The sequence below is a fragment of the Urtica dioica genome, chromosome 12, assembly GCF_054948205.1.
Source record: "Urtica dioica subsp. dioica isolate 48M chromosome 12, U.dioica_male_clone48M_v1_H2, whole genome shotgun sequence".
NCBI classification, from domain to species: Eukaryota; Viridiplantae; Streptophyta; class Magnoliopsida; order Rosales; family Urticaceae; genus Urtica; species Urtica dioica.
Window position 1 is genome coordinate 6,988,881 of NC_142767.1, and position 50,518 is coordinate 7,039,398.

Sequence of the window (50,518 nt, forward strand, 5' to 3'; positions counted from 1 at the left end):
CGTTATAAACGTGTTTGTTTTGTACTCTCGGAAGTGAAAAGAAGTTAGTTCGAGAGCATTTTCATGTGTTTTGGAGTGTTTTTCTTAATTTTCAGAGTTTGGAGTTTCAAAAATGACAAATAGTGCATTCGAGGACGACGGGGCAATCACAAGGAGTTCAAAACATTTTTCGGATCTCGATTCCGACACCCGGAGCTCAAGATAGGTGGTTCAAGGTGAATCGGACCTTCGATGCAACGCACAAACTTACAGAGTCTTGTGCGTTTGCCCTGTGCGTTCCCTGTGCGGCGCACATCCATTTGAAGACCCTGTGCGTTGGTGTGCGGCTGCCCAGAAAAGACCTGTGCGGCGCACAGGAAGGGGTGTGCGGCGCACAGGCCCCGATTCCAACTTATTTGTCGCGCGTTTTAATTGTAATCCAAACCGTTGGACACTATCCGACGGCCCATATGAGCTCCGAAAAACCTAGAAAACCTACAAAAACACTTTAGTTTATTTAGAAACATATCTTTGCTTTTGTTTTTAGTTTTGTTTCTCTTATTCGGCCGCAAAAAAAAATCCCGGGAGAGAAGAAGCATTCAGAGAGGATCACCGTCACCACAATCTCGTTTTCACCACTCACAGTTTTTATCTCTATTCTCTGAATCTTTGGAACTCCCGTTTTTATTAATATAATTCAGTTTTTAGTCATGATTGCTTTATATTCATCTCCGTTTATTCTCCGTTCAATCATGCACTAAATTCATTAAGGGCTATGGTGTAGCAAGTTAGGAATATGGTTATGGATTCAATCATGTCAAATTAATGTTCATATGCTCTATCATGTTTGTTTATTTTAAGGATCCTTATTTTAATTCCGTGTGTAATGCTTGAATTCGATTAGCTACCGTATTCATGATATTAGGATTGTTTGATGCTCGGAAGAGATTAGGTTAGTCGTGCACAATGATTAATTTACCGGGATACATTCCTAGGCTAGACATAGCTAGGCTGTTTCGGAGTCGTGTGAACGTTCTTGTTTTTAATGCTAGCCGTTGTTTTTAGGGGTTGAGATCGAAAGAAGATATCCCGGCATAGGTTTAGATATCCCGATATCGAGAGAAATCTTAGATTACCATTATCGTGAGCGTGATTAGCAAACATAAGAGTGCGTGTTTAGTGCTTAATTCCCGAATCCAAACCGTAGGAATAACTTGTGAAGCCATAGTTCTTGCTTTCTCATTATCGTAATCTATCGTTTTTTAATTGTTTTTAATTTTAGTTCGTTTTAACAATCATCAAATCATCGGTTCAATTCGTGCTAGTAATCTTGTTAATTTAATTAAACATTTTCCTCGTGGGATCGATTCGTACTTACGAACTCTACTACTTGAGCGACTACGTGCATTTGCGTACGGGAAAATCGCAACATTTATTAAGAAGTATATGTTGTCTATAAAACTATAAAATTAGATTACTTAATCATAAATGCATAATTGTTTGTGGTTTTATAACACTGTAAATTGTTTGGTTTCTAAACCTATCAAAATATGATAAGTTTTGCTTATACACACCATTGGAAAACAAAAGTTAATTTCGCTAAGATATTACGCTTTTAGTTCTACCATTGATTTCTCATTTATGCCAATAAATTGTCTATATTTTATGTTTTTTTGTTAAGACTTAAGAGATATATATATATATATATATATATATATATATATATATATATATATATATATATTGGTATCCATTTAACATATACAAAAGCAAATAGGCTAAGCACGGTTCATCGTCTCACAAAAACACCGTCTTAACCTAACACTCTAGCAAACTAGCCATATTGACACATTATAATTTCAATATGGCCAACGCTTCAAAAGTTTTAGTTTAATATCCATTTCTGTTTTATTAACTTACACAAATACCTTTTGACGCCCATTTTTGTTTGTTTTTAAATCAATTAATTCTATATAAAAAACGTAATTATGTAACCAATTCCCTAAAAACACGCAAAACAATTAATTCTTTATTAAAAACTGAGAAAAAATTAGAAAAGTTGCAAAAGAAAACCCGATTAAGAAGTATACACAATTACTGATCATAGATGGCCGAACCGTTTGTCTTATGGAGGATAGATGAAATTTCTCTTTCACTGTGCTTCTTAGTAAAGTTGCTGCTTGTTGGCTGGTCGGGATTGTGGAAGAATGTTTGGCATTCGTTTCGGAGGTCAGGTTTTGGAAGAGGTATGTCGGAAACGAATTCTCTATCATTGTGGATGTTATGGTCAAGAAGAGAGGTTCTTGTTTGAGGCTCTTGAAGGTGGCTCAAGGAGAAGGCAGGATGATTATTATTCCCGGAGGGCTCAGAGAGAAACGGATGGAGAGGTTTTGTGAGGATTCTTAGTTCGACTATTAAAAGATGGTCAGCAAATCAGACTTGCAACAACAAGGTTCAAAGATGTGAGGTCAACAAGGAAGTCAGTTTCGTAGAGGCAGTGCAAAGTCAGAAAAGAAATGGGAAGGAAGTTTAGTTCAAGAAGACTTTTGTTCCCTCTTTTTTGTAAGATCCATGGTTCAACAAAAAATTGAACTTGGGCTGCAGTTGTTTGGAGATTCAACGGTTTCATTTCATGGGAGGATATCATCGCTACTTTTCGGAGGTTCTCTAAACGGAAACTTTTTGTTCTCCGTTCTCGGGGAACAAAGCACTTTTTGGTGCAAAGACGAGAAATCAAAGGAAGATATTTTGAAGAATAAATTGGTATTCATCAACCAGAAGAACGCAACCATTGTATCTGATTGGAGCGTCGAGGAAGGTAATCTTCTAAGGATAAAAAATGATTGGATAGGTATTGAAGGTCTTCCTTTGAGTTGTGGAACACATATGCACTTGGATCTATTGGTGCTTTGTGTGATGGGATCATCCAAGTGGCAAAGGAGACACTGGAAGATCAAGGTTAGAGGCCACAAAAGTGAACTCATATCTCCTATATTTGAAATTCCCTTTGGCACAGGGCCGATATCTGTTGGATGGTTCAATTTGGAAGTCTTGCCGAGGGGTCAGCCAGGTGGTGCTAGTCTCTGCAGGGTCTCATAAGATTTTTTCGGAAAAGGAAATAAGCTTCTAGGAGAAGAAGGTGTTTACAAATCCCCAGTTGTTCCTAACACTTCGCTCGGATCGAGGATCTCTAAAGATTCCAGAGTTGGCATAGCTGGGAAGGTTTTGGGCCTTAATGAACTCGAGATGGGCTGCGATTTGGAATTGATGAGTGTGGCTTTTCTTTCCAGGAAAGGTGATCAAATCGCACTTATTCATTTCAGGGACTGGTCTAAGATCTTATTTCCTCCGGACCTTGGGCATGGGCTGCTTTCGAAATCAGCTTCAGCTCGTGTTGATACACTTGAGGCTTTGGATGGCGTGGCAGTTCTTTTCGACTATGATGTGTTCTCCACCAGCGAGGAAGACGGTAACTCTGGTATCCCAGATTCTAGTTTCCTCCTTCAACTTCTTCTCGAGACACCGAGTCTCCAAAGTGTGATCGGATAGAGCAAGGTGTCGTAGAATAGGTGATATCTACTCCCGATCGGCGAATAGGAAAGACTTAAAGGAACGAGTTTGACAAAATAGATCTACGGAAAATGGCATATAAACTCAACTTATGGAAACCAAAGTTCAAGAGGATTCGTTCCGACTTTTTATGAAGTCTCTCGCTTAATTGAGAGGAGGTTCGGAGGATGCTTTTGGTTTTCGTGGAATTTATTATGGTGTTTTGTTTCCTATCGGAGCAGCGGGCAGGTTTATCATTTTTTTTGCAGTTTCTATGAAGTTTTTTTGTCTTAGATAAGCTCGTAGGTGTTTCCATGTTTGTGTTGGGGAATGTCCCTTTATGACTTTGTTTTATTTTTGGGGTTTGCTTCGGGTTTTTCCTGAAGCACCACTCATGTAATTGGCTATTGCATGTTTCAATATAATAATGTTCTTGTTTCAAATCTTTTTTTAAAATAAATTACACAAGTCTTTCTTGAAATCTCACTTCTTAGCGAACTAGAGAAAGAACAACAACGAAAGCGACGGTTCATAAACATCGGATAAAAAAAAGTGACGGTTCATAATTATTGAACCACAAACATAAATAGAAAAATAAATCTAGATTGGATCAAAACAACAACATCGATTCATAACTATGATAAAAGTTTCTCATACACCGCATGCTCAAACTGCAAAAAAAGGGTTGACTTATCAAATAATCGATATTTTTGTCGGGGATGATTCCCCCATATAACCATATAAATGCGGAAAATTGATTAATTACGCTAATCATGAGCTAATTAATTCAATGATTATATGACAAGATCTAGATTTACATTAATTAATATTATGAGAGAGCAAGTCAAGCAACCGAATAAGAGTGAACGAGTACTTACATTGATTTTCGGTTCACGAACTGAAAGCTTTCACAATCCGTCTTCGTCTTGAACGTACAAGCTTCTACACGATCCAACAAAGAACTCCTTCTTCAAGGACTCGATGTGATGACACGTTAGTCTTCCGAAACGTAATCTCCGAGACGAATAAGAAAGATGAGTGGGCACAGTCTTTATCTCACTAGATCACGAAACTAGGTGTTTCGAGATCTCGCTCTTATTTTACTAAGAATGGAAACGAATTTCCGAGGGGATGAGAAGTAGAAGTGCACGGCCAAGGAGGCTAGGTTGCACGAAAATTTCACTCAAAATTGCTTCAAATAATTGCTTATTTTTGCCTTCTCATGACCCCCTATTTATAGTAGTAAAAATGAGATATTCATGGAATCTTCCAGAATATTTTATTTCCTTTTATTGTGTTCACACTAGAGGATTTAATCTAGGCCATTGGATCTCAATAAGTGAATCCTACTTTTTCTCTCATCCATCAGATCAATATCTATGGGATATTTAAATAGAGAATAATTTATTTAGTGAGATAATAAAGGAGAATATATTATTCTCCTAAATTTTCTCCTAAATATTCTCCTAAATACTCTCCTTTAAATAAGGAGAAAATATAGGAAAATATCTTATATTATTCTCTCTCCTTTATTTAAACAACTAAAGAGAAAATATTGGTAAATACCAATTATGAAAATTTCGAACTTGATGGCACACGGCCAAGGGGATTTGCTCAAATTCCTAGTGCCAAAACCCTAATTCGATTTTCTTATTTTGTTCAAGGCCCAATTGCTTAAAACCCTATTAATCATTTATTTACTTGGTCCAACAATAAACAAATAATTAATAATTGTTTATTTACTTGATCAAACAATAAATAAACAATTCTACCATAAATATTTATTTAATTTTGCGAATACCCGTTTTCCAGAATTAATGCTGTCAATCACAATTACAGCAAGTGAGATTAATAATGATAAACATTATTATACGAAAGTTCTTATCCGCCTTTATCAGAGCCGAATCGGGGACTATGGACCTAGTAATAGAAGCTTAACAAATCCGATGAAAAAGACGAAATAGTCCTTTCTCTTTTGTCCATCGATTCGTCTAATCTTGGTCAAATACTCCACCTTGTAAGCCAAGACTGAACTCTCCTTTATACTAGAATTATATTTACTCATCGTGACGAGTGTCCACTGATATAGTCAGTTCGTGATCAATATCCTCCAGGTTCAACCCGTATCGAGAGAAGTCAATTTTTCCGTTATACTTCTCTTGATACATATCAGCCCTAAGCATTGTTGCTTCCCCAGCGAAAGATTCTTTCGAACGTTACTTACTTCGAAAGTGCGCGCAATCTATCGGTTCTGGAATCAACCCTTAGGTGAGAGAACATTAACCTTCTTTCAGGAAGGCTGGATTCCGTATCTGTAAATCACTTCCCACTCGAATTATGCTATGAGAAAACTCCCAAGACAAAAGCTGTGATTAGCATGAATAGCCTTTTAGCGAATGAGTCAAAGAGCTCAGTAACATAACCCAGTGTCCATGATCACTTCAGGATTTAGATCAAGTCTCACTGTGACCATCATAGTGGCCTCGGTTAGTGTGTCGTAACGGTCCTTAAACGACACATCTACACCAAGACCTGTCCGGGTCGTACACTTACCACAAGTGTAGAATGCTCCCACATAGTGATCAGCCTTCACCCATGTGTTCCACATATATGACTTTAGATATAGTTTTCCAGGCGTATATCAGTCATCGACCATGTTTTAGCACACCGCCCGAACTCAGGTGCCCAACACGTGACTCAGTTAGATACAGAGGCTATGGAATAATGAATGTTTAATAAATCTTATTAAATAAGAAATAACGCTTTCAATTCAAATAGATAATAAATGTCAAACTTTATTTTATTAATAATTTCAACGAGAATTTACATAAGTATCTTCTCGTGGGCAAGAATTCCTAACAATTTTAGTTGGCAATTTTGCACAACTATCCCATTGTGAGCACTATGCATAATATTTTTATGTAAACCTACCAACATTTATATAAGTTCTTATGATTTTTCCTTGATCATGCAGGCTACGCGTTCAACTAAAATTAGTTGATGCTTCACAAACATTGGAAGCAACAACTTTTCGGACACAATACTGAAATTTTTTTCTCTTGCAAAGCTGCAAATATATCCAACCTTTTGGAACAGGTACAAACGCTCACCTTGTGAATTCTCGCTTCAGAATAGTTCGTTGTAAAAAAAGCTTTGTATAACTTTAACCTAGATATAAAGGTAGCTGATGATGTTCAACCGTTGACTAGCTATATATGTTATGTATTCCATCTTTTTTTTTTTTTTTTGCTTTTTCGTTTGCTCTATTTACCTTAACATTGATTCATTTCAATAAATTACGATATATTACGATAAAATACAATGAAACTTAATTTTTTTTTTTCAATAATAGAGTTTAAAATATTTTTTAACAAAATGTATAAATGTCTCGAGAGGGTATTTTTCTGTTTTTGGATCAAAAGTCTGCTTTTAGATATTTTGCAAGTAAGAGATTCATTCTTGACATTTTTTAAATTAGGGTCCATTAGGAAAATAGCCAACTTAAATGTTTGACATTGCTAAATAACCAACGTTTGTTAAATCTTAAGTAAATAGCCACTTTCAAATGTAAATCTTAGGTAAATAGCCACTTTAATATACCAAACGTTGGCTACTTACCTAAAATTTACGTCTGAAAGTGACTATTTACGTAAGATTTACCAAACGTTGGTTATTCAGCAATGTCAAACGTTTAATTTGGTTATTTTCCTAATTTTCTGCTCAAATTATTAGGTCTACAATATGAAATTTCTCTTTATTAAAACTAAATTTTAAGAGTACTGATAGACAATAGCCGCTGATCCTCTAATACAGGTGAGACCCACCTGACATAAGGGCCTCACCACCTCTCTCACATTCTCTCAAATCAGCGGGCAGTGATGACAATTTTACCCGTTACCCGGTGTAAACGGGTCGGTTAAGACCCGCTCTTATCGGGTAAATGGGTAAGATCCATTAGAATTTTAGCGGCTCCGGGTATTGAAATCGATGGACCCGTACCGGTCTACTCGGGACCATGCCCGTTAATACTTTAAAATGCTTTTATTAAGAATCGATCTTGAGTCCGTTTGGTTATTTCAAGTGTTAATCACTTGACTAACATTTTAATTTGATAATCACTACTACAAATTCAATTTTCTGATCCGGAAGGGTATTAGGTGCGACTTTTGGGGCATTCGGTGCGAAAATCGTCGCACCGGATGCCTCTATTTGTTCTGGTGAATGTTGTGTTATCATTTTTTATAGTTAGACCAAAAATAAAATTACTACTCATAAGTCCACCACAACACCCATAAGTCTGTCATCCCTGTTTTGTTAGTATATTGACTTTGTTAATCTTATAAGCGCATCGTTTATTTTTCTTTTTGAACTTTATATAAAAGTATTGTGAGTAGTATATAGTAGAATTATTACTAGTACTCAATTTTTTTTTTTTTTTGCTTCGAATTATTATTAGTACTCTTATAAGAATAGTATTATGTTATATTCATGGTTGTGATGATTATAGTTAATAATATTACAACAATATTAGTTTAGGATATCGTTTATATTTATAATATGAGTTATTAAGTTATATAGTCATACGGCTATAGTGAATTGAGATATAGTCCACCTTTCGTTAATTTCTTGTAAATAGCCAAGTTAACTTATTAACAGATTAATAAAATACTTATTTAATTCAGCCAAACATGTAAAAAAGGTAGTTAAAAGGCTGTCACGTATGCAAATTGGCTATTTACAAGAAATTAACGAAAGTATTTTATTAACAGATTAATAAAATACTTATTTAATCCAGCCAAACATGTAAAAAAGGTAGTTAATAGGCTTCCACGTATGCAAATTGGCTATTTACAAAGTATTTACCAAATGTTGCCTAATTTACAATTCCTATAGTACAATTTTTTGTTATAATATTGTACTTTTATGTGCTTTATATAATATACATATAATTTTATACAGAATTGATTTTTGGCATGATTAACGACTCAAAACGATCCACTCACGTGTTGACACGTGGCAACGAACTGCCACGTGTCAACACGTGAGTGGATCGTTTTGAGTCGTTAATCGTGCCGAATAGCTTTACTCAATTTTATATGAGCTTATTTTGGTTACGTATTTAACCATGTAAAAAAAAAAAACAAAAAAAATGAGTAAACTGGTTTACGCAATCCGGTATCCGTAAACTTTAAACGGATAAAGTTCGACATTTTTCTGCTTGTTTATCCGAAAACTATACTCGTTATTCGGTCCGTTTCAATCTGAATAAGGAATCTTGAAGGTGGACCGGACCATTGATTATAGTTAATAGTTTGGGTATTGAGTGGACCCGGTCGGATCCGGACTGTTGCCATTCGCGGGCCATTGATGAAAATCAATACAGATATTTAATGTATTTGTGACTTGTCCCCTCTGCCAAAAAGTACAGATAAAATGATTGAAAAAGGTTTTTATGTTCACATTCAATAATATACAAAGTACAAACGCGAAAAAGTTCTCTGTCTCGATTGTTGTTTGTGTTGGCGGTCCCGATCGGATATGCCTAAGAAAATGGAGGGCTTGAAGTTGGAGCAGAGACACGGAAAGGCGAGAGTGAGAGTGGCCAGAGTCTGGAGGACCGCCGACGGACGCCACTCCTTCGTCGAATGGAGCGTTGACGTCAGTCTCCTCTCCGATTGCCTCCGCGCCTACACCGGCGACGACAACTCCGATATCGTCGCTACCGATACCATGAAGAATACGGTCAGTGCTTTTATTTATTTATTTTATTGGATTTCGACGGTGTCTGGATGCCGAGAAAATGAAGTCGTTGAGCTTTCCCTTTGTCTTATAAAAAAATTTAATCTAATTTATGAAATCGCTTCGATCGCTGTGTTGGATTAGATGTAATTATTGTACTGCGATCCGACGTTGGTCAATTTTTTTGCATGTATTATTTTCTACTGTTTGTTCGCCAAAGATTCGCTTCGGTACTTAGCGATTCGAGCTGTTGAGTGTTGAGAGTTTGACGATGGTTTACTTTGAATCAAGATCAAGCTAGATCGATTTATTTACAGATAGAGGTGTTTTCAATATTCTTTCGCCGACTCTAGTCTTTTGATAAAATAAAATGTTCAACTATCACTGTCCTTTTTCAAAGACCAATTTTAGTAACACGCATCACATAGAAATATATGTTAGCCTGTTTGATCGGTGCACTGTATCCAACACTTATATGACAAAAAATTCAAGATTGAATGTGGATAAAATCCAATTTTAGATGTTCTGAGCGCATGAGAATGTGAGTAAAAGAAGAATAAGATCATAGTTCGAATTCTGATGGATAAATTGGGTTTTCTGGGCAGGTATATGCAAAAGCAAAGGAGTGTACTGGACAGCTTTCCGCGGAGGACTTTGCAATTCTCCTGGCTAAGCACTTCACATCATATTATCCACAGGTAAATAAGAAATGATGTTTTTGTTTCATAATTTAACTTATTTATTTTTATTCGTTACATTTAGGTTGGAATTTGTTTCATGCTAATTTGAAAATTTTATTGATGCTTCTTTGGTTTGAACTGTTTTATCAACTGGTGCTTGACTTTGAATTTGCAAAGACTGGTGCCATCTTTTATTCTTATCCGAACATTTTTTAATCAATTGCTTAGGTAGTCCATCTTGAGATGATAGAATGCCCCGTATGATCTTAAATTGCAGGTACATGCTGCAATCGTCAAGATAACTGAAAAGCCTTGGGAGCGAGTGCATGTAGATGGACAACCACACCAACATGGTTAGTTTTTCATTCTCACTTGCTGAGAAGAGTGCTCGGATAATAATTTATTCATGTAATGTGCATTCATATGATTATTTTTTAGTTACCTCACCGATGTCATTAATACATGAACCACTTTGGTCACTAAAGCTATGGTGTTAGCGACAACTTGAAAGAAAAGTAAAGAATAATTCTTGATAATTTAATTGTTTGTCCTCCTAAAGCAGGCCATATGATCTATATCCATTTTTTCGCCTAATTAAATAAGAGAGTTTTTTTTTTTTTTTTTTTTTTTTTTTTTTTTTTTTTTTTTTTTTTAATAATAACTTTCAACATTCAATTATTCCACAATGAAGGTTTCAAACTTGGATCCGAAAGGCATATAACAGAGGCAATAATAGAGAAGTCAGGCATGATAAAGTTGACTTCTGGTGTTGAAGGACTAGCTGTACTTAAGACAACTAAGGTGAGTTTTATCTCTCAAATTTTTTAAGCTCGTACATGAGTCAGTGATTGTCACATGAATGTAATAATAATACCTGAATGCATTCCGATCACTTTGTTACTATCAGGCTTTATCTGTCTCTTCTGATACATAAGTGTCTATTTTTGGCTCAATGATCAGTCGGGGTTTGAAGGATTTATCCGGGACAAGTACACTGTTCTTCCAGAGACACGTGAGAGGATTATGGCAACAGAGGTAACTGCATTGTGGAGGTACGAATATTTAATAAAACCGATATGATTTGTCATACGAATCGCAAATGAATTGTTCACTTTTAAGTTATATCAGTATATGGATATTTTGATTCCCCTACAAATATGTCATCTTCATCGAAGAGATATGAAACACATGATTATACAATTACGCATTATGTAGGTACTCATACGAAAATGTCTCTCGCATTCCTCAAAACCCACTTTACTTCACGGAGAGGTACTTTGATGCAAAGAAAGTATTGTCCGATACCTTTTTTGGACACTCGACAGAGGGAGTTTACAGCCCATCTGTACAGAGCACTCTATATCAAATGGCAAGGGCTGTTCTTAATAGGTATCTATATATATATATATATATATAAACAAATCTCTCTCTCTCTCTCTCTCTCTCTCTCTGGTGGTTGAACATATCCAGAACATACCCATATAGAGACATAATGAGGCTCTTATATTTGAAAGAACGTTTTGACAACGGCAGTTATGTTTTGTATTTTCAGGTTTCCCGACATTTCACATGTGCAACTCAAAATGCCGAATCTCCATTTCTTGCCTGTAAATCTGTCAACCAAGGATAGCGTTATCGTGAAGGTAAAGAGCACTTCTTACAGCGATAGTTGTCCAATCATACAATCCGATGCAGTTAATTTAGGTCCCACATACGATTAATATCCTATATTGAATGTTCTTAACATTACCTAGTTCCGAAACTGACTCGGGCAATTAACAAACTATTACATCACACATTTTTTGGTTAGAAATATTATTTACACAAGACATCAAGATCTACCCAATTCAAGCTTCTTGAAGAATTAAGATCGATTAACCAGTTCATGTTGACACACATCACACATGCATGTTCTAAAATTTACGTCATTAATTGATTCACAATGCAATGTCTACAGTTCGAAGACGATGTTTATTTACCGACAGACGAGCCACACGGATCGATTCAAGCTAGCCTGAGCCGGCTTTCCTCCAAAATGTGACTGCCCTGCAAGCAGAATCGCCACCAAATACACATGTGATGATAGAAATAAAATGACAGCCACAGATCCAATTTTCTAAAGTACCTCTTTGTATATCAAAGAACCAGGATAGCAACATGGAAACAACAACCAACATAACATCCAGAACAATAAACAATAATGGAAACCAGTGACTTAGGCTTCAAAGAGCCGAACTATCTTTTTCATCAGCTTATATTTGGCCAATGATACGTACTTGGTTATTTATGGTTTTAAATAAGCAAATTAGTACTTTTAAATTCTGAATTAAGGTTTTTAAAATCTTGCAATTAGTAGTTTAATTAGGTGTTTTTATTATTACGAATTTAAATGAATTAAGTAGGGTTTTATTATGTAACTAGGTTTATAGTTTTTGGGCCCGGTACATATTCTCTTGTAAACCTATGAGAAAATCAGCCGCCAATCAAATAACTTAATCTCTCTCAAGAACGAGAAGAGGTTAGGTTTCAGTGGAGCTTGCGTTCTTCACTCTTCTAGTTATTAAAGATGTAATCACAATTACTCCCATAACGAGATCCAAATCTCGGGCCGTATCAATTTTGGTATTAGAGCCGCTCGTCGTGGGGGCTATCTCAATGAAATTTCAAGCAAGATTGGAGGCGTTTATGGCGATGACAACATCGCAACTGAAGCAACATCATGATCTGATCGTCGCTCTTCAAAAGAAGCTAACGGCCGTGGAGGGATGCGTGGAGGTGTTTTCGTTGGGACAGAACAACAGCCAGACCAGCAAGGATGAGGCGCTCAGCGAAGGGGCGACGACTACGACAAAAGTGCAATTGAAAATTCTAGATCCTTATTCGAAAGACGGAGGCGAAAGACAAAAACTCCAAAATCTTGGAGAACACGTCCCCGACGCGCAGGTGGTTGGTCGGACATGATAGGGAGTGACAACCCACCGAGACTGGGGGCTGTTGACGGTGTTGGAAGAGGTAGAGGCCTAGGGTTTCGCTTGACACGCGAACCCAAAACCCAAAACACGGGGTTTTTCAGTCATGGAGGAGGTTATCGGCCAGACGAGGTTGTAGAATGGAGTTAAGGGCGAGTGAGGGCTGGTGGCGGCGGTGGCTACTTTGATGGCGAGAATCTCAGCGAACCCAAAACCCCAATCTCCGAGTTTGGGGTTATAGGCAACAACGGAGAGTCGGAAAGTAGCGGTCCACGATCGAAAAGGGTTGCCGAGAGAGGGCGAGTGAAGGATGTAGGTGTATGCTCTGGCGGAGGGGTTCCAAGCTCTCTTGGATTTCGAGAGCTCGAGCTAGTGTGAAGATGAGGCACAAGGGCTGGTACAATGGGAAACAACGCGAGCGATCAAGCTGAGGCGTGGAGAAAGAGCAACATCGGAGCAGTTGAGGCGCGAAGGCTGTCAGGCTATCTTAAGAGCACCGGTGGGGAGAGGCGGTCCATGGACAGTATGATCGGAGTGTGGAATGGGGTTGGGAACGAGACAGGCGTGAATCTGATCTTGAAGGGCCAAATTTGGCCTTCAAGAGAGTGCCCATTCTGGTCGAGAGACCATGGTGGAGGTGGTTATAGCGAACCAAGTTATGGTGGAAATGGTTGTGGTGGAGGCAACTATTGCAGATGGGCCAAAAAAGCAAATTATGGAGTAGCGTTTGGCTGCAGCGCATGGGACGACGATCCCGGAGGGCGTAGCGGGTTCACCGGAGTTGTTTGGTCCAACACCTACTACAGCTGCACAAGAAGCACCTATGATAGGGAGGACTACGGTAATAGGAGAGACGACAATCGATCTCCTTGGGATTTCTAAGTTTGAGCTTGAGGACAAGCTCAAAGAGTAGGAGGGGAGTAATGATACGTACTTGGGTTATTTATGGTTTTAAATAAAGAAATTAGTACTTTTAAATTATGAATTAAGGTTTTTTTAAATCTTGCAATTAGTATTTTAATGAGGTGTTTTATTATTACGAATTTAAATTAATTAAGTAGGGTTTTATTATGTAACTAGGTTTATAGTATTTGGGCCTGGTCCATTAGGTTGTAAACCTAAGTCTATATAAAAGACCTTTAAGTCAATGAGAAAATCAGCCTCCAGCCAAATAACTTTATCTCTCTCAAGAACGAGAAGAGGTTAGGTTTCGGTGGAGCTTTCGTTCTTCACTCTTCTTGTTATTAAAGATATAATCACAATTGCTCCCGTTACGAGATCCAAATCTCGGGCCGTATCAGCCAATCCTTGTTTATAAAAGTTGTGTTGGCTGCCTCTAGCATGTCTTTGGAACCCATTTCTTTAAAAATCAAACTCTGTAAGACGAAGCACTGAAATTGAGACGAGTCTTGATGTGATTTTAGTTTTTAGAGTTTATTTTCTCGCAAGAATTATTTTTCGCTTGCAAAATACCTGTATACGATATTGAGAATCAATTTGACAAAAGTAATGCGCAAGTTTGTAATTCTCTCCTCTTTTTCCATGCTTATATACATATTTGACAGATTAACGCGTGTAAGGGTTCTCTTTCCACCCGATTTCTCTATGCATTGGGGTTTTAGAAAAAAAAAAAAACCCAGTACTACCTTGCATCTTTTCTCCCTGGTGGTTTCGGCGGTGGTAGCGCCATGAGTTCCGAGGGATGAAAAATAAAGAAAGGTCTCCAACTGGTAAGTATGATAGAGTTTGTGTGGCCAGATAATTTTGTGCGCCTTCAGTCCAGATGTGGTGGCATAGTGCGACGACGTCGATGATGGTGTGTTTGTGGTGCGACTTATATTATACCAGTTAAAGGTGGGCATTTTGACCGGTTAAAATTAATCGTGAATATTTTTTTTTTATATTTCCTATTTTGGAGAGCACGACTGTGGTGCAAGTTATTGCTTTTGATAGGCGTCCTGGGATATTCAATGGAAATGACTATGTATATGATTCTATCGAGTCAAATGGGACCTCCCTTTAATGCTTCGCTTCATAACCAGTTCTGATATTTGGATCTACCGATAATGATTCTTCCAATTGGTTGTTTGATGTGCCATGTGTCAAAGAAGGAAAGCAATTTGTAGGTACGAATTATGTGGATATGTGTACTCCAATTTGATGAAGAAAACCAATCCTAGTTGATGATAATGTGTTTTCAGCCAACCTCTTTTTATTTCATGATTTCAGGTTTCTCTCACAATTTTGTATAGATTAAAATCTGTTACTCATATAAATCGCTTGAATCCGAGCATCTACTCGAAGGCACCGAGAACAGAAGGAATCCAGCACCGAGCTCGAGCAAAATAGGCTTGAGAACTCATGAAGGTTAAAAAACGATCTAATCATAAGGCAAGAACGACCCCTACCGAGCAGAACTTTGAAGAGAAGAAAAATGGGTAAGTCAAAGACTAGTCAAAACAAAACAAACATGTGTAAAATCGAAACAAAACGCTCACCTCAATGGTTATACCGAGCATACGAGGAACAACAACCCACTACACACGAAATTGAAGCAGTTACTTAATAACTACCAAGGACGTGGGGCTGGTCACATAACGTCCTCAATCTAAAACTACCTATAAACAGAGAAGGAGTACGTTGAAGTAAGGTCATTCGCATTTTCGCACACAAAACACAAGTCCAAAGCTTCACATATCAGTTCCCTGTTGCTGGCTTTCAGAGCTAAGAGACGCTCTTGCATCTCTTTTTAGCTTTTTAACTCGACTAGGATGAGGAAGATAGGAACACTGACCATGAAAGGTCCCGAAGAAGATTCGGAAATTGGGGACAGCGCATGCACGAATGAGACTCATTTCAAAAGATAATTGGAGCGTCGGATTGAGTAAGTAGCTCTGGGACAGAAAGATCCTACTTCGTATATTGGAGATGCGGTTTCACCTTTCACGGCTCGCGTGTTAGAACATCTCATGCCAAATTGTTTTAGGATGTCAAGCATCCCGACTTATGATGGAAAAACAGACCCAAGAAATCACATTGATACATTCACATCATGGATGTTGCTGTAAGGAGCCGGACCCGAGGTAATGTGCATGGCTTTCTCTATCAGCCTCACAAGCTCTACCAAAAGGTGGTACTGGAAGCTTAGGCCAAACTCAATAGGGTCTTGGAAACAATTGGCTCGAAAGTTCATGGATTAGTTCGTCTGGTCAAGTTCCGGAAAACCCCAAAAGAAAGGCTTCTTGCAGTAAGGCAGAACCATGATGAGTCATTAAAAGACTACATCAATCATTACTCGGAACAAGCATTCCAAGTAGACGTCTCAATGAATATTGTAAGCTCTTCGGCATCACCTCAGAGATCCGAATGGAATCATAATTTTGGTGGTCCCTAAAAAAAACCAGCCCTCGGGATTACGATGACTTTCTGAAGAGAGCTCAGAAATACATCAATGTCATGGAAGCAAGGATAGCAAAGCGCAAGGTTGAACCACCGAAAACCTGGCGAGAGGAGCGAGGGTGGAGACAAACCTAGGATACTCGACCCCACATGAAAAGCCGCTCTGGAGCAGGCTCGGCCAAGCCTTTCGCTAGTAAGTTTGACATATATCACCCTTTAAATACTCCTATAGAGGAACTATTTAGTCTCACCCAGGACAAAGAAGATTTCCCAAGGCCCAACAAGATAAAGAAGGAAATCTCTAAGAGGGATAAAACCAAATATTGTGTTTTCCATCACGACGTCGGTCATAAAACCTCGGAGTGCTTCATTTTGAAAGAGGCCATCGAAGCATTGATCCAGAGAGGATCACTAAAGAAGTACTGAGCGAACCAAGATGAGCGGAAAAATGAGACATACAGAGAAAACACGAGAAGCTGCCATAAAAACTACATACGAGAAGCACATGCGGGGTACCGCCAAGTCTCTTTTGCGGTGGAACAGAGACCGGGCAAGATCGCGGGGTACCGAAGACAATTACCTTCACAACAGAAGATGCACAATGGGTAATGTTCCCACACAATGATCCCTTAGTAATTTCAGCCATCATTAGAAATCAAATGGTTCACCAAATTTTGGTGGACAACGGAAGCGCATTCGACATTCTCTATGAAGAAATGCTCGACAGAATGGGACTTAAGAAGGAAACCCTGTCTCCGTCCCTGGAAAGTCTATATGGCTTTACAAGACATTCGATCAAACCTGAAGGAATCATCTCAATCCCGATCTAGTATTCGGGGAACATCCAAGGAGCAAAATCACAAACACCAAGTGGGTGATAGTCCCCGAAAAATCTTCATTCAACGCTATAATTAAAAGGTCAACCTTGCAAGATCTCAGAGCCATCACCTCAATCCAGTATTTGAAGATGAAGTTGCTCGCTGACAAAGAGGTCGGAGAAGTCCAAGGCACACGAGCACTCGCGAGAAGTTGCTACGCTGATTGACTAAAAACAATCAGGACAAGCAAGGCCACTAGGTGATGACGGTAAACATCGATCTCGACCCACGTTTGCCGAGCTGAAGATTAATCGGGCCTGGAGATGAAGTGGAGGAAATCATCCCAAGACTCTAGCCGCCTGGGAAGAAGCTCATAATAAAAAAGTATCTAGAGTCAGGTATTGAAAACAAACTCATCACTCTCCTATCTAACAATTTATATATCTTTGCATGGTCATAGGCCGACATGGTAAGGATAGATCTTGTATTAGCTTGTCTTAGGCTGAATATAGATCCAAAAGAGAAACCCATTAGGCAAAAAAGAAGAGCTTTAAATAATGAAAGATACACAGCCCCAAAAGAGGAAGTGTATAAACTAATCTCAAACGGGTCAATCCGTGGAACTAAATATCCGAGTTGGGTAGCTAATCCCATCCTAGTCAAGAAGCCCAACAAAAAATGGTTTTTCAATGCTGAGAATCGACCAGCTTGTTAATGCCACGACGGGGCACGAGATTTTAAGTTTCATGGATGCATGCTCGGGATATAACCAAATCCCTATGCACGGTCCAGACCAAAATCACACGACGTTCATAACTGACCGAGAGCTATCTTGTTACACATTAATGCCATTTGGATTAAAGAAAGCTAGAGCAACATATCAATGATTAGAATAGAATGTTTGCCGACTTGCTTGGATTCATGATGGAGGGTTACATCGACGACTTACTAGTAAAAATTTGTAAAACAAGCGATCATCCGAATGATTTAGAAAAATCTTTTGAAATTATGAGACAGTTTCGCATGAAACTTACCACTTTAAAATGTACTTTTGGTGTCTCTGCGGAAAAATTCTTTGGATTCGTAGTTCACGAAAGAGGAATAGAAGTGAATCCCGAGAATATAACGACTCTCGTAGATATTAAGCCACCTTGGAGCATAAAGGAAGTTCAAAAGTTGACTGGATGCATAGCAGCGCTAAGTCGTTTCATATCTCGATCGATTGAGCAAAGCAACAAATATTTCGAAGAGCTAAAAGAGCACCTCAGCTGGCCTCCAACCTTGAGAAAGGTACAAGAATGAGAACCACTAGAAATTTACTTGGCTGTATCAAAACATGCAGTAAGCTCGACACTCATAACAAATGAGGGCTGGGCGATGCAGTCAAGAACGGGAGTCTTCCGAGCCGAGTGGAAGTCATGCACCCACATATTGGCAGCCTCTGGGATCTGTGAAACTGGAGTTGAGGTTTTGTCATGTGCCATGGACTTTTTGTTCGACCAAATCTTGTAGCAAATGGTTGAAAACTGTTCGCGTTGGTTACAAGAAAGCAACGGCCAGATAGAGGTGACAATGTCCCGCATATCCTTGACAAAAAGAGTAAGGACTTGGTCCCCCAGGGTGGTACCTCTCCACATTTTCCGAATGGCTGGACAACGGATGAAAACATGTGAGGGGTTTTATAAGAACCACACATAACACACTAGTGGAGCACGGAGCTCGTCTCCGTGCGAAAGCCGTGAAGGTCAATAGAGTATTATTGACAACGCGCCACATAAAAACCTTGATCTTCTGAGGGACACTCATACCCCATAAGGCCTTCCAGAGAGTGGAGCTAAGGGATGAAGATGGCGCCAATGACAAAGATTCTGAGATAAGGCGGTAACCTGATTTTACCGTGTATACACTAGAGTCATCGTAGTGCCATATCGTCAAGTCCGGAGTGAGGCGGAGGCTCAGAGGAATCGAGAGAATGGCTTCCATATCTGGCGGCCAAAAGCTGTCCCAAATTTTTATCGTGTTCCAGGTCCGAGTAGCTTCGTTGATGAGCTCAGAGACTCGTAGGGAGAGAACGTGAAGCGGGGCAGTGGTGATTGGGGAGAAACTCAGTTTTTGGGGGAGCCACTGATCAGCAACGACGTCGATGTGGCGGCCATCTCAAACTTGCCAACATAAGCCTTTTTCCAGCACGTCTCGACCCCAAAGAATCGATCGCCAAAGATAAGAGGGTGCCATGTTTATATCCGCAGAGAGAAAGTTGTTAGTGGGATAATAGTTAACCTTGAGTACCTTGGCTGCGAGCGAGTCGGGTCGCGAGATTAAGCACCATCCTTATTTGGCCAATAAGGCTTTGTTGAAGCGACGAGGTCGCAAAAGTTTAGTCCACCCTCCGCTTTGGGACGACATAGAGTGTCCCATGAGGACCAATGAATCTTATTGTTATCGAGGTCGCCTCCCAACCAAAATCTCGCCATAGTGGATTCCATCTCGTCGTAAAGAACGACGGGGAGCTTGAAAACGCTCATGTATATGGGTGGAGCTAGGGCCACCACCTTTATCGGCATTTCTTTGCCTGCCTGAGAACACATTCTACCTCGCCATTACGAAGAAGAAGTGGTCGATTCGGGGACCTTGCGTGCCATAAGCAAAGCCTGTGAGAGAACTAGGCTCAGAGATTTTACGGATTAAGGATGATAGATATCGTTAATGTTGGCAGCCCTGCCGACAATATCTTACGGATCCGCACATATCGCAAATAAATACGGAGAAAGTGTGGAGCCCTGCCGTAGATCGCGGGTAGGAACCACATTCCCGAAAATTGGTACTGTTAATGTTGAACGCATATGTCGGAGAGGAAATGCATAGGTTAATGATGCGACACCATTTCTCGTTGAAACCCATCTTCCGGAGATAAAGATCGATGAATTGCCACTCGACTCTATCGAAAGCTTTTCTCATGTCGAGCTTTAAGCTAACCCATCCGTGCTTGCTCTTCTTGCGCTTCGATATGGAATGCATCAACTCGAAGGCCACAATGATGTTGTCGGTGTTGAAAAGCCCCGAGACGAAAGCACTCTGGGTGGGTGAGATGATCGGGTCGAGGAAGTGCTTGAGACTGTTTGCTAAAGCTTTGGAGATTATTTCGTAGACGACGCTGCAGAGGCTGATCGAACGGTAATCGCCTATTTTCCTTGGATTCTTAATCTTCGGGATTAAGGTGATAGTCGTGCGGTTGAAGATGTTGATCGGTGCGCCATCGTTGAGGATCGAGAGGCATAACATCAGTAACTTGTGTGCCACGTACGCTGAAAAAAAAGACGGGTTGAAAGTCGTCGAGACTCGGAGATTTATCGAGACCCACGTCGAAGACCGCTGGCTTGACGTCAGCAGTGAAGGGCGGGTCTAGGGCTGACTGATCTTGAGAAAGCCAAAAGAGTAGTAAAAACATCGAGCTCAGTTATATTTCAATTACGTTTCTTTGTCAACTTTTAAATTATTTCTGTAATATGGATATTTCGATTCCCCTATGAATATGTCATCTTCATCACACTCTACAAAAATGTGTCTAGCGTTTCTCAAAACCCACTTTATTTAACAGAGAAAGTACTGTTCGATACCTGTGCTGGTCATTCGACATCCATCTGTTAAGAGCACTCTTTATGAAATGGCAAAGGCTGTTCGTGAAGTGTAAACAAACAAATCTCTCTCTCTCAAGGTTGAACTTGAACATAATGTGGCTCTAATATTTGGAAGAACATTTTAATCACACCAATTATGTTTGTATTTTCAGGTTTCACGACAAACTGTTACACAACGTCCTTGTGGTTAGCAACATAATTTACACAAGACATCAAGATTTAGCGTTGGAAGTAAAAGTAAGCTCTTCGTAAAATGAATCGCTTATTAATGGCTTCAAGTTGACAGACACACATGTAAATTGTATTTTTATGTGATTCGACTGATTCGGACTCGATGTCTACAGTTTTGAAGATGATCCAAGCTATTTCTTAAGCTGGCTTTCCTCCAAAATTTGACCGCCTTTCGCTCTTGCATCAGCGGAACTGCCAACAAATTGAGCGCGTCAGCTGAGAGTTCCGTTGACATACAAGGACGACCATAAATCATTTTTCTTAGTTTTTGTTTCCCAGCTTATAATCGGCCAATACTCTTCTACAAAAGCTGTGTTTTCTTTCGAACCAATCTTTGATCCAAATTATATAAGAAATTAGCGATTATGATATCGTGTTAAGACATGAACAAAATAATGCGGTAAAGAGACCGTACAAGTGAAGCCATTCACCTCTTCAAACTCCAAACTCCAAACCCATCAAATAACCATGGATGAAAAAGAGCAACCATCACCAAATAAACCTCTAACCCTAACCATGAAACTAAAACCCTTTGCCTTTTACTTGGTCCCAATTCTGATTCTCGCTCTGGCGATCTTCTTCTTCGGCTTCACCAACACGAGCTTGTTCAAAACCCACCTCTTAAACGTAAAACACACATTCCCTTCAAACCCCAACTTCCTCCGATCCATTTTCTCGCCAACCCAGAGCACAAGAACCCAAAGCGCTCACTGTATCCTATGGATGTCTCCTTTCCTTTCCGGCGGTGGGTACAGCTCAGAAGGCTGGTCCTACATCTTGGCTCTCCACCAACACACCAAGCGAAACCCGACTTTCAGAATCGCCATCGAACACCACGGCGACTCCGAATCCATCGAGTTCTGGGATGGCCTACCTGGACACGTCAGAAGTTTGGCCTTCGAACTCCACAGCACTGAATGTAGAGACAACGAGACTGTGGTGATATGCCACAGCGAGCCCGGCGCTTGGAACCCTCCGTTGTTCGAAACCCTGCCGTGCCCACCAAATGCTCGACAAAACTACAAGGCCGTGATCGGCCGTACAATGTTCGAGACCGACCGAGTGAATCGAGAACACGTCGAGAGGTGTAACAGGATGGACTACGTTTGGGTACCCACAGACTTCCACGTGTCCACTTTCGTCGAAAGCGGGGTTGACCCCTCTAAGGTGGTCAAGATCGTCCAGCCCGTCGACGTCGAGTTTTTCGACCCGGAAATGCACGAGCCGTTGGATCTCAATCCGATATCGAGCTTGGTCTTGGGCGAAGAAATGAGTCCCAAGTTTGTGTTCCTCAGCGTGTTTAAATGGGAGTACAGAAAAGGATGGGACGTATTGTTGAAGTCATACCTCACGGAATTCTCCGGCGCCGATGACGTGGCTTTGTTTCTGCTCACGAATCCGTACCACACCGACAGAGATTTCGGGAACAAGATCGTCGAGTTCGTGGGGCAGTCGGGCCTCGAAAGGCCCGTCAAGGGTTGGGCTCCGATCCGTGTCGTCAACGGACACATCGCTCAGACGGATCTCCCGCGTCTCTACAAGTCAGCGGACGCGTTTGTGCTTCCGTCGAGGGGAGAAGGGTGGGGCCGGCCGATCGTGGAGGCGATGGCGATGGCTTTGCCCGTGATTGCCACCAACTGGTCGGGCCCCACCGAGTATTTGACCAATCAGAACAGCTTTCCGTTGGCGGTGGAGGCGATGAGTGAGGTGGCGGACGGGCCTTTTCGAGGGCACCTCCGGGCCGAGCCTTCTGTCGCGGGGCTTCGAGCTCTGATGAGGCGAGTGATGAGCGACGACGGTGAAGCCAAGGCGAGAGGAAAGAGGGCCAGGGAAGATATGATTCGACGGTTCTCGCCGGAGGTCGTTGCCGCTATTGTTGCAGATCAAATAAGACATGTTTTGAGAGACTAGTCAAGAAACTGAGGTCTCGGGTGTTGAGACTCTTGATGCGTTTTTCAGGTTCGAGAAATGTCATGCTGCAGCTCGCTCTGCGCATTTTGAGCAAGTCTACTTTTTTCTAAACAGTTTATCTGTTTTCAAGTCTTGAGTTTCTAAACCAAGTTACAGAGTCAAGTCGAAATAGTTACCACTGTTTATTATTCAATCTGTCTCATTGTAAACGATTGAAGCGTTTCGAGTGAATAGAGAGAGATAACAAGGATGGAAAAGGACCAATTCTTCATCCGAATTTCCCAAGAACATTTTAATGATATGACTACTAATGAAGGAGCTACTTTGTTGTAGATTCGATAACTATTTTAATCGTCTATAAAAAAAAATAATGATTAATTATACAATTAAAAAAAAAAAGACAGCATAAGTATGTAATATTTATGATGAAAACTAAATAAAATAACAGTAATAACATATTTTCGTGTCTAATTTTTCTCTTATTGTATAATCAAATGACGAGCCTTGTGAGAAAGAAATATACGAATAATTTGATCAAACTATTCATGTAGTTAAGGGGCTTTGTGCCCGACTCGTAGCGATAAACTTAGAAGTTTTTCTAGTGAGAAAATAACAGTATTGCTGACAGAGTAATATGCAGTATATAGTAAAAACGGTAGGGGTAGCATTGCCAACTACTTTAAAATAATGGAGATATCTGATTCTTGACTGAAAGCTATACCCGCCAACAAATCTGGTTCTATCAGCACAAACAGCAGTTTATCCCGATTTAGTGAAATGGCAATGGTACTATAATAATGAATGATTTGTTATGCCATTAATAAAACAGCGGAGAAGGGATATGCTGAACGAGGAAGGCTTTGACAACTTGACCAATAATTTATTAAATCATTATAGTACAATGATTTTGCTTGATTATTGCCCAACATCACATTAACTATGTTTTTGAAGATGGGGTGCAAATGCTGCGAAAGCTTCCTTGTAGACAGGCTTCTTAAAATCAACTGACTGCAGAGGCGATATAAAAAAAAAAAAAAAAAAAGGAAACATAATAAGAGTCTTGAGTAAATCATTCTTCTAAACTAGCAGGTAATAATAAAAAAACACCCACCAGGTCAATTAATTGCTCCGGGGAAAGCCACGACCAGTTTCCAAACTCGGGCTTCTCTGATCCATCGCCCAAGAGATTAATTTCTTCATCCTTTCCAGTGAATTTAAAGAGAAACCTATACAAGTAAAAAAGGATTTTTTTTTTTTTTAAACTCTGACATTCTAAGGGATTTCTTTCAGGATTGAAAATAAGATAAAATATTTTTCCACTGATTATGAAGGCATAAACATTTCCAACAATGAGCTGAATTCAATGGTAGACCCAATTCTACGGGTTAGAGATGATAGAATTAAAGACTACGGGTCAAAAAAAAAATGGAGTTACCATTTTTGTGCTTGGCCTATCCAGTCTTGTCCCCATCGGTGTCGAAGTGATTCCCTAACGTGTGGTGGGAAATCGTAAGTCAACCAAAAAGGTGCCTGAATAGTACAGCCAGATAAATAAAAAAGAAGGAAAACATTCAATTTCTTTTATTGATAAGCCAAGCAGTTTGATCACGAGACCCTCTTAATAGCCCCAAGTTTTTTAGTGTCTATAGGGGAATGTTGTTACATTCAGCATAATCATTAATTGAAGAAATTATTAGCTCCATCCAGCCAAAAACCTCGAGCCCAGTGTTAAAAAATGAGTAATAAAGATATGAGCATTAGGCAAAAGTATCTTGGATAACAAACATTCAAATCTGCTCTATTCCTGTTATTACTGAAGCCTAACAAGGTGTATATAAGAAAAATAAGTTTCTGATCACATGAATCGGATCGAATGATGATTATAGAGGGGAATTGTACTCCTCCTTGTGTTTATCTTTCTACTATCCATCAGATAGGTTTCTTTTTTACATTTACTAAAAAAATTAGAGTTCAAAACCACTCTAAATGTTGGTGAATTTTATTAACAGAAGAAGTGGCTTACACGGGTCAAGCATCAGTTAAAAAATCTTTATTTTCCACAGGAACTCTATGTACAAAATATGATTCATGAGACTGAGCAGCATGAAAGGCAAGAACAATTTGTAACTCAATTTCATTTCTTCTTGGAGAAAATCTTAATTAATGAAATTACTAATGAACTACGGAAGTAATACAAAGTGTAACATCACTACACAGACACCATAAAAGCAACCTAAGAGCTTTTTTGCAGACATCTTAATCTCTTAGAAAACTCAATAATTTCTTAAACACCACCCACACCAAACGGAACCAAACACAAAAAATCGTACCTCGGCAAGAATTTCGGCGGAAGTTACTCCGGTCTCTTCTCTCAATTCCCTAATGGCTGCGTCTCTCGGATCTTCGGCATCATCAATACCACCCTATTAACACGGCGATCCAACCGAATACTAGTTTTAAATTCCAATATACAATGCAATGTTGAAACATAAAAACTTTTTATTTTCCTTCACTAAAAAATAAACCATCTCAACCTTACTACATTCCCTTACTCTAGCTAGTCTTCTCTATCTTATAAAAAATAAAAAAAAAAATAAAAAATTCCTTAGATTCAAACATAATAGTAACACCGGTTTTTTTCTTCTTCAAAGTGATAATCTTTGAGGTATTGCAAATTGCAATTACCTGTGGCATTTGCCAAGAAGCGGGCACATCTAACCTTGACGCAGAAAAAATCTGCAAATAAACATAACAGTCAGAGAACAACATGGATTATGAATGTATTTATGTGTGTGAGAAAGAGATATGTACCTTTTTGTCGTCGTTGATGAGACAAATTCCGACATTTCTTCTGTAACCCGGCGGAGGGGCTTCCATAGAAGAAGGTAAAGTGGGGGGCGAGGAAAGAACGCTGCGAGCGAATCGCTTCGGTCGGACCGGTGATGGCAGGCCTGAGAATTTAGAGGAGTTGCGAGGGCAAATTGGGAAGCAAATGGGGATCGGAAGTGCGAAGAGAAGGGAAGGCACAGGAGGAGGGTGGGAGTGGGAGAGACGCAGTGGCGTAGTGAGGCACTCAAATCGGCATAAACCCATCAATTTTGCACCATACATATTTTTTCCTATTTATCTATTATATATACATATGCTTGATTTCAATTTAAATTTTGGGCCTCAACTTTACGAGACCGGACTCCGGTTCGTTCAAGAATCAATAAATAAATGGGAAATTTGCGTCAATGTACAAATTCGTCGGTTTTTTGCATTTGTGTCACAAAGTTGTCAAAATTGCATTTGTGTCACGTATTTACATTCGTGTCACATGTGCAAATTTCAAATTACTCTCTCTCATCATTTAATCTTTTTATTAGTTACTCTATGTCTTCTGAATTTTTACAATACCTCATTAAAAATCATTTTATCTTCCTCTAAAACTTTCTAAAATTTTTGCGTGTGACTTATTTGCAATTGGATTGCCAATTTGTGACATAAGATGCAAATACCACTAAATAAATTGCCGAAGGCAGATTAAGACAAATAGATTAACTAAAAGAATTATAAGGACGAAACGATAATATATTTTTATTGAATTATAGAATGAAAGTATAAGAAAAAAAGCAATTTGACAAAAAAAAAAAAAATGAATGGATGAATGCCGAAAAATGAATCGCTGCTAAGGAAAAAGGTTGTTGATTTATGATCTTGATCTTTAAGTTTATAAGATGATGCTGATCTGTGAGTTTCACGTTTTTCGATAGAAAAGTGAACGCTAATATGAGCCCTCTCATCCAGCTCGCTACACGTGTGATCTTTTCTCGGAGCTGTAACGCGAAAGGCCATAGACCGACTCTAGTCTCCCAAAGTTTGAGGTCGCTCGTTGAATGGGTCTATAGACGGAGCCAATATCTTTGGCGAGTTATGTCGGGATTCGAGGAGACATGTTCCGAGCTACGAGCATACGGGTTTAAAATGGTGTACGAGTTCACAAAGTGATGGGCCCTGAATTGCTCAGAGACGGGCTATCACTATTATTCTACCTTTAGAAGCGACAAAGTCGTTTATAAAGACTCGCTTCTAAAAGTCACTTCTAAGAAGCGACAATTTTAGAAGTGACGTGTTGCTTCTAATATTGCCTCTAAATCGTCAACAATATCGTGAGAAACTTTTTCCGCGGTTGTGGGGGAATGCTTTTAAAGCAAACTTTAGACGTCGCTCTGTATTAGGGCGACGTCAAATTATTTTAGAAATATTGATCTTCAATAGTTGTACGCGCCTCTTTAGTATAGAGCGATGTGAACTCTCATTTTTCTACTTTTACAATAGATCATTTCGAATATTTGTACAAACCTACAACTCTAGTCATTATTCTTTTGCTGAATCTTATATAGATTAAAAACTATTATAAATACATAATGCAATAAAACATGAAGTATCAAAATTTTAACACACACAACACCAAAGAATTGTTGCCTCAATTTCTAATTAAATCATTCATACCACTGGGTTTGTAGAATAAAAAATAGCAAATTCTAGCATAATCAACCACGATGATACCCCTTGAAGGAAGTAAAAAAGAAGAAGAAATATATTAGCCTGTGGTCTCGATTGGCGGTAGTTGCGAGCATGAGTTGGGTCGCCGCGAAAGAGGGCGATGAAGGTCTAATGGAGAGAGAGAGAGAGAGAGAGAGAGAGAGAGAGAGAAGAAGAAGAATAATAATAATAATAATAATAATAATAATAATAATAATAATAATAATAATAATAATAATAATAATAATAATAATAATAATAATAATAATAATAATAAATGAGAAAGAAAGAAAAGAAATCTAGTAAAAAAAAAGAGAAAATTTATCAATATATTCAGAAAATGAATGAAAAGAGGGAAAAAAAGATGAAAGATTTTTTTAGAAAGACCGCTTTATCAAATTAAAGAAATAAAAAAGACGAAAATTTATCCCGCTATTATTTTTTTTTTTTTTACTTTTGGATGTTACAAAGTCGCACACAATGCCCGGTAATACGTTTAGATGTGACATGTCGCATCTAAAGTGAAAAATCTAACAAAAAATCACAACTTTATAATGAAGGTCAGTGATAGTTTTGGACGCGACATGTCGCATCCAAAAGCCGTCCGATGTCAATGATCCAATTTGTCCTAGTGTACAAACGGAAATCACGGTACGGACCAAGGGTCAAACGAAAGGCGACAACTAACTCCTCCCGAGCAAGGGGTTACTCTGGCCAACAGCCTAGACATCATAACAATGACACACAATCTCTGAAACGAGATTAGAGATATCTTTGAGTCAGACAATAGAGGGCACATAACTTGCAGGGGTTGTGAAGAAACTTCCTCACCCTACCCCGAGCAAATTATGGCTCAAAATTGCGCGGGAAACTTCAAAATCCCAAATCTCTCCCCTACGCGGTAGGGCTGACCCTGCTTACAATATCCAGCACTATGAAACCTAGATGTCTATGCAAGGATTGACCCCCGAGGCCATGTTCCAAACTTTCTCCCTTAAACTCGCCGAACCTAGCTTCAAGTGATTGAAAAGCTTGAGAATTGGGATCATCCAATCATTAAAGGACATGAAGGATACGTTCCTAACTACCCGGTTTGCTACATCCATGGTTCAAAAGAAAACCAAGATGTACCTCTAGTCCATCAAGCAAGAGGATGGCGAGTCACTAAGAAATATCTCGCCCGATTCATAGAAGACTCAAGCAAAGTCGACCAATTCAACGACATAGATACGATAGATGCGATCATCAAAGGGTTTCACAGTAGCAACGACTTGAAATCGATTGTTGGCCGCGTCCTGACAAGAATGGCTGAACTCATGGAGCGAGCCAAAAGCTACATGGGAGTCGAAGACTACCACGACGGATGAAAAGGCAACGGCCAATGCTTTTGCCGTCGAGATGAGCACGAAGACGAATACATCGACTCTCACAAGAAAAGAAACAAAAATGGTAAGGCGTACTCCACGCTCACACCACTGAGCACATTTTCGGATCAAATTCTAGCCATTGCACATGACCAGTTCACTCCCTCGACAACATTCATGAATTATCCCATACCTCGCGGCAAGGAAAAATATTGTGAGTTCCACCAAGATTACCGTTACCTAACCTAGGAATGCTTCTAACTCAAAAGGAAAATCGAGGCGCTCTAATTCAGTGAGGTGAACTCAAGGAGTTCATCCTCTGCACGATCAAAACCTCTAATTCCTCTTCGATTCAATCATAATCTAATCAAGGAAGTTTATTGCAAGAGCGCATAAATGAATTCACATAAACTTATGTGAACAAGCACAAAATATGAAGCCCCTGCCACCGTACTACCATGATCACGCGTCACGCTCCCCCTCACTTTACCGCTTTTCCTTAAATTCCAATAAGGCTCTCGAGCCAAAGTCTTGCATTTTCATTTCAAAATTCAATAATGTCTTGGGATTGTTGCTCAAAGTCTATCTTTTAAAGTTTTGAATCATCGAAAAATCTTATAAGCACCAATGCTCGGGGGTTGGTGACATGGTGCATAACAAAGAGGCAATGATCGACAAGCAGCTCCTAGGACACGCCTTGAAAAAACATAATGCAAGCCGCGTCCTCAAAAGACATGAAGAAATGACGCGTTCACCGAAGGCGACATGGTCGATTAAGCGCTCAAATCTCGAACCCAAAAATGCGACATGCTTGTAAAGACAACACGTTCACTTAGGGACAATGAGTCAGCCCACATGATGGTTTGTGCCTAAAGGCTACATCCACAGACGCACAACATCGCTAAGTGAGACTCATTAGGCCTAACCCACAAAGATGGAAAATGTGCCAAAGTATCTACATGATCGCTAAGGGAACAAGAGCCGATATCCGTCAACTGCAAAAGAGTTGTCGAACTACGACAATTTGGCGTGCTCACCGAAATACACTACTGCCAATAGGGGTGCAAGCATGCACAAAGCTGCCATACATGGTGCACCCTAAGCCGTACCTCGAGATGCATCTAAGCCATCCCTCATGACGCACATAAGCCACCACACACAACGCACTCTAAGCTGTCACTCGAGATGCATCTAAGTCGTCTCTCGCGATGCACATAATCCGCCATACATGGCACACCTTAAGCCGTCCCTCAAGATGCACCAAAGCCGCCACACGTGGCGCACTCTGTGTCCCTCGAGACACATCTAAGCCGTCCCTCGCGACGCACATAAGCCACCATACACGGAGCACCCTAAGCCGTTCCTCGCAACACACATAAGCCACCATACACGGCGTACCCTAAGCCGTCCCTCGAGATGCACCAAAGCCACCACACACAACGCACTCTTAGTCGTCCCTCGCGATACACCAAAGTCACCCCTCATGGCACACTCTAAGCCGTCCTTTTAATGCACAAAGCGCACCCTAAGTCGTCCCCCACGACGCACCAAAGCCGCTCCTCACGTCAAACTCTAAGCCGTCCATCACGATGCACAAAAGCCATTATACATGGCATACCCTAAGCCGTCCCTCGCGACGCACCAAATCCTCCACGCACGGCACACTCTAAGACATCTCTCGAGATGCATCTTAGCCATCCATAGCGACCCACATAAGTCGCCATACGCGGAACACCCTAAGCCATCCATCGAGACGTGTCTAAGCCGCTATACACGGCTAACTCTAAGCCGTCCCTTGAGATTCATCTAAGCCGTCCCTCGCAACACACATAAGCTGCATTCATAACGCACAAAAATGGCATACACCAAAGCTATCTCTCAGGACGCACCAAAGCTGTCCCTCAAGAAAAGCCTAAGCCCAGCTCACTAAAAAGTGAACAGATCATCAGCGTTGGTCCAGTCAAGGAACGAAGTCGTAGTCAAGTTGTAACCTCGCAGAGAAGACCAGATCTAAGACCTGCTCAGTCTGCGACGTGGTGAGGACGAGCTAATCAACACGTGTCCAAGAGATGATTCTTTCTTCGCTTATTTATAACAACTGTTATATTCATTTTTCACACACAAGCTTTCACTCTGTCTCACACTTTTTATTCAAATCCTCCCAGTCTTTTGTTGAGTTCACCTGCTTGATCTCGGCTATCATTATTAATAAAGTTTGTTTCTTATATATTTTGTATCAATATTTCTTTTAAATTAAATCGAGATTTTATTTATGTTTCTTATACGAAGCCTTCTGAGACCTATTATTAAATAAAACAAATATAGCATACATTTATTTGTGATTGTTGACGATCCTGAAATTGACATCAACGTCGGTGTACAAAAGACATCCAAGTGACACGTTAAACTGCCTATAAGACGCAACAAGGTCACCCAATACTATGAGACGCAATACAACACGCTCGTCAAAACATCAAAGACTCAAAAGAGCCGATTTCCCTCAAACAACCAAAAAGATTATGAAGTTCAGTGCTCGGAGTCCTCTAAGCGACCAACATGGGGGGCTAATGTTGTCGACCGTTCTAAAAAACCCGAAATATTAAATTCATTGGGACTTGTGATGAATTCCATATCAAATAGGCGCATCTAGGCCTAAAGGAAATGAAAGCCCTTCCAAAACGGGCCTAAGTCTAGCCCACGCTTGCCTGTACCACAACTACACACAGAGCAGCCCCGCGCGACACGCAGACCCAAACGAGCGATGCGCATAGCACCCTCGCAATGAGGCTCGTCACGAGCCTTGCCTCTGCCCAAGAAGCCTTTTTCATCCCTTCTACCCACTATAATTACCCTTCTCCTCAGAGGGATTCAAGTAACTTTTTCTAAACACTCTCTACTCGATTCTAGAGTTCTGAAACGCTGCCGAGGGCCCTACATGCACGATTTCCTCTGATGAGCCATAAATCTACTAAAATATTCCCTAACAAATATCGGTGCTCCCACCTCAAGCATAGAAAGCAGATTAATGTTGAGCGTTGAAGTACGCGCCAGAGGCACCGCCTCTGTGCCCTTCTAGCTTATTTTCTTCTGCATCTTAATCTCAGATCTCAACGACGAGCGAAGAACGTTCTCGAGCACAAGGAGCGACACTCATAACTTATGAGTTTCTCACACTTGACTTGGGTGCGGTCACTTGGTTCGGCCTTCGGTCGAACAGCCCAAAGCTTGAAATAATTGTTCAATTTACAGAGACAGCACTTACCACTTAATGTCAAGTCAAATTGTTCGTAGTAAATGATTTATTATTGAACACATAAAACTTCACTTATCTTTTATATCAAACACCAGAATTTATATCTTTAAGATTAGAAGTCTACATTATTTTTGTGTACATCCCGTTTGGTGCCATAATTAATTGCAACATAGCATGTTTAATCTCTCATCAATATACATAGTGTGATCTTTTGAATGTATTCATAAGAGCTATACATTGATCTATTTCCATTACTTAGTTATTTATAGTTTGTCCTTATTAGTTGTGTTCATATTCAATATACACATAACTAAAGATTTACTATATTTTAATAACCTAGTATCTCACTATTTCCTAAAATCTTAGTATTCAACACTTATTATTTCTCAGAAATCTACTATTGTCTAAGGTTTGATTGTCAATCCTTTTAATGACAGAGTCTAGATTCGTCAAACGAGCTTATACCTTATATCAATTAGTATAGTTGAGACAAAATAGAACGAGCTTGTCGTTTCTAAACTTTTAAGATACAGAAACTGTTAGCTCAGTCAATTTACTTGTGTATTTAGTCGCTCATTAAATGGTAACGGCTTTATATATGACTCATAATTAGGAGTTACACAAATCGATCATTTCCAAATTTTGATCCTTGGATCAACTTTTTCGTAGTTCAAAAGATTTAGTAGAATAACTACCTTCATCCATGTCATAATTTTTTCAAAACATTATCCAATGTGGACAGTTCATCTTCTTAATTGAAGATCTCGATGAACTAATTTGTGGTATTAGAGAGAAGAATAAGATTGTTTCCAACGTCTTTTCTCTAAGGTTAAATCCCTCATTTAACCAAACAACTTATAAAGTTTGAACATATTCAAATGTCTCTTTATAGATCTTTCTATTTCTATTAAGCCAATGCCTTAAATGGTGGATCTACTAAAATCGGTTTTATGACTTTTGCTAGTTAGTTTGGTCTTTGTGATACTTCAAGACCAAGTCTTTCTTTGCGGAGAAAGATCTTGTTGATTATAATGACAAAGTTTTAATTAAGGATCCTCCCACTCGCTTATTGAATATAGTGGCAACGTTCCAATTTAAGGATGCTCCTAGTCACTCAATGCACTATCAACACTAACTTGATTTTGTGTCTCCTTATTACCTCACACTCGTACAAATTTTTATCGGTGTTTAAGGTAGAAGCAATCATAGCTATAAATAGTTCTTAACTTTAATTATAAAATTGCATTCAACATAATAAATAAAGAAAGCAACAAATACTAACTAAATTTCTAACAGATATTTATTACTTCGAAAATGTTGTCGGTCGTTCTCAGAAAATCCGAAACATTAAATTCCATGCGACTTGCATCGAGTTCCGAATTCTAAGGCCTAACGCGTCAGGCTACAAAAAAGCCCATCAAGGCCCATGAAGGCTAAGGCCCACGTAAAACGGCCCAAAAGTCGGAGCCCAAGATCACACACGCGCCATGCGCTTCTCAAAAGAGGCAGGCGCGTGAACATCGTGCCGCGCCTGTGCGCTCCAGGATTTCGGTGCACCTTAAATCTGCGGCACACTCCACGATGTTCATCCCAAGGCCTTTCTAGGCCTCCACATCCACTATAAATACCTACCCCTTAGAGAAGGTCAGAGACACATTCATTTCTCATCAAGATTACTCGCTTTCAGAGTTCTGAAACGATGTCGGAGACTTTCTGTGCACAATTTCCTCTGATTAAGCGCTTAATCTTCCGTACACAGCTGGGCCCGGAATTCTTTACCTCGTCTCTGAGAGAAAAAACATATTCTCTCTCGAGTTACTCGATTCTAGAGTCTTGAGACATCGTCGAGGACTTCTCCGCGCTCCGTTTCCTCTGTCGAGCACACCATTCAGAGTCCATGCCCCAAATAACATATACACGCGCATTGAACTTTGTTTTGACTTGATCATGTTGTGCTCAGATACGTAGGCAGCTCAAAAGAAGCGCAGTCACACCCCCCATTCACCCCTTCTCTCCTCAGAGAATGCCTCCGACTGGAGAAACCACAACTCGAGACTTTCGATTTCCTACACTTGGCTCGGGTGCGGTCGCTTGGTTTGACTTTGGGTCGAACCACCCGAAGATTTTAATCGTTTTTCATTTTCATGCAACAAAAAAAAATATAAATGTGCTTTTGATGAGTTATGAACAAACATTCGATTCCTTCATATTTTGTATCATTCGTTTCTCGGGCCATGTAAGATACCGAATTTTATTTATGTAAATAATAATTAAAAAGTCGACAAAAGGAATTCGAAAGAAAATTATGTTGGAATTGATCTAGGGTTTAAGAAAAAGTTTAACGCTTCGGTAAGCGGCGGAATTTTAAAAATTTTCTTTTTACAAGTAAAACGGTTTTTACTAACCTAGACAAAGAGCAGGCACATGTAAATAAAAACTATTATGAGCATAGAAGTTTACTAAACTTTCTTGAAGCTTGAACTTTGAGAAGCTTTTGGAAAGTTTGCAACGCTCGTCTCCCTCGCAACACGTCTCTCTTTCTTTCCTCGGCACCTCGAGCAACCACGAAAGTTTCTATCACTAAATCACTCGAAATAAAAGGAATTAGTGAGTGGGCACTTTTAAACACTACGACTTAAGAACGAGTCTTGAAGTCGCAGAGCTAAACACTAGGTCAAATGAGGACCTAGGTGCCAAAACAAAAATCGAAAAATAAACGAGAGAGAGAGAGAGAGAGGAAGGGGCGGCAACCACAAGTTCTAGAGAGAGAGGCTCTCAATCTCTAACTTATGTGGAATAAGAAAAATGAGAAGAATGAGACTCCTATTTATAGGAGAGGTCTTACCTTCAATAAGATAGTTTCCTCTTCTATAGAATATCACATATTCATGAGCCAATTTCCTCTTTTCCTCTATGACATACTCGGCCAAGGTAGGCTTCATTAAGCCTTGGATTTGTTTCCTATTTTGTTCCATGCCTTGCCTTTTGTCTCTCTCTTGGGCGCCTACCTCATTTACTCTTAGTGGAAATTTGTTTCCTCTTTTTCTTTTGGCAAGTATCTTCATACATTTATGCACAAAATATTTTCTCTCTCTCTCTTGGGTATGTGGGCGCCTATAACACCATCTAGAAAAGGCTTCTAGAAGCTTTTCCATTTGTTCATGACAACATGAAAAAAGCCCATTAAGAATTTTCAATAAAATTCTTATGAAATGAAATTAATCCACAAGGCCCAATAAATCTAATTTTGGCCGAGTGTTACTTGTCATCAAATGACCATGTCAAAAAATTTATTGACATTCATTTCATCCTATGTCTCAAAAGACAAAAATACCCTTTAGACTATTTTCGTTCTTGTTTTGACTTAGCTTCGAGTTTAACTATTCCTAATCGATGTGATTCGTGACAGTGACCTCATGGATCCAAATGAACAAAGCTTGAGCTAAAATACTTGGACTCAAAAGTTCACAAACCTTTTCCAAGTTTAGCTTAATGTCAACTGACTCCACTAAAGAGTTGACACTGAAAATCTCTCAGTTCAAATGAATTTATTTTCTACTCATGAATTCAACCTAATTGTAATGAGTGGATCCACAGAATATTATCAGTGTTTACCCTTCATGAATATCATCAGCTAGTCGGGATTTACAAAATTACCATTTTACCCTTCTAGCTGTTATTTCATCAACTCCTTTGTCGCTTGTGAATAAGTTAGAAACAATGTATTGACGCGGAGCTAACAAGTCACATTGTTTCATCCAAAAGAGTCAAGACTCAATTTGGACACTGGCCAGTTCATTTATTCACACTCCAAGGAACAAAGCATGAGGTGATATATATTGCATTTCAGCAATCTTGTACATGAATTCCTTATCTATGAGAACTTCACAAAGTTACTCATGACATACTCACAACTTAGTACTTCACCAATAGGCCTTGTTTGGAATCACATAGTGAGTCCGAACTCTGACTTTCTCAAATGAGAATACTAATGTGTGAAATGACATGTCTCATTTCAGGATTAAGGTAAGCACGATGCAATTCATACGTAGTGACTTCGAGACATAAGAGGTTAAATGGTTTGTTCTTATCTTGTATCTAGAAGTGCACTGGTCAATTGAGTACCTTCGGAAGATACCTAGAAGAACTATAGAGTCTCCAACTCTCAATGCCTCATAACCAGACATCATAGATTCTTCTAACAATCGTACTGAGGTCAATAGTCCTTTGACCGTTAGATTGCGAATATATCGTTTTAAGCAAACTACGAAGAGTTTGTTCATGCAAATCTACATTTGTCTCTTCGTAAGTTGTTTAGTTTGTTTATGGACTAAAGACTAATGTTTTATCATAAATCTTCAAACAGACACGGAAGAATGAATGAACGTTTCAACTTTTTATTAATGAATAAGCAATTACAAGCAAGAGTCTTCATGAGACTTTATTACATCAAATGTAGAAATAAAGATTACAACTCTTCTTGTGGGCACCATTGACAACAAACTCCCACTTGACTCAAAGAAGATGTGTGTAGTCCTTCATGCCTAATCACTCTCGATGTTGGTCGAAGACCTTGTTCGCTAGGGCCTTAGTGAATGGATCTGCCAGAGATATACTTCACCTCCACGTCTCGGCGCTGCATAATCTCTCGAATCAAATGGTATTTCCTCTCAATATGCTTAGAGCGCTTATGGCTTCGAGGTTCCTTTGAGTTAGCGACAGCCCCACTATTATCACAATAAAGGGTCATGGGCTCGTCGACGTTTGGAACAACTTCCAAATACTTAAGGAATTTTCTAAGCCATACAGCCTCTTTGGATGCTTCACAAGCAGCCACATATTCTGCTTTCATTGTGGAGTCAGCAATGCAAGATTGCTTAATGCTCCTCTACACAACAGCTCCACCATTAAGGATGAACACAGATCCTGAAGTGGATTTTCTGGAATCCTTATCCGCTTGAAAATCGGAGTCGGTATATCCCGTCATAGTCAGGTCAGTACCTGAGTATGTAAGCATCAAGTTCCTAGTTCTTTGAAGATACTTAAGAACATGCTTAACAGCAATCCAGTGCTCGGGTCCAGGGTTGGATTGGAAACGGCTAACTACGCCAACGGCGAAACAGATGTCAGGTCTAGTGCAAAGCATAGCATACATGAGGCTTCCTACGTCAGAGGCGTAAGGAATTTTCCTCATGTCTTCAATCTCTTGTGCAGTCTTGGGAGACTGGTCCTTAGAGAGTGAGACTCCATGCCTAAAGGGTGTTTGGCCCTTCTTGGAGTCTTGCATCGAGAAACGATCCATCACCTTATCAATATAAGATGCTTGAGAGAGTGACAGGGTCCGGTTTTTCCTATCTCGAAAGATTTGGATTCCCAGAATGTACGCGGCTTCTCCTAGATCCTTCATATCGAATTACTTTGCCAGCCAGACCTTAACCTCAGATAAGTTACCCACGTCATTACCAATGAGTAGTATATCATCGACATATAGTACCAGAAACACAACTTTGCCTTCGTGTATTAACTTGTAAACACAAGGCTCATCTATTGACTGTTCAAAGCCGAAGCTCTTTACAGTTTCATCGAATCTAATATTCCATGACCTAGATGCTTGCTTTAGTCCATAAATGGATTTAAGCAACTCACAAACCTTGGTCTCTTGACCTTTATCCACGAAACCGTCTGGTTGAGCCATGTAAATGCGCTCGTCAAGATTGCCATTCAGGAAGGCTGTCTTGACATCCATTTGCCAGATCTCATAGTCGAGAGCTGCAGCTATGGATAGGAGTATGCGGATGGATTTAAGCATCGCGACTGGCGAGAAGGTTTCTTCATAGTCAATCCCTTCTTGTTGGGTATAACCCTTCGCCACAAGTCGTGCTTTGAACGTCTCGACGTTCCCATCAGGACCCATTTTCTTCTTGTATATCCACTTACACCATACGGGTTTAATCCCTTCAGGAAGGTCTACAAGTTTCCAGACTTTGTTGACATACATCGAGTGCATCTCAACTTTCATGGCGTTAAGCCAAAGGTTTGATTCAGAACAAGCCATCGCTTGGCTATAGGAAACAGGATCATATATGTCAGAGACGGCTACGAGAGAGTCTCCATAAGACATGTACCTGTCAGGCTTTTGAGTAGCCCTCCCACTACGTCGAAGTACTACTTGACGAGATTCTGATGAGTTAGGTTGTGTTTCAGTTGGGGTAAGAACAGTTCTTACAGACGAGGTAGAAGCTTCTTCACCCAACTTTTCTTCAAGCACAATTTTGCTTCTAGGTTATGCATCTTTCATAAAGTCCTCCTCAAGGAAACGAGCATTCGTGCTAACGAAAGTCTTATCGTCCTCAGGACTATAGAGAGTAAAACCCTTGGTTTCCTTTGGATATCCAACGAACAGACACAATTCTGACCTACTAGCCAACTTGCTAGTCTTTTGCCTTAGCACGTGTGCGGGGCAACCCCAAATTTTGATGCGGCCAAGATTCACTTTACGGCCAGTCCATCGTTCATAAGGAGTACCAGGAACCGTCTTGGACGGAACTTGGTTCAGAATATAAGCGGCTGTTTCGAGGGCATATCCCCAAAAGGAAAGAGGGAGTGTTGAGTAACTCATCATTGATCTAACCATCTCCATAAGAGTTCGGTTTCTTCGCTCTGACACTCCGTTTTGTTGAGGTGTGCCAGGTGCGGTAAGCTGAGAAGCGATTCCTTCTTCTTTAAGAAAGTCATCGAACTCTCCAGACATATACTCACCACCTCGATCAGATCGAAGTGTTTTGATCACTTTGCCAGTTTGCTTTTCCACTAAAGCACTAAAGACCTTAAATACGTTAAAGGTCTCGGATTTGTGTTTGAGCAAATAGACAAAACCATATCGTGAGTAATCATCAGTGAAGGTAACGAAGTATTTGTATCCCCGACGTGCCTGTTGGCTGAGCGGACCACATACATCAGAATGTATTAGTTCCAGCAACTCAGTGACTCTTCGACCCTTATCGGAGAAAGGTCGCTTAGTCATTTTTCCTTCTATGCAGGATTCACAAGTAGGTAGTGAACCTATTGCAGAGGCTTGGAGTGGACCGTCCCTCACAAGTCTCTTAATCCTATCTAGACTGATATGACCAAGTCTTAAGTGCCATAGGTATGTTGATTTTGTTAGATCGGAGGATTCAGAAAGTTTGATCCTCTTTGGCTCCCTAATTAGATCATTATCTATTTCGGTGTCTAAAAGAGAAGGTTGAGTGGGATAGATGTAGAAAAGAGCATTCTTCATACATGCATCAGTGACAAAAGAATTATCAGGAAACGAAATACGAATTCCATTCTTAATGAACTTTAAATAATAATTTGCTCAAGAAGACGAGCAACGGATATTAAGTTCTTCCCAAAGGTAGGAACAAGATAAACATTATTCAAGTTTAAAGTGCGGTCTTCAAAAGACAGCGTCACGGATCCCACAGCCCTTGCAGACACCAGGCTCCCATCACCCCATTTGAAACAGAACTCGCCTTCCTCTAAGCTTTTGAAACCATTCAAGGAACATCAAATATGGTTAGTAGCAGCGGAGTCAAGAATCCACGTTGATACATTATCAGCTACTAAGCATGCTTCGGTAACTAGTACAATACTATGTTCCTTTGCTTTGAGATAGGCAGGACAGTTCTTTTTATCGGCCTTGTGAGGTCTCTTCTTAGTTCCAGAGGCAGAGGCTTTGTGCTCAGTAGCATGTGCCTCTCCCTTATTCCTCTTTCTCTTAGTGAGACCTACACCAGTGTGAAGTTCCATCATAAGCTTGGTAACAGTGTACTCTAGCTTGTTTATGGAGTAGTTCATCTTGGAGGTATCAAGAGATGCGGGGAGAGTTTTTAAGATCATATCTATGACATTCCTCCCATCAGTCTCAGATCCTAGGATTTCCATTTTATTCAGAAAACTAATGATCAGTATCATGAAGTCTCCAACAGGAGTCCTAGCCTTCATATGACAGTTCATAAACTGTCGGACTGCTTGTTACCTTGCCTGACGCCTTCGCCCTCCAAACATCTCAAGGAGATTGTAGAGCATGTCGGCGGCAGTCTCGATGTCACGATGTTGCTTTTTCAGCATATTGTTCATAGATGCTAAGATATAGCACCTCACAATCTCATCGGATCGAAGCCAGGCCGCTAAGGCGTCATTGTCCTCTTGAGTCCAATCATCATTCGTCAGAGGAGGACATGGGGTGGTGAGTACCCATTTGTGCTTGTTAATGGTAAGGATGATATCGAGGTTATGTTTCGAATCTATGTAGTTTTTGGTTTCGATTTTGTTTGAGGAAAAGATGATCGAGAGAGGGTTGAGAGACATGTTGCCTATATAAGTTGAAACAAGTTTATGATTAGTCTTTGGTTTAGGATTTAAGTTTGTTTAAGACTTGATAAAATCCAAAGGTGTTATAAACCAAACGATAATTTACTCCCTCAAGAGAAGGCCGCAAAAAATCTCCATTTATAAGTAAATGACACATCATTAATGCTTAGCCAAGATGTCAATACACCAATTTTGACTAGCCACCTTTTAAATTAGTTTGATCACTCACATCCTTTCGCAGAGCCTCAAGGGAGGATTACTAGGGATTGAGCCTAAGTGTGCAACCAACCACTTAGTCCAAAAGGTCAACTTTGAAAAACAATCCCCCAATGGGAGGCCTTGTCATCATCGTCTCACTCTCGGACGTAGCTCATTGAGCAATGATCGAAGCAATAACGCCTTGGAGTACTCCTATTTAAGAGAGGGTCGCAAGAGCGGCTCTTAGTCCCATGTTAATTGCTTCTTTCATTAGTGTTGGAGATCGTGGGTTACAAACAACAAATATAACCCTCCCACTTAGTTTTTGGAGTTGGTACATCGACTCTTATAAGTTCGGAAACGGTTTTCCTAGTTATAGAGCGATGGAGCGGACAACTAGAAGAGAATCCTAGACATTCATGATCAGAGCAGTGTTAGTGCATAAAGGCACAAGGTACATACTCGATCTTTTCCTATTTTCTATTTCGGGAAAGTGCATGAGGGAAGTGTGAACTTCAACTCACTCGAACTCTTGAAAATTTTAGATTACACATCTTTTTATTTTTCGGCTTGTCTACAAGGAGACCTCCCACTCAAATTTTCAAGAGCATATAGATTTTGAACATATGTGATATAGATATAGTTTTGAAAACATTTTGAAAATTTATTTGATTTGGATGACAAAATTGTTTTTCAAGTTTGAAAGCGAAAACGGTTTTTCAAAATTCAAACTAGTTTTGTAAAAGTTCAATTTCAATTAAACTTTGAAAAATCAAAACATTTTAATCTTACACATCATGTTTATAATCTTATAAAAAACATTTTTTCTCAAGAAATTTTTCTCATTAGAGTTCTATAACTCATGGTAGTGGGGCTGAAAATCCGGAATTCTAAAAAACTGGAGTTTCGGAACAGTCGCGCACCTCGGAGTAAAATTGCCATAACTGGCGGCTCCGATGTCCTTTTGACCTGAAACCGGTGGCATTAGAGAGAGGACAGAGAGAGCTTTAATTTGATTCAAGAATAATTAAATTTAGATTTCTGAGCAGAGAGTTATGCCACTTTTACTGCGGGTTTACTCCAGCTCGAAGAAAAAGAAGTAATTAAAGCTTGGTCCTTTTTAGGTGCGAAAAAGAATCGAGTGTAACGGAACGTTTTAGGATGTTGTTAAAGCTTTTATTGGTGTTTTATTAGCAAGGTAATAACGAGGTATAAAAGAAATAACAACATGCATAAAACGATTCAAGTAAAAATAAGAAACTAGTAAGACAACAAAACTAGTCACAAAATTTTACTCGAAAATTCTCAAACTTTTAAAACACGTTTTTCAATATAAAAAAATTAAAAACTTTTAGAACTGATTCTAATGTGTTTTAATAACATCCCAAACTCATAGAAAATCAACATGATTTTTAATTTAAAGGCAAGAGCAATAAATTAAAAAAAATCTAAGATAACAATTCTAACTTGTCACAAAATTAGTAAACTTTCGAAAACGATTTTCAAGCTCATATTTTTAAATACATGTACATGCATATCTTTGACCATAGCTCTGATACCATTTGTTGGAATTGATCTAGGGTTTAAGAAAAAGTTTAACGCTTCGGTAAGCGGCGGAATTTTAAAAATTTTCTTTTTACAAGTAAAACGGTTTTTACTAACCTAGACAAAGAGCAAGCACATGTAAATAAAAACTATTATGAGCATAGAAGTTTACTAACCTTTCTTGAAGCTTGAACTTTGAGAAACTTTTGGAAAGTTTGCAACGCTCATCTCCCTCGCAGCACGTCTCTCTTTCTTTCCTCGGCACCTCGAGCAACCACGAAAGTTTCTATCACTAAATCACTCGAAATAAAAGGAATTAGTGAGTGGGCACTTTTAAACACTACGACTTAAGAACGAGTCTTGAAGTCGCAGAGCTAAACACTAGGTCAAATGAGGACCTAGGTTCCAAAACAAAAATCGAAAATAAACGAGAGAGAGAGAGAGGAAGGGGCGGCAACCACAAGTTCTAGAGAGAGACGCTCTCAATCTCTAACTTATGTGGAATAAGAAAAATGAGAAGAATGAGGCTCCTATTTATAGGAGAGGTCTTACCTTCAATAAGGTAGTTTCCTCTTCTATAGAATATCACATATTCATGAGCCAATTTCCTCTTTTCCTCTATGACATACTCGGCCAAGGTAGGCTTCATTAAGCCTTGGATTTGTTTCCTATTTTGTTCCATGCCTTGCCTTTTGTCTCTGTCTTGGGCGCCTACCTCATTTCCTCTTAGGGGAAATTTGTTTCCTCTTTTTCTTTTGGCAAGTATCTTCATATATTTATGCACAAAATATTTTCTCTCTCTCTTGGGTATGTGGGCGCCTATAACACAATCTAGAAAAGGCTTCTAGAAGCATTTCCATTTGTTCATGACAACATGAAAAAGACCCATTAAGAATTTTCAATAAAATTCTTATGAAATGAAATTAATCCACAAGGCCCAATAAATCTAATTTTGGCTGAGTGTTACTTGTCATCAAATGACCATGTCAAAAAATTTATTGACATTCATTTCATCCTATGTCTCAAAAGACAAAAATACCCTTTATACTATTTTCGTTCTTGCTTTGACTTAGCTTCGAGTTTAACTATTCCTAATCGATGTGATTCGTGACAGTGACTTCATGGATCCAAATGAACAAAGCTTGAGCTAAAATACTTGGACTCAAAAGTTCACAAACCTTTTCCAAGTTTAGCTTAATGTCAACTAACTCCGCTAAAGAGTTGACACTGAAAATCTCTCGGTTCAAATGAATTTATTTTCTACTCAAGAATTCAACCTAATTGTAATGAGTGGATCCACAGAATATTATCAGTGTTTACCCTTCATGAATATCATCAGCTAGTCGGGATTTACAAAATTACCATTTTACCCTTCTAGCTGTTATTTCTTCAACTCCTTTGTCGCTTGTGAATAAGTTAGAAACAATGTATTGACGCGGAGCTAACAAGTCACATTGTTTCATCCAAAAGAGTCAAGACTCAATTTGGACACTGGCCAATTCATTTATTCACACTCCAAGGAACAGAGCATGAGGTGATATATATTGCATTTCAGCAATCTTGTACATGAATTCCTTATCTATGAGAACTTCACAAAGTTACTCATGACATACTCACAACTTAGTACTTCACCAATAGGCCTTGTTTGGAATCACATAGTGAGTCCGAACTCTGACTTTCTCAAATGAGAATACTAAGGTGTGAAATGACATGTCTCATTTCAGGATTAAGGTAAGCACGATGCAATTCATACGTAGTGACTTCGAGACATAAGAGGTTAAATGGTTTGTTCTTATCTTGTCTCTAGAAGTGCACTGGTCAATTGAGTACCTTCGGAAGATACCTAGAAGAACTATAGAGTCTCCAACTCTCAATGCCTCATAACCAGACATCATAGATTCTTCTAACAATCGTACTGAGGTCAATAGTCATTTGACCCTTAGATTGCGAATATATCGTTTTAAGCAAACTACGAAGAGTTTGTTCATGCAAATCTACATTTGTCTCTTCGTAAGTTGTTTAGTTTGTTTATGGACTAAAGACTAATGTTTTATCATAAAGCTTCAAACAGACACGGAAGAATGAATGAACGTTTCAACTTTTTATTAATGAATAAGCAATTACAAGCAAGAGTCTTCATGAGACTTTATTACATCAAATGTACAATATAAAGATTACAACTCTTCTTGTGGGCACCATTGACAACAAATTATTAGATTAATTTTCTCGTCATATTTTCCATCTCTCGAGAAGAGAATAAAATTAAAAGGATTTATGTGCAACAAGGATTAAATGATGTGAAAGGACGAAATTGAAAGAAAACAAAGAAAAAGGGGTTACATTGTAAATAAGAGGATACGTATTACCATTGCCACGTCATCAAGGATGTGGAATCTTATTTAAGTGATTTATATCAAGGATTAAAACGCCGGCGAAATTCTCCGATAATCGGCGGCTTAGTCGTTTTCGTCACCTTAACGGCCGGCGAGAGGAGTAATTATCATTTCGTTGTATTCTGCGGTTCGATTTTCGGCGACTCGTCATGTCGTTTCGCCATTAAATGACCGGCTCATTTCGGTCTCAAAGCAGTAACTGTCGTGGACTTTCGTTGAAAGTCAGAGAAAAAGAAAAAAACTTTGGCAATTTTCAGAGTGCCATCTCAATGACACAGAGTCCGTAGCTTCGGCTCCGGAAATCACGCCCAAGTTCGGTTCCTTCAATTTCGCGGCCTCGAGCGCTGAAAAGCCAGAGAGCTGTATGGAAGAGAAAGCCGAAGTGAAAGAGAAAAGCGAGCAAAGTGAGATTGAGATCGTCGTCAATGGTGTTTCCAAAGAAGAAGAAGAAGAAGAATAAATGGGTTTTTTTTATTTTTTTTTAATCGTTTTATATATTTTTTTTAGTTTTGTGACTTTTATCTTGTGTTGTGCTATGAAATCTGTGGCTTTATGCATTGTATAATTGTATTAGAGGTGACTCGTCTTTTGAGGACTTTAACTTAATAAATTATTATGTAAACAAATATTATAAACAAAGCAGAAAAAGGCTTTCAAATTAATTATTTATTGTTTTTGCTAATTGAAAGTGTCCTTTTTTTTACCCATCGTTTTTTACTAGATATTTGTCTCATAGTCTAACCTTTATTTATAAATTATAATATCACACATAGTCTAATATATAATATCACACATTTAAAAATTATATATAGTACCCAATTCTATTATATATAATATCACACATATTATGACACAATTCTAATTGATAAATATCACACATTTATAAATTATATATATTAAATATTATTAATAACACACATTTATAAAATATTATATATATATATATATATAAGATTTTCTATTAAAAAAGATTATATACATAATGTATTTTTTTATATATGTTTAAAAATTGAAAAATATATGTATGTATTACATGTATGTATTTTAAATATATTTTAACATATTTTTTCCGTTCGATTTTCCATCGGTATGACGATTTTCCGTAAATCAGGAGTTTCGAAACGGTAACGAAAACAGTATTTTTTTCCTGGATTTATATCACTCGGCCAACTCTGTAGCACGCTACCAGGAGAAAAAAAAAAAAAGAAGAAAGAGGAAAGAAGATGGAGAGAGAGAGAGTTGGAGCGTGAGAGAACTCGGGAGAGAAAGAGAGAGCTGGGGAGAGAGAACAAGGAAACAACAACCACCAATCACCCCGTTCTTTTCCTTCAAGAGCGGACCCCGAACTCAGGCGTGCCAGACTGAGAAGAAGCGGAGCCGCCGCGGGCATGCCGAGGACAACGAACCGAGGGAGATCGCCGAGAAAAGAGAAAGAAAGCGCCGAGGAAGCTTTGCTTCACGAAACAAGGTGAGAAACCATTTCTTCCCCAAATTGGAAATTTGATTTTAGGGTTTCGAATTAGCGGTTTTAGTTTCTTTGAAGGTTTCCATGGATTAGGGTGAGGATTGGATTCGTTTGTGCTTGTTTTAGTTTCTGATTTTTGCTGAATATTTGGTCCGATTTTTCTGAACGGCAGTCTGATAAACGGATGTGTACAACCCTTCTATGGTTCGAGATGAATTTTTTTTGTTAATTTTCTTGGATAGTAGACTGTATGGGCTTTCCAAAAGGTCAAACAAAAGGTAAATCCGTTAGGTATTGAATGAGATATGAATTAAAATTAAGATTCAAAACAGTGTTTCTGAATTTCCAGAACAGCAACCCGATATTGTGGGTAGTTTTTCAGATAGATGCATTGATTGAAATTGATCGCATCATATACCATTAGAAAGCTACGGGAACCTACTTTCTTTAGAAACTAGAATCATTTAAATTAAAGTTGTCTAGCTTGAGATATTACGCGTTTTGCAGAGACTGTTCGAATCTGCAAATTTCCGAATTTTGTTTGAGAACTCGATTATGAGATTTTGGCCATGTGTTGCTGTCTTGTTGTGTTGACGGTGATGACTCATGTTGCTTATTTTGCCTTCCCGTGCCTCTATTTGGTTTGGAATTTGGATATGTATCTTAGGAATCATGGTGTTGGATTCTTAGGATTAGATTTGATTTTTTTTTTTTTTCAGATATAATACCTTGATTTAATGAGTTGTTTTTGGTCTGCGTGTGAGTTGTTTTTATTGAGGGTCTAGGCTCATTTTAGGTGGGTTGCACAGGGCTTGGGGCAGCGTGTTCGGGACAGCGAGGGCGCTGTCCGAGAAATGGCGGAGCTGCCGCGCGTGTGTCGACGAGGCGAGGCCAGACCAAGCTGAGAGTAGGCCTGGAGGGAAAGGCCTTTCGGCTTTGGCTCGGAGGCTCGCGAAGTACCTGTTTAGTGTTTAGCGAGTTGAGAAATTTCCGAGTCTCGACTCGAGCTAGCTACGAATAGCTAATTATTTTTACAAGTCGTTTTGATATATTATTAATTATAGTACTATTATACTTGTCAATGATTAAGTGTCTTAATTTTCGAGTTTTATTATATATGAATTATTAGAAAATATTATGTTATTATTATTAAACTCGTTGATTATTTGATTTATAATTAATATCCTTATTTTAATTTATGTAGTAAAACTGAGTTCGACTATAAGTTTGACTCTTTTGAATCGAAAAGAATATCAACGAGAAACATTTTAATAATGCAAGAAATGAAAGAAATGTTCGAGTACGAACCAAGGGTTCGATTATTTCGTAAACGTTTTAGTAAATCGAACTCAATATCTACTTATAGTAAACGACTTAGTTTATTTTAAATGAAGAAGTTTTTACGTTATTTATTTATGATCTGAATAGTTATAACTTGTCAATAAAAAGAAAGACAAGTAAAACAAATGTCTTTCAAAGCTTGTTTTGGAATGAGTTTCGAAAGTCAAAGTCATTTTCAAAACCCGAAACTAATGGTCTATGTTTAGTTTATGGGTCGTGTGAAGTTTATGATGTTTTATAGGTATTGCTTGAGTTATTTTCGAGTGACTCGTGTTAGTTAGAAATTGTTAGCTAACGTTTCTTTTTTACGTTTTGATTCTTTAGTTTCGACTCTCGGGAATCTATTCTTACCTATGGGCTCTGCCAGTTATAAAGAATAGATGGCCGAATGATATAGGACGTTCTTAAGTTTGTTTCCTATGTTTCTGTTTTGATTCGAATATTTTTTATGTTGTTATTCGAGACGCTAGGGGTAGCGCAACTAGGAGAACGTTTTGAATACGTTTGTAGTGAGCTTTCTTTTAGTAAGAATTTGCTCGTTAGTATGTCGATGGACGAGATACTAAGTACGGTTGATGTTCGATCTTTCTCTTCTATAGATAAGTCCAGATTGCTATAAGGATAGTAGCAAGCGTGGAAAATTACTTGGACGAAGTTACGTGAAGTTTAGAAAGGACTCTTTTTGTTTGGAAGAGAAGGATTCGGGATTCGAAAGAATTGTATCCAGGTAAGTAGAAACATTCCAACTGTATCACAAAAACAATGTGTTGTGTGTGTGTTACTTATGTGCTTGCATTTACATGATATGGTATGTGATGATTGCATTTATTGCATTTGCATTCATGTGCATCTCATCTAAAAAGGAGAAAAGAGTTTTTACGAGAAACGAGGTTTTTTTGAAAGAAGGATGTGTGTTGTGGGTCGTCCATGAATGGTTGGCTAGCTCCTAGGTCAGGGAGTTAGTGGTAGTTTCGTGAGATAGGATCGGTCTCGCGAGTCGTCAGGTCATATGTATAGTGTTGAGCACCTTATGACCTCGAAGAGCAGACCATATGTAGTACTGGGTACCTTATGGTCACGTCGGGCCATATATATAGTGCTGGGCACCCTATGGTTGCGACCTCCGGGCTGTATGTATAGTGCTGGGCACCTTACAGCTGCGGCATTAGTCATACATGTATGCGAGAGAGACCTGAGTGAACTTCTTACAACACACACCTTGCGCGCAATTAAGAAGAGATTTAAAAAGAGGAAAAGATGAGAAAAACTTGTTTAAGTTTTGAGGTGAAAATCATATCATATGCATTGTTTCTGCTTACTAGGCGTTAACTAATTCGTTTTTGTGATACATGTGATGGATGTGAATAAAAGATGTATATACGGTAGCGGGTTGACTAGCGAGCGCCTCCACGTAGACAAGACTTCGTATATGGGCGATGTAGACCTTAATGGCTTTCTTTTTAATAATGTTTTGTGAAATGTTTGTGTTTTATGGTATGTCTAAGACTTAGAGGTCAAGTAGATTGTTTATTTTCACTATGTCGTTTATGCGTGTAGACTTTAAGTCAATACGATGGTGTTGTGTGTAGATACGAAAGGTTAGTCATGACGTCGTGTCGTTTTAAAAAAAAATTCCACAAGTTTTCGTATAAAATAAACGACTCGTCGGGGCGTGATAGGCCAACGTTCATGCATATCACAATATCGTACAACATTCAATAATAAAGAAGGAATTATTTATTGACATAGTGTGTTAAAAATAATGAAATAGATCATAAAAAAGATCATATTCATAATATCTGAAATAGCCATAAAATGGCTACAATCCAGAAAAACTTGGAATATATTCTAACACATCACGATGTTCATACATAAAATTTAATCCAATAAATAAAAGTAATAAAACTAGCGGGACATTAGATCTTCAATTGAAGCATGAGCTTTACTACAACTCGGCCTTGAATCCAACATTGTTTAGCAAGCTCCTCGACTCTATCGAGCTTGATTAAATCTACTTTGCAATACAAAAGATGAATGTTGATGAATAATTATCCTCAAAGAGAAGTTTAGGATATCTTTAATCATAAATTTTAAGTTAGCATACAACAAATCTTCTTGTTGTTCTAAAGATCGGTCAATTACAAAGGATAACAACTCTTCCAATGACCATCAGTGTTGCAGTGGTAACATTTACCAACGCTATCACGTTTCTTCTCTTTTCATTTATCATTCCTCTTGAATATCTTCTTTTCCTTCTTCGCAGGAGCTTTCCTCTTTGAAGTACTAGGATGTACTTTAGATGATTCGGTACTAGAATACCATTTCTTCTTGGTTTTAGGAGAAAAATCTTTGTCAGAATAGTGAGCCGACCCCTTGTTCTTCCCATGCCAAGAAATAGACTCTAAAGTATGTAATTCATTCAACAGTTGAGATAGTTGTTGATGTTGGAAACTGAGCTCTCAACAATCACAAAGAAAATCATGAAATTAAGTGTTTATTCGATTTATATTTATATGGATCTCAAAACACGTCTTAAATGAAACTTGCTAAACGTAAATAACAAGAAGAAATAGGATCACTATATCGAACGAGATTTTATTTCGAACGAGGTCGCTGGGCGAGAAAATACTCAGCGAGCTCGAGATTACAATTTAATCGTAAATTTCGGACTCAAAATACAAAATTTAAGCATAAGGAAAAATCGTGCGATTCTCTTTTGGAGTAGAGAATTTATAGACTAGGCGAGATGCGGAATCCTAGGAGACACGTGGTGAATACTTCACCCGTTGTTTGACACGTCGCATAATCATTTAAATGAGGGCTAGTTAAGGTTGTCTTCGATCCGATATTTGCTGCAAAATTTGTATGTTGAGTATGACTTTGTTAGGAGCTGGTTGAAATCGAAGTGGGCTCGTCGGAATGAAGTGACCTTACTCGGGCCGAGCCCAAATGAACTGTTAATGTATGTCGGGTCGAACGAATTGAGAATGACTTTTTCATGTATTCGTGAGGCCCAATAACTCTTTAATAAATGGATGGTTTTCAACCCTCACAATCGTCCATAATTCAACTTATTCGTGATATAGTTGGATATGAACTGTATGAAATCACTCGATATATAGTTCAGTATGATTCTCAGTTGAGTAACCTTATAAGATTATTCT

At 39.0% G+C, this 50,518-nt stretch overlaps 3 protein-coding genes and 1 long non-coding RNA gene across 4 annotated transcripts; 3 read left to right on the plus strand and 1 right to left on the minus strand.

The window, feature by feature from the left end:
• Positions 1-8,941: 8,941 nt before the first annotated feature.
• LOC149378843 (uricase / urate oxidase / nodulin 35) lies at positions 8,942-12,273 on the plus strand. The gene is made up of 8 exons (XM_089603717.1): positions 8,942-9,270; positions 9,873-9,965; positions 10,225-10,300; positions 10,639-10,748; positions 10,908-10,999; positions 11,163-11,336; positions 11,500-11,590; positions 11,905-12,273. Exons 1-8 carry the CDS (start codon positions 9,067-9,069, stop codon positions 11,986-11,988), a joined length of 924 nt encoding a protein of 307 aa, XP_089459843.1. The 5' UTR covers positions 8,942-9,066; the 3' UTR covers positions 11,989-12,273.
• Positions 12,274-21,115: 8,842 nt separating this feature from the next.
• LOC149378844 (UDP-Glycosyltransferase superfamily protein) lies at positions 21,116-23,201 on the plus strand. The gene has a single exon (XM_089603124.1). The coding sequence runs from the start codon at positions 21,471-21,473 to the stop codon at positions 22,911-22,913; it is 1,443 nt and encodes a 480-aa protein (XP_089459250.1). The 5' UTR covers positions 21,116-21,470; the 3' UTR covers positions 22,914-23,201.
• Positions 23,202-23,557: 356 nt separating this feature from the next.
• On the minus strand, positions 23,558-26,036 carry NUDX26 (nudix hydrolase homolog 26). The gene is made up of 6 exons (XM_089603125.1): positions 25,725-26,036; positions 25,599-25,649; positions 25,244-25,336; positions 24,349-24,443; positions 24,025-24,139; positions 23,558-23,921 (listed from the first exon to the last, which is right to left on the minus strand). Exons 1-6 carry the CDS (start codon positions 26,022-26,024, stop codon positions 23,847-23,849), a joined length of 729 nt encoding a protein of 242 aa, XP_089459251.1. The 5' UTR covers positions 26,025-26,036; the 3' UTR covers positions 23,558-23,846.
• Positions 26,037-45,738: 19,702 nt separating this feature from the next.
• LOC149378846 (uncharacterized) lies at positions 45,739-47,169 on the plus strand. The gene is made up of 2 exons (XR_016294072.1): positions 45,739-46,016; positions 46,823-47,169. It is a non-coding gene; the product is annotated as an uncharacterized LOC149378846 (long non-coding RNA).
• Positions 47,170-50,518: the final 3,349 nt, after the last annotated feature.

Bases quoted from the DNA above. Each gene is read 5' to 3' on its own strand.
- LOC149378843 (XM_089603717.1), top strand. From the start codon at position 9,067: ATGCCTAAGAAAATGGAGGGCTTGAAGTTGGAGCAGAGACACGGAAAG. The intron at 9,271-9,872 runs GTCAGTGCTTTT...TTTTCTGGGCAG, and splicing joins CCGATACCATGAAGAATACG to GTATATGCAAAAGCAAAGGA. The intron at 11,337-11,499 runs GTATCTATATAT...TTGTATTTTCAG, and splicing joins GCAAGGGCTGTTCTTAATAG to GTTTCCCGACATTTCACATG.
- LOC149378844 (XM_089603124.1), top strand. From the start codon at position 21,471: ATGGATGAAAAAGAGCAACCATCACCAAATAAACCTCTAACCCTAACC.
- NUDX26 (XM_089603125.1), bottom strand. From the start codon at position 26,024: ATGTATGGTGCAAAATTGATGGGTTTATGCCGATTTGAGTGCCTCACT. The intron at 24,140-24,348 runs GTAACTCCATTT...TTACTTGTATAG, and splicing joins ATAGGCCAAGCACAAAAATG to GTTTCTCTTTAAATTCACTG. The intron at 23,922-24,024 runs GTGGGTGTTTTT...TCGCCTCTGCAG, and splicing joins CGGAGCAATTAATTGACCTG to TCAGTTGATTTTAAGAAGCC.